The 71447-nt window shown below is 45.4% G+C and overlaps 2 protein-coding genes and 1 long non-coding RNA gene across 6 annotated transcripts; 2 read left to right on the top strand and 1 right to left on the bottom strand.

The window, feature by feature from the left end:
• The first annotated feature begins 11426 nt into the window (after positions 1-11426).
• On the top strand, positions 11427-26868 carry MS4A8 (membrane spanning 4-domains A8). Of its 4 annotated transcripts, XM_005577706.5 has the most exons (7): positions 11427-11517; positions 12917-13136; positions 15400-15522; positions 18959-19018; positions 20707-20838; positions 26083-26196; positions 26370-26868. In XM_005577706.5, the coding sequence occupies exons 2-7, from the start codon at positions 12918-12920 to the stop codon at positions 26472-26474; spliced, it is 753 nt and encodes a 250-aa protein (XP_005577763.3). In that variant the 5' UTR covers positions 11427-11517; position 12917; the 3' UTR covers positions 26475-26868. The 4 variants fall into 4 exon arrangements, with proteins under 4 accessions (XP_005577763.3, XP_065384203.1, XP_073868647.1 ...); XM_065528131.2 differs by lacking the exon at positions 26083-26196; XM_074012546.1 differs by lacking the exons at positions 18959-19018; positions 20707-20838.
• A 13707-nt stretch (positions 26869-40575) lies between these two features.
• On the bottom strand, positions 40576-60300 carry LOC135967008 (uncharacterized). The gene is made up of 2 exons (XR_010580787.1): positions 60080-60300; positions 40576-41537 (listed from the first exon to the last, which is right to left on the bottom strand). It is a non-coding gene; the product is annotated as an uncharacterized lncRNA (long non-coding RNA).
• Positions 42642-60067, top strand: MS4A18 (membrane spanning 4-domains A18). Its single transcript, XM_015434649.4, has 6 exons — positions 42642-45608; positions 49134-49247; positions 52253-52309; positions 54138-54233; positions 56278-56391; positions 58894-60067. Exons 1-6 carry the CDS (start codon positions 45138-45140, stop codon positions 59155-59157), a joined length of 1116 nt encoding a protein of 371 aa, XP_015290135.3. The 5' UTR covers positions 42642-45137; the 3' UTR covers positions 59158-60067.
• Positions 60301-71447: the final 11147 nt, after the last annotated feature.

Here is a 71447-nt window from a genome sequence, read left to right as displayed (position 1 = left end):
AGAAAAAGAAAAAAAGAAAGACCTGAGACTGGGTAATTTATAAAGAAAATAGGTTTAATTGCCTGGTGGTTCCACAGACTATACAGGAAGCATGGCAGCATATGCTTCTGTGGAGGCCTCAGGGAGCTTTTCCTCATGGCAGAAGGCAACGTGGGAGCAGGCATCTTATATGGTAGGAGCAGGACTGAGACAGAGGGGGGTGGTGCCCCACACTTTTAAACAACCAGATATCACAAAACTCACTCACTATTGTGACACAGTACCAAGGAGAAAATCTGTTCCCATGATTCAATTGCCTTTCACCAGGCCCCACCTCCAACACTAGGGATTACAATTCAACATGAGATTTGGGCAGGGACACAGACCAAAACCATATCAGTTGGCATCTAAGTCCCCAGCTAAAAGTCACCACAACCTTAACTAATAACTGTACCGTAAGTCGCCAAGGCAATCACAGAGACCACTGACTATGTATACTGCAAAAGAAGACATACAAAGATCACATTACTGCCAGCACATAAAATCAAAGTCGAAGTATCTTAATCAACAACATGTACACATCCTCAGAAGAAAAAAAAATCCCCTACCAAAGCAATTTCAAAAAACTGAAACAAGCAACTGCTACACTAGATGCAAAGATATCAATGGAAAAACACAGGAAGCATGAAAAAGCAGGGAAATTGGGCACCATCAAAGGACCATAATTGTCCAGCAACAGATTCCAATAAAAATGAATTCCTTGAAATGCCAGATAAATAATTTAAAATATTGATTTTTAAAGAAGCTTAATGAGATGCAAAGGATATCTGAAAATTAGGCCAGACATAGTGTCTCGTGCCTGTAATCCCACTGTAATCCCAGCACTTTGGAAGGCCACAGCAGGCAGATGACTTGAGGCCAGGAGTTCAAGATTAGCCTGGGCACCATGCTGAAACCTTGTCTCTACTAAAAGTAAAAGAAAATTGTAAACTAATACAAGAAAATCAGTAAACCAATTCAGAAAATGAAAGAAAATAAAATCTCAGTACCTGAAGACATGTCTTTTGAAACAATTCAGCCAGACAAAACTAAGGAAAAAAGAATTATGAAGGATAAAAAAGCCTTCAAGATATCTGAGATGATATAAAACAACCAAACTTAAAAATGATCAGTACACCCAAGGGGGAAGAGAGATCCAAAAGTTTAGAATTGGCCAGGTGTAATGGCTCACATCTGTAATTCCAGCAATTTGGGAGGCCAAAGTGGGAGGACTGCTTGAGATCAAGAGCTTGAGACGAGCCTAGGCAAGAAAACAAGACTCTGCCTTTACAAAAAAATTTTTTTAATTAGCAAGGCATGGTGGCTCATGTCTGTCATCCAGGCTACTCGGGGGGCTAAGGTGGGAGGATTGCTTGATCCCAGGAGTTTGAGGTTGCAATGGGCCATGATTGTGCCACTGCTGTCCAACCTGGGTGACAGAGTGAGCTCTTGTCTCAAAAACAAAACAAAAGCTTAGAAAACATATTTGAGGAAATAATCAATAAAAATGTCCCAAGAATAGCAAGAGAGTTAGACATACAGATACAGGAAGTCCAGTGGTACCCAGGCAAAAACATTGCAAAAGGATATCACCATGGCAATATTATATTCAGAATATCTAAAGTCAATGAGAAAGAAATAATTTGGACAGTAACAATACAAAAGTTTCTAGTCACCTATAAAGAAAACTCCATTAGACTAACAGTAGACTTTTCAGCAGAAATCTTACAGGCCAGAAGAGAATGGAATAGTATTTTCAAAGTGCTTAAAGAAAAGAACTGTCAGCCAAGAATTTTGTGTCCTGCCAAAATAGGCTTCGTAAATAAAGTCCTCTCCAGGCAAACAAACACTGAGGGAATTTGTCACCCCTACAAATGGTCACCCTACAGGAAATGCTCAAAGGGGTCTTAAATATGGAAATGAAAGGTCAATATTCATCATCATTAAAACACATGGAAATATAAAACTTACAGTTTGTATGAAACAATCACACAAAAGAGGAAAAGAATGGAATCAAATGGCAACATGACAAAATTTTACTAAACCACAAAGACAAAAAGACAGAAACAAAGAATCTATAAAACAACTTGAAATCAATCAACAATATGATAGGAATAAAGCTTCACATATCAATATTAACCTCGAAAGTAAATGGACTAAATGCTCCACTGAAAAGATGCAGATTGGCAGAATGGGTTTTAAAAATAATCCAAGTACATGCTGCCTACAAGAAACTCACCTTACCCATAAAAACACATAAAGGTTGAAAGTAAAGAGGTGGAAAAGATATTTCAAGCAAACAGAAATAAAAGCCAGCAGGAGTAGTTATACTTATGTCAGATAAAATAGACTTTAAGTCAAAAACAGTAAGAAAGAACAAAGAAGGGCATTATATAATGATAAAGTGATCAATTCAGCAAGAAGATGTAACAATCCTAAATATATATGCACCCAACATTGGAGCATCCAAATTTACAAAACGAATATTACCACAGAAAACCAAATACCACATGTTCTTACTTATAAGTGGGAGCCAAATGATGAAAACTCATCAACACAAATGGAACAATAGACACTGAGATCTATTTGAGCATGAAGGGTGGGAGGAGGAAAAGAAGCAGAAACGTAACTATTGGGTATGGGGCTTAATACCTAGGTGATGAAATAATCTGTACAACGAACCCCATGACATAAGTTTACCTATGTAATAAACCTTCACATGTACGCCCAAACCTAAAAAAACACACACACACAAATATTACTAGACCTAAAGAAAGAGAAAGACAACACCACGCTAACAGTGGGGGACTTAACCACCCCACTTGCAGAACTAGACAGATCATAGGGAGAAAAAATTAACAAAGAAACATTGGACTTAAATTGGACTTTAGACCAAATGGACTTAACAGGTATTTATGCACTGGTGTAATCTTGGCTCACTGCAACCTCCACTTCCTGGGTTCAAGAGATTCTCCTGCCTCAGCCTCCCAAGTAGCTGGAACTACAGGCATGCACCACCATGACCAGCTATTTTTTGTATTTTTAGTAGAGACAGGGTTTCAGCATGTTGGTCAGGCTGGTCTTGAACTCCTGACCTCAGATGATCCACCCTCCTCGGCCACCCAAAGTGCTGGGATTACAGGCATAAGTCAGTGCACCTGGCCCAGAATGTGCATTATTTTTATCAGCACATGGACCATTCCCCAAGATAGACTACATGTTAGGCCACAAAACTAGCCTTAAGAGATTTTTAAAAATTGAAATCATATCAACTATCTTCTCAGATGACAATGCAATAAAGCTGAAAATCCGTACCAAGAGAAATTTCGGAAAGTATACAAATACATGGAAATTAAACAGCATACTCCTGAACAATCACTGGGTCAATGAAGAAATTAAGACAGAAATTTAAGTTTTTTTGTGAAATGAAAAGAAAAACACATCATACCAAAACCTGTGGGATACAATGAAAGTAGTTCTATGAGGGAAGTTTATAGCATTAAATGCCTACATCAAAAAAAGCAGAAAGATGACAAATTAACAGCTTAACATTGTACCTCAAGGACGTAGAGAAACAAGGAGAAATCAAACCCAAAATTGGCAGGAAAAAAAAAAAAAAGGATCAAGGCAGGTCTAAATAAATCAGAAACAAAAAAAGAATACAAAGGATCAACGAAATGAAAAGTTTGTTCTTTGAAAAGATAAAATTGATGAACCACTAGCTAAACTAATAAGAGGGAGAGAAGATTCAAATAAACACAATCAGAATTGAAAATGGGGACATTACAATTGATACCACAGGAATACAAAAGGCTCTGGCATAAGCATTTGGGTGCCTACTTGGGAAGTGACCCAAGACTCACTGTGAAAACAATGGAAAAGTGATACAAGAAAGTCAATGGGCTATGTATTAATGAATGACTTCTGTTATGGGGAACTGGTGCTCAATGCTGTTGGGGACTTTCTAAGAGACGGATGAAACACACTTCAAAATTATCTGTCTTAGGGGACAGAGAAGCTAGGCTAGTTATCCAGCATATGCACATTACGCTGGTTAAGAAAAATTCTTGCAGTATTAAATTCCCAGTACCTATGGCCTGCCCATACGTATGTATCCTCAAAAAAGAAAGGAGTTATCCATAGATGTGGAGACTGGCTGAAGATGGGGCATCAGTAGCATTTGCTGCAGAGTTTGCTGGGAGTTTGAGACTGCAGTGAGCTATGATCACATCACTGCACTCTAACTTGAGCAAGACTCTGTCTTAAGACCTCCAGAGTGGATCAAGGGAATATAGACGCTGCATCAACAGCATTTGCTGCAGTAGGTTTGGACAATAATAATCTCCCTGTTATGTCTCTGGTCCCTTCTAGAAAGTTGGCACCATTTCTATAAACTCAATTAAAAGGTGGCAAATTTCACCTTCTACAATATCTGGTTAAACCTAGTCCCGAATAGCCCATGTGCACTAGGGCTTCGCCACCTACATGTCCTCATTCAGATGCCTCTTATTATTTCTGTCAGTACAATTTGGTTCATGTTACTCGTCTTTACAAAAAGCTATTGACTTACTTTATAGAGTTAGAATAATGCTAAAGTCCACTTGGAAAAACAAACATGCAAAAATAGCCATAAAATATAATGAAAAAGGAATAATTACATGGGAGACTAACTCTACAAGACATTAAAGTACACTGTAAAGCCTCTATAATTAAAACACTGTTGAAATAACACATGAAGAGACAAACAGACCAATAGAAAGGAAGAGAAAGAACAAAATTAGAACCAAATGCATATAGAAATTTAGGCTGTGACAGAGGTGGCATTTCAAATGCCACTGGAGACAAGATGGACTATTTAGTAAATTGCCCTGGGGCAACAAGGTAGACTTTTGGAAAAATATCAAATCAGACCCATATCTCACAGCATTCACAAAAAAATACATTTTACATATATTAAGAATCAAAATGTAAAAAGTAAAACGATACAAGTATTAGAAGAAAACACAGTTAAATTCCTATTTAATCTTAGTGTTAAGAAAGGCTTTCAAACAATGACTCAAATTCATAGGTAATAAAATGTAGGGACCAGCCCTACAGGGTCTGTGGGTTTTTCTCCCCATGTGCAGAGATGAGAGATTGTAGAAATAAAGACACAGACAAAGAGATAAAAGAAAAGACAGCTGGGCCCGGGGGACCACTACCACCAAGATGCAGAGACCGGTAGTGGCCCCGAATGCCAGGCTACGCTGTTATTTATTGGATACAAGACAAGGGGGCAGGGTAAGGAGTGTGAGCCATCTCCAATGATAGGTAAAGTCACATGGGTAACGTGTCCACTGGACAGGGGGCCCTTCCCTGTTTGGCAGCCAAGGCGGAGAGAGAGAGAGGAGAGACAGCTTACGCCATCATTTCTGCACTTCAGAGACTTTTAATACCTTCACTAATTCTGCTACTGCTATCTAGAAGGCAGAGCCAGGTGTACAGGATGGAACATGAAAGTGGACCAGGAGCGTGACCGCTGAAGCACAGCATCACAGGGAGACGGTTAGGCCACCAGATAACTGCAGGCAGGCCTGACTCATGTCAGGCCCTCCACAAGAGGTGGTGGAGTGCAGTCTTCTCTAAACTCCCTTTCCCGGTCTGCTAAGTAGCGGGTGCTTTTCCTTGGCACTGACGCTAGCGCTAGACCACGGTCTGCTTAGTAGTGGGCGCCTTCTAAGACCATTACTGGCATTACTGCTAGACCGAGGAGCCCTCTGGTGGCCCTGTTCGGGCATAACACAAGGCTCACACTCTCATCTTATGGTCACTTCTCACCATGTCCCCTCAGCTCATATCCCTGTATGACCTGGTTTTTTTCTAGGTTATGATTGTAGAGCGAGGATTATTATAATATTGGAATAAAGAGTAATTACTACAAACTAATGATTAATGATATTTATATATAATCATATCTATGATCTATATCTAGTGTAACTCTTGTTATTTTTATTAACTAGGATCACCATTGCCATCATTGCTTGTCTTTGAGTTTGGACTTGTCTTCGGACTCCTTGGAGGCATCTGCAGACTAAAAGTAGACAACATAAGCATACCAATATTAATAATGCCAGTGACAACAATGATCCTCCAAGGGGTTTGATCCATTTAAAGGGATTAAGATCAGATAATTCTTTAGTTATCCTTTCAAAAGTATCTGAGCCAGGAACAGTGGATAAATGAGCCTGTGAAGCCTCAAAAATTTGTGGCTTAAGTTTTGAAATATCTAAGGTTAAGTTATCATCCCAGGCTTTTAAATGTCCTTTTCCCAGCTATGTTGATCTTTATTATAAGCATAAGGCATTATGCAGTAATCAGAAGTATTCTAATCACACTGTAATTGCATACAGTGTTCCAAATTCATAACTCTATCTCCCAGCCATATTACACTTTGACAGAGATCATTAATTTGATTAGCTAATTTTTGATCAACTTGAGTCTGAGAATTCCAAAGTCTGGAGGAGTTTTTCTGCCGTGCTTTAACATATTGAGCAGTTTTAACAGAATTGTGGATCGCAACTCCAGTGGTTGCTGCCGTTGCAGTAACCGCAATTAGACCTGCAATGACTGCGATAAGAGTAAAAAGAAATCTCTTTTTTTTTTTTGAGGATACCTTCAAGAACTTCATTGACTGTGTGTGTGGAGGGGGAAGACTCCCATGGACGATGTAAAGAAACTGGTATCCATACCTCCTCCCTAGCCCTTACCAAGAGAATACTTGTGGAATTAAAAGTAGCATCAATGCATGTGAACAGCTTACAATTATCACGTTCTATAGTTTGTGTATTGGGAATGATAATTATATTTCCAACCAACAGCATGTAAGGGGGTTTGACACAGCTCCTGATAGGTATCACCTGTTCAGACATCAAGGTAATGTTGAATGTGGGTGTTTTGGTATTAGTGGGAGAGAGTTGATAGGTAGCGTTCCATATCTTTATTCCTGTCATAGCTGCAGCTAATTTCCATAATTCAGGATGTTCTGGGGCAACAATGGGATGAATCATTTTTGGTCTAGGAGGAACAATGCCTGCGTCCATCCATTTGAATGGGTAAGGAGACACCCATTCTCTCAACCTGTAGGACTGCCGTCCGTCATCTACATATTGTAACAAATCATTAAACTCTGAACATGTCGTATTTTGGCCGGAGCAATCCCGCCAATAATGCTTTGGAGCCCAATCAATAACAATACCCGTAGCTAGGCTTTGGAACACTACAGCCTTGGGAGCATTACAATCATTCCATAAAATTGAATTCACTAGAAAAGGTCCCTTTGTAGGTTCCTTTGGGCAGTCTGGCAGTCCTTTTGTTTTATTGCTGTTAGTAGGGACAGAAACCCACCATTCCTCATGTGGATTAAGTTTAACAGTCAGAAGTTGAAAAGAATTGCAACTAAACACATTATGTACTTGATAAGAATCATTTGTAAAGGACAGTACTGTCCACATCCAATTCTGGTAAAAATAAGCTGAACAACCAGGTGACATCCCAATGCATAGTGCTGGATATTTATAGCCAATTGACAGATTAAAGTGCATACCTTCTTCTTTTGGTTGAACTGGAAACCTATCATCATTAGGGACCAGCATGAATGCACTACTATTAGTGTAAACTTCGACTGAGGAGTCCATCCAGGAGACAGACCGAATTAAAGGGGGAAAAGGAACATATGCCCAGTAGGTATAATTTTGAGTTGCCCCAACTAGTGGTATACTCACTGCTGCACTACCATAAAGGCAGCCAGAATTATATTACCCATCATTTTGGGGATTCCTTTTTCTTTTAACAATTTTTCTGTTCGATGGGATAAGACCTTTATTTGACCCCATGTTGGTGGAGTTGAACGAGTGGTGTTGTAGGTCACACAGCGAGATTTTGTCTCAGTGTCGAGGTCATGACGTTTATGTGTCAGGCGGCGAAACTTGCTCTTTGGTTTCTGAGGGGTCTCTGCCTTTTGTTTCTGGGAGCGTTTTATCTTTGGAGTTATGGTGCGATTTCAGTTGTCAGGAGGGAACCCACACAGGCTGTTGTCCTATTCCTTGAGGTAAGACTTTCCAATGGTAATGTGCTGCAGGAGTGATGTTGCTAAGGGTTGGAAATGTGAAAGCAAATTTTTCAAAGTCCTGAGGGGACAGAGGAGTGTCAAAGAAGCAGTCTTTAAGGTCAATGATGATAAGTGGCTAATACTCAGGAATCACAGTGGGGGAGGGCAAACCGGGTTGTAATGTCCCCATAGGTTGAAAGACAGTGTTTACTGCCCTGAGATCAGTGAGCATTCTCCACTTACCAGACTTCTTTTGGATAACAAAGACAGGTGAATTCCAGGGAGAAAAAGAGGGTTTGATATGTCCCAATTTTAACTGTTCAAGAACCAAAATATGAAGTGCCTCCAGCTTACTTTTTGGGAGCGGCCACTGATCTACCCAAACCAGTTTCTGAGTTTTCCAAGTCAAAGGGATGGGATCTGGAGGCTTGATAGCGACCACTTCTAAAAAGAATAACCAAGTCCTGTAGAATCTGATTTATGGGTAGGTATAATAGGCTCGGTGATGCCTTGTGCTGATTTTCCTAAGCCCATACCTTGAACAAATCCCATTTTGGTCATAATGTCTTTACTCTGCTGACTGTAATTGCCTTGTGGAAAAGAAATCTGTGCCCCTCCATTGATATAAAAGATCTCTTCCCCATAGGTCAACAGGAATGGGTGTAATGAGGGGGCAAATAGTTCCAATCTGTCCTTCAGGGCCCATGTTATGTAAAATTGTGGAACTTTCATAGACTTCTGAAGCCTGACACACGCTCCTTTGGCCAGTGTCGGGGCCATTGATGTAAAGTGATAATAGAAACATCAGCACCTGTATCAATCATTCCCTCAAACTTCCTCCCTCGAATATGCATGGAGCACATAGGAAAAGTGTCAGAAATTTTGCTGGCCCAATAAGCTGCTTTGCCTTGATAATCTGTGCCACCAAAACCTCCGTTTCTCGTACAACAACTGGATCCTAAAGGAATGTAAGGGAGTATCAGAAGTTGAGCAATGCACTCCCCAGCTGCCGCATTCCAAGGGACGGCAGAGCTAATGACAATATGAATTTCACCTGAATAGTCAGAATCAATTACACCATTATGTACTTGAACACCTTTTAAATTTAGACTTGAACGACCAGGTAGCAAACCGACACTGCCAGTCGGCAAGGGACCAAAAACACCTGTGGGAACTGCGGCTCTCCAGGCAACAGAGAAATATCTCTGGTACAACAGAGATCTACTGCTGCTGAGCCTGTGGTGGCAGGGGACAAGCATTGTACTGAGATTCGTGCTGGGGCTGAGCTGTTTGATCCCGTGGCACAAATTGCTGAAGTGGGAATTGGGGTGGAGGTTGAATGGATTGGACTGGGAAGGCACCCATCTGGCCGGACACCGGGGGCTGGGAGTTGAGGAATGCCCCGTTGTTTAGAGGGGCCTGGGGCTGGCGCCTCGTCCCGTTTCCCTGGTTGTTAAGAGACTGTAAAGGATTACCATCAATATCAAATCTCAAATGGCATTGAGCAGCCCAGTGATTTCCCTTTTGGCATCATGCACATAAAGTAGAAGGTGGGATTTTTGTTGCTGAAAAATTTTGTTGTTGTTGTTGTTGTTGGTGGTGGTGGTGGTGGTGTTGAAAAGAACGGCGACCTGTACACCGGGAACAATTTCTTTTAGCATGTCCTGTCTGACCGCGTATAAAGCATTGGCCAGAGAATCGTCCGGGCATTCGAATAGAGGCCATGGCTTGTGCCATGATCATTGCTGTGTGCAGAGTTCCTCCCACCCCTTCACAGGCTTTAATGTAGGAGGTAAATATACCACCCCCCGGTTGGAATTTTGCCTTTAATGGGGCAAATAGTTGCCTGACAATCTGGATTTGCTTGTTCATAAGCCATGAGTTCTACAACAAGTTGTTGGCAGTGGCTATCAGGGATAGCTTTTTCCGCTGCGTCTCGGGGACGGGCAATAAAGTCTAGGTAGGGTTCATGGTGTCCTTTTCTGACGGCCATAAAGGATGGGCATACTTTGCCATCCCAAGCATTTAAGCAACATTTTCGCAGTTGTTCAATAACCTCATCATTTAGGTATAGTTTGGTTTCGAATTGCAGCCCACTGACCCAGTCCCAGTAACTGGTCAGCTGTAACGTTAACAAGATGATTGGAGCCCTGATTAAGACGAATGCGTTCCTGGACAGCATCAACCCACCAAGTCCTGAATTGTAAATACTGGGATTTAGATAAGACTGACTTTGCTAAAATTTCCCAGTCATAGGGCACCAAATGTTTATCTTCTGCCAGGGCTTTTAATGTGGAACGGACAAAAGGAGAGTTGGTGCCATATTGCTTTACTGATTCCTTGAAATCTTTGAGGAATTTAAACGAAAAACTTTCCCAAGTAGCAGGAAGTAGCTGAACCTGACCTGGATGTATGGGGTCAGGTTGAACTACTGCCTGAACGGCTGGAATACCAGGTACTGGCTGTGCCCCAGCGGCAGGCAGTAGTGGAGCCTGATTATTTCCCTGAGCAGCCTGATTGTCGGGCTGAGGGGCTTGATTATTAAGCTGTTGATCTTGATGAGCTGCAGGGTCAGCCACTTGCTGAGCAGGATCAATGGGCTGTGGGTGATTTTGTGCCACTGGGGTGGTGGGTACTGGAGGTTGTAAAATTACAGGAAATTGCCAGGCTTCAGGATCACCACATTCCCTTGCCTGAGCTACAGCCCTCATAAGCGGAGTGTCATTTTCAGGAATGTATGTAACTTGTTGCTTATGAGCGGCAATGTTAGTGTTGGCAACAGCAGTAGCAGCTGGACCAGGAGCAGAAAAAAGGTTGGAATTTTGAATGGAGGAAGAGTTGAGAACTTGAAGGCCAGGATGAGACCAGATTACCTGCTGAGCTGGTCTTTCATGGGCCTGAAATCCAGGCTGCCATGGCAACTGCAGACCAGGCTTCAAGGGAACCTGAGGCTTCAAGAGAGCCCGATTTGTAGAAAAGGAACCAGGTTTCAAGGGAGCCTGTGACTTCAAGGGAGTCCAATTAGCCAAAAGGAACCAGGCATGAGAAAACTAGGCTGTGGAGGGATAGGGTTGAGGGCCTCATTACTGGGCGAGAATTGTTATGTCATCCTGTCTCATGTTACAGCTAAATACAGCGCATCCTGGGTGCCCAGTTCATTCTGTGTCTCCCAGAGCAACCAGCCAACCATATTTCACTGTCTCATTAACCAAAACAGGAAATAAATATGAAGGAAACTGAGCTGTAAGCAGCACGTAACCTGGCCTGCATCCAGGAAATAGAGGACTTTGGATCCTTCTAACCCTACCACCCAACTGGTCCCAGTACATTCGGTCTCTCAGGAAAAACGCAAGGTCCCGACAGCAAAGAAAAGGGAATAGGATCAAGAGATACGTGGCTGCTGGCAGAGCAAGGTGAGTCTGCTTAATCTAGTGGTTGGTAACTGGGAATTGGTGATAAGGTTTTTCTACCAAATGATACTTATGGCAAACCAGTGTGGGTGAAGGATAGGCAGTGTATTGTACTAGCTTTATTGGGTCTGCTCCAAGAGAAAGAAAGACAAAGACGGGAAATGGAGGGGGACGGGAGAAACAAAAAGAAAAAGAATTTTTTTTTTTTTTTTTTTTTTTTTTTTTGAGACGGAGTCTCGCTCTGTCGCCCAGGCTGGAGTGCAGTGGCGCGATCTCGGCTCACTGCAAGCTCCGCCTCCCGGGTTCACGCCATTCTCCTGCCTCAGCCTCCCGAGTAGCTGGGACTACAGGCGCCCACAACCGCGCCCGGCTAATTTTTTGTATTTTTAGTAGAGACGGGGTTTCACCGTGGTCTCGATCTCCTGACCTTGTGATCCGCCCGCCTCGGCCTCCCAAAGTGCTGGGATTACAGGCGTGAGCCACCGCGCCCGGCCCAGAAAAAGAATTTTTTAAACCACATCAGAATTTCTAAGTAGCCTAGAAAATTGAGCAGTAGAAGCCACCCAATGAACATACACTGCCTTGGCAATGGGGCTTCCCTTGAGGAGGATAATCTCCATTTAACTAATATTGACATAACTGGGACCTTGGAGGATTCTTGTCCATTCTCTCACCCCGTTTCCTTTTCCAGAAAATAAGAGAATTGAACTCAATGTTGTCCAAGAGATTTTCTAGTTCCGAAATTTTGCTTTCAGCCAGTACTAACATATGCAAAGCAGCACTCTAAACACTATGAGAGACCAGGCACAGTAGTTCACGTCTGTAATCCCAGCACTTTGGGAGGCCAAGGTGAGCTGATCACCTGAGGTCAGGAGTTCGAGACAAGCTTAGCCAACAGGGTGAAACCCCATCTGTACTAAAAATATAAAAATTAGCCGGGTGTGGTGGCAGGCGCCTGTAATCCCAGCTACTCAGGAGGCTGAGGCAAGAGAATTGCTTGAACCCAGGAGGCGGAGGTCGCAGTGAGCCAAGCTCATGCCACTGCACTCCAGCCTGGGTGACAGAGCGAGTCTCTGTCTCAAAAACAATAAAAAATAAAATAAACACTGCGAGAGACACAAAGATGGAAAAGATGGACCCCTTGCCCTCTGGTAGACTTTACCCTCTTTGAGTCTTAGTTCTCTCATCTGTAAAACCGGGTGGGTGAGAGGATGAAAGGGAATGTATTTGTAAAGCACCTCTTAAGTGCCCTATAACTGATGTCTATTATTTGTAACGTGGGATTCATAAACTTGTAGAGGGTTAAGATGCTCCAATGAGCTAGAAGAAGTAAAAGTCCTCTTTAAATGTAAGTACGAGTCCATACGTGAGGGACAAGTCTGTCGCATTTATTTTTTGGCAGCATGAATTCAATGACTTCAGCAGTTCCAGTGGCCAATTCTGTGTTGGTGGTGGCGCCCCACAATGGTTATCCTGCGACCCCAGGAATCATGTCTCAGGTGCCCCTGTATCCAAACAACCAGCCACAAGTCCATCTAGTTCCTGGGAACCCACCTGGTTTGATGTCGAATGTGAATAGGCAGCCTGTGCAGAAAACTTTGAAAGAAGGCAAAACCTTGGGGGTAAGTGGGATTTCCCTTTGCAGGCCACGGACTACACAGCTGGACTGACAGCAGAGGGGAAGGGAAGGCCTGGGAAATACACAAACACTACGTCTCGCAAGTGAGGCTGAGCTGATCGCGCCTTGCCAAACACAGGTCTCTTAGAAAGAAAGCTCAGCTGCACAACATCATGGGGGAGGCCTCTGTACAGGCCTTGTATTTTCTGATTTAGGCATTTTAGGAAAGAGAAAGAAAAGCAACAAAAAAGCATTGTGCTTGAATGTTGATCCTGTTGCCAGGCTCCATGCCCAGCCCAGTGGCCTCAGAAGAAAGGGAAAGGGGTCCCAGCAAGACCAAAGCAGACCACAAGGTGGAGTCAGAATCCAGTAAGATCGAATCAAATAGTTGCCCAACAGGAAACAAAGCAGGTTAGGCAATCAACAACATAAATGCTCACAGTAACCCCTGAAAGGCTGTCCTGCGCAGGACAAGGAAAGGCCCATTTCACTGTGTAGCCAAATGATGATGAGCATGAATTCGGATGCAGACTGCCCGAGCTCCGACCCTAGCACTACGGGAACATAAATTGATACAACCCTTAGGGAGGGAAATTTGTAACTGTCAAATTTGCAAAATATCCAATAATTCCATTACTGGAACTTCATCCTCCAGATATGCCTGTATCCACAAAAACTGTGATATGTATGAGCTTATTCATTGCAGCGTGGTTTGTGATAACAAAAAAATTGTAATATACCATCAATATGATACTGGTTAAGTCAGTATATTGTGCATCCAAAGAATAAAATGTAGTGGAGCTATAAAAAGCACAAGAAAGCTCTTTATGTAATGATAGGGACACACCCCGAGATATGGAGTTAGTGGAAGAAAGAAAGGGGCAGACACTGCGTATTATTTGCTGACATTTATGTGAATTTATGGAAATAATATATTTGTATTTGCTACCACGTGTGTAATATACAAACATACACAGATGTTCTTTCATTTACAATGGGATTATGTCCCAATGTACCCATCATAAATTTAAAATATCATAAGTCAAAAATACATTTAATACATGTAACCTACCAATCATCGTAGCTTAGACTCACCTACCTTAAACATATTCAGAACACTTAGGCTAGCCTACAGTTGGGCAAAAATCATCTAACACAAAGCCTATTTAATAATAAGTTATTGAATATCTAATGTAATTTATTGAATATTGGACTGAAAGTGAAAAGCAGAATGGTTGTATGGGTACTCCAAATACGGTTTCTACTGAATACATGTCACTTTCACACCAGAATAAAGTTGAAAACTCTTTGTTTTTTTGAGACAGAGTCTCACTCTGTCACCCAGGCTGGAGTGCAGTGGCACGATCTTGGCTCAGTGCAACCTCTGCCTCCTGGGTTTAAGCGATTCTCCTGCCTCAGCCTCCCAAGTAGCTGGAATTACAGGCACCTGCCATCATGCCTAGCTAATTTTTGTATTTTTATAGAGACAGGGTTTCACATGTTGGCCAGGCTGGTCTTGAACTCCTGACCTCAGGTGATCTGCCCATCTCAGCTTCCCAAAGTGCTGAGATTACAGGTGTGAGCCACTGCGCCTGGCCCACATGGCACTTTTTATAAGGATACCAGTCATATTGGATTAGAGACCCATTCTACTCCAGTGTGACCTCATCCTGGCTAATTACATCTGCAACAACCGTATTTCAAATAGAGTCACATTCTGAGGCACTCAGCGTTAGAATTTCAACATATGGATTTGGAAGAGGGTTGGGAGAGGGGAGCATAATTCAACACATAACAATATCCTAAAGAAATAAGAGATGAAGGCAAATTTTTACATACAAGAATGTTTATCACAATGTTACATATAATAGAAAAAAGTAAAAATAATCTTACCTGTCCAATAACTCTGTCTCAACTACTCCACAGACCATCCATAATGGGATCTGAGCAGCCCCGAAAAAGCATATGTTCCAAGAATACCATGAGGACACATTCATGATGAAATATTAAGTTAATAAAATTCAGGGTCATGTTGTGCTATCAAGGTATATATTCGAAAAGAATAATGGGAGAATACACCAAAATGTAAACAGTTGTTTTCTCCAGGCGGCGGGGAGATTATACGTAGTTTTTATTTCATTTTTGTATTTCCCATATTACTTTTTAGGCCATGAAAATAAAACACATATTAAAATTAAAAGTAGGCTCATAGGGGAGGCAGGACCCAGCCTCAGAAACAAGACTTCAGCTTGTGGCTCTCCTGACAGGCCATCCAGATCATCATCGGCCTGGCTCACATCGGCCTCGGCTCCATCATGGGGACAGTTCTCGTGGGGGACTACCTGTCTATTTCATTCTACGGAGGCTTTCCCTTCTGGGGAGGCTTGTGGGTGAGTAATGCAAGTACTCCTGCAGATGAGTCCCCAGAAGGTGCCAAGGCACTCAAGGCCACCTTGCCAAGTTGTGCAGCTGTGCCCTGCAGAAGGTTCCCAGCCACCCAAATGTGGGGGATAGGAATCCAGCCAGCCCTGGCCTTGTTCCACAAGTATATGAGTTTGATAGGGCCGCCCCAACAAAGTGTAGTGCCACAGGTTGGGTGGTTTTAACAACAGAAATTTGTTATCTCACAGTTCTGGTAGTTGAAAGTCTGGCATGGAGATATTAGCAGAGCGGTTTCCCCTGGGGTCTCTCTCCTTGGTTTGCAGATGGTCTTCTCCCTGAGCCTTTCCACGACCTTCCCTCCATGCCTGTGTCCTAGTCTCCTCTTCCTACAAGGACACCAGTCATATTGGATTAGGGTCCCCCCGATGACGTCATTTAACCTGAATTACAGTTTTAACAACCCTATCTCCAAACACAGTCACATTCTGAAGCACTACAGATTAGGGCTTCAACCTATGAAATTTGGTGGGAGATAGAGGGTGTGGACACAATTCAGCCCATAATATCAAACTACAACCCCGTAAGGTGACTTCCCCTCAAAAGGGATGTATTTTCTTTTTTCTTTTTTCTTTTTCTTTTTTTTTTTTTTTTTTTTTTGAGATGGTGTCTCATTCTGTTGCCCAAGCTGGAGTGCAGTGGTGCATTCTCGGCTCACTGCAATCTCCCCTTCCCGGGTTAAGCAATTCTCCTGCCTCAGCCTCCCTGGTAGCTGGGATTACAGGCGTGCGCCACCACGCCTGGCTAATTTTTGTATTTTTAGTAGAGACAAGATTTCACATTAGCCAGGCTGGTCTCAAACTCCTGACCTCAGGTTATCTGCCTGCCTCAGCCTCCCAAAGTGCTGGGATTACAGGTGTGAGCCACCGCACCTGGCCAGAAGGGATGTATTTTCTTAATTCACAAAGAAAACATCCACATGTAAAGAATACACTGGGAATAGCGCCTGGCGTTGTTGAACACAGGCCCACAAGCCTGAGCTCCAGGAGGAAAACACACAGCAAGAGTGAAGAGTGGCTTCCCAGCTGTAGAACAGCAAGGGTGTGAGTGTTTCAGCAGCAGGGTCTCAATCTAGATCTGCAGATGGGCTTTGGGTGCTCCATTTTGGCAAAATACCTAATATGTTAAAGGTGCATTATTTTTCTGGAAGGGTCCATAGCTTTCGTCAGATTATCAGAGTGATCTGTGACTCCATAAAATGTTAAGAACTACAGTCCTTCCACGTCAGTTTATTACCTTTGTGGTTCCTTTGCAATGTCCCCCTGCCCACACACACACATACACACACACACACACACACACTCTCCTTCTTCCCTCTCCACCTTCCTTTCTCCTTTCTCTCCCTTCTGTTACAGTCTTTCTCCTGACTCACACACCTACCTATGACACTAATGCAACTTTCCTCATAAATGGCACAACTCCAGAGTAACCTAGGTGCCAGTCCAAGTCACTCTACCTCGTAAGAGTTAAATAAAATAGCCTAGAGCTATCTCCATCCCCCACAGCCACACAAGGTCTGCAAATGAACAGGGCTCCTCTAGCAAGGCTCTGCACACACCCAAACTCAGAACTCAAGCCCCTTTTCCTTCCCATAACCACTCACAAGATACCTGTTCCTGTATCTCCGACCTTCGTGGAATGCGGGGCTGCGGAGAGGGCTAGCATCACGGCCACCCAGGCCTACCATTGAGCACACAATGCCTGCCACTGAGCACTGGATTCCAGCAAGTGCCGGTGAGCAGCAGGCAGTTGTCCTGACATCTCAAATGCCTCACTGACCACGCCCCCTCCCACCAGGCTGCTGAGTCCCTTCAGCCCTCGTGACTTTCCTCCTTTTGCTCTTCTGCAGGGCAGTTGTGCTCTTTGCTGCTTTTTTGATCCCAGGACTGTCTTTCTATTTCCCAAAGATCAATATCCTCTTCTGAAACAAAGGCCCATCTCCTCTGGCACCTCAGAAGGACTGAGAGGGACATCGAAAGTCCAGCCCTTCCTCCCCATCAAATCTCTACAAACAGAAGGGTGTGAACCTGAGATTTGTTTTTCCACTCATAGGAGAATATGGCCTTGGCCTTGGAAGGCAGAAGCTGCTGGAATAAGTTTTCATTGTAAATAACTATTTCCACTCTATGGCACATGCACCTGCCCTGGGTGGGAGGGAACATGGGTTGAGGGTTAGGAACATGGAGTCTGAAATCAAGCTGCCTGGATTTGATTCTCAAATGCATGTGCCATAGAGTGGAAACAGTTATTTACAACGAAAACTCTGCTGGATGATGTTGTGTGAGTTGCTTACAATCTCCAAGCCTTAGTCTCCTCGTTGATAAAATGGCAAGAGTAATAGTGCTTGATGGGCCACCATGTGGTTAAATGAGGCGAGGTTAAATAAGCACTTCGTGTGTTGGCAGGAGGGCGGTGATGGGTTGCTAGTCAGTATGCGGCTTCTTTTGGGAGTGATGCAAATGTTCTAACTTAGATGGTAGTGATGATTGCACAACTCTATAAATATACTAAAAATAATTGCATCATGTACTTTAAATGGGTGAATTACATGATATATGAATTATATGTCAATGAAGGCTTTTTGTAAAAAGAATTTTCTATAGTGCCTCACAAATGCTAGCTCCTATTAAATCATAGCTCACGCCCTCTCATACCACTGTTGCTAACCCATTGGGCCAATGATGGCAAGCAATCCCATCAGCCACAGTGCCTGCAGAATACCAGTGTTGGATGAAATGCACACAGTCGACATCATCATCCTGTATTTGATGTTCAGCATTGTAGGAACACAACGTTTATCTGAGTAACTAAAAGTTATTTGTCCAGATATGCAGACAGGCAAGGATTGATTTCAGGCTTCTCTCTAAAAGCATCAGAGAAGACGCTGGTAACCCCTTCCTTCTTCCCTCCAGAGACACCAAACCTAACTGAATCTTGATATAAAGATTGGAAAACAATAGGGTGTACATGTGGGAAAATAAAATACAGGGAAATAATCCAACATTTATTGAGCATCGACTATATGCAAAGATATGCTAAATGCCAGATATAGGGCATAAGTTATCTCATGACAATGACTCTTGGGAAGAGCTAGAAATTTTTCTATTTTGAAGATGAGGAAATAAAGATTTAGAGAACTTAATAACTTACCTAAGGTCAAGAGTTTCTAGCTAGAATTTAAAACCAGGTTTGCTGGGTCCTAGAATATATATTTACCCCACCCCAGGGCCCTTTCACGCAGTACAGAACAGCTCATTTTTTCTGTTCCCCATGTTGAGCTGATGGTTCCAGCAAAGGTACCCACTGTGTGTGACCAGAATCACAGAAGCCTGGGGAAGGGCACCCTAGCCCCTGACCTCTTTCTAAACCCACTCTGTTCTGCACCAGTTTATCATTTCAGGATCCCTCTCTGTGGCAGCAGAAAATCAGCCATATTCTTACTGCCTGGTAAGTTACACTCTGAGACCAGCTCTTCCAACTGGAGACTTACAGAATGGTGTCACAAGGGGGAAAATAAGGTCACATATGATTCCTCCCGCAGCCTTGCACCTACTATAACCAGACACAAGGTGCTCACATACATTTCTGCTCAGGCAGACTGGCCACAGGAGCCTAGCCCTGGAGTCACATGTAGAAAAGTCCCAAGAGGATGCAGAAGTGAGAAGGGGCAATACAGTCACCTTAGCTAAGGCATCAGAGTATGGAGAGCGGGAGAAAGAGACAGGTAACAGCTTTCCTAAGAAACCCTGCCATGGAGAGGCACAGAGCTCCCAGGGGCCCAGGGCTGCCCTCTAGCAGAACAAGGAGCCAAGAATACCTCCAGTACACAGAGCAGGGCTCCGGGGATCTGAAGGAGGCTCAGTCACTTGCTTCCCTAAGGAATCCAGCCGACAGAGCTCTGATAATCAACACAGACAGAGCTTTGTGCTCCCCTAGTAACAGACCAAGAAAGTACCTTCATTTGTCTCACAAGCAGGGTGAGGGTACCCTTTATGAAGGGTAAAGGGACTCAAGGTGACCAGGTCCCTACAACCAGATGAGATCTATTTCAAAGTCTTCAAAAGAAAGCTCAAAATATCAAAGCATATCTTTCTGCACATGACCCAGAATCGTGGAGTATCTGAGCCTATCACAGCCTGAGACACTTGAGCTGAGGCTGTATTTATCCTATGGGACAAATAGGTCAAGTGTTTCCCAGAAACTATTCTTTTTTCTTTTCTTTTCTTTTCTTTTTTCTTTTTTTTTTTTTTTTTTTTTTTTTTTTTTTTGAGACGGAGTCTTGCTCTGTCCCCCAGGCTGGAGTGCAGTGGTTTGATCTCTACTCACTGCAGACGTCGCCTCCTGGGTTCAAGCTATTCTCCTGCCTCAGCCTCCTGAGTATCTGGGATTACAGGTGCACACCACCATGCCCAGCTAATTATTGTATTTTTTGATATTTTGGTAGAGATGGAGTTTCACCATTTTGGCCAGGCTGGTCTTAAACTCCTGACCTCAGGTGATCCGCCTGCCTTTGCCTCCCAAAGTGCTGGGATTACAGGTGTGAGCCACCACGTCCAGCCCCAAAGATTATTCTTGAGAACATTTCTCCCGTGCTATGCTCAATGAAGATAGTTAGATGAACTTGGGAAAATCTCCATGTATTGTCCTCTCTCTGAAAGATCTAAAAGATCTAAAATCCTCATTAAAGGCTCTGAGATCTAAAAGATCTGAAAGATCTAAAATCCTCATTAAAGGCTCTGAGATCTAAAATCCTCATTAAAGGCCCTGCCATGATGATCTGTTTACCTTTGCCCAACCCAACTATTTTCAAAGCTAACTTACCCCCAAAACCTTTCTTGCACAGAACACCTCTTTACTTGCAGTGGAAATAGGGTACCTGGGATTTGCATTAAGAAACATTTATTGATGAAAAGAGTTATAGAGATGGATGGTGGCAATGGTTTCAGAGCAGTGCCGATGTATTTAAAGCTACTGAACTGTAACACTTGAAAATGATTAGGATGTTAAATTTTACATTGCATATATTTTAACACAATTTTAGAAATTGGGGGGAAAGAGAAACACTTGTTGGGTCTCCATTCATCTCAGTTATAACGGTTTTTCTTGCCCACCCTGACCCTCTGTGTCTTCTTCAGCTGTCTGGCAGTTTGGGCTTGAACATCGTCAGTGCAATCTGCTCTGCAGTTGGAGTCATACTCTTCATCACAGATCTAAGTATTCCTCACCCATATGCCTACCCCAACTATTATTCTTACGCCTGGGGTGTGGTGAGTATCCCTCTCAACCAAAGATCCTCTAAGTTCTGAATTAGCTCCATTGAGAAAACTCCCAGAAAGGACCTGACAACCAAGCTTCCTCATTGAACATGGTAGGAAAAGGAGGTGCTTTCAGAATAGGAATAAAGTTTAAAGTCCTTGACCCATGGCTTTAAGCACATGACCTTTCTCAGTTTGGGTCTCTGCCTTTGTAAAACAATACCTACCTTGTGGCAGTGTTGAGAGAATGAAATGCAATTTTACAAAGAATACATATGTACCCACCAACCAGCACCTCTCCTCACATTCTCTGCCTTCTTGCCCATTACTATAAGCAAGAGGTTAGCAAACTTATTCTCTAAAGGACCAATAGTAAGCATTTAGGGTTCTGCAGGCCTACAGTCTCTGTCATGCAGCTATAGCTGCCTAATAGCAGCCACAGAAAACACTAAACAAATGAACATGTCTGTGTTCTGAGAAAACTTTATTTACAAAACAGGCAGCAGGCAGGATTTGACCCATGGATCATAATTCGCCAACCTCTACTACACACTAGCACTGTCCAATAGAAATATGCAAGCCACATATGTTATTTTAATTTTCTAGTTGCCACATTTAAAAGAGAGAGAGAGTGAAAGCAATGGGTGAAACTGATTTTAATAATCTGTTTTATTTAACCCCGTATATCCAAAATATTGTCATTTCAACGTGTAATCAGTATAAAAACTTGGTTCACTATTTTGCATTTGGGGAACTAAATCTTTGAAATCCAGTGTATATTTTGCACTTATGGCACATCTCGATTTGGGACCAGCTGCATCTCGAGTGTTTAAAAGCCAGATGGGAATTGTGGCTGCTGAATTGAACAGGGCAGCTACAGATGAGCTACCTGTGTCCCATGTAAATTCAATCCTCCATCTGCACAACTGAGTCCATCATCTCCTACCTGCTGAAGTTCTCCTCCCCTCTCCCTCACCCCATCTCTCCTCTACATCATCAGTCTTTCGCCCTTTACTGGGGCTTTTGCATCACATTAAGCATGCTTTTGTTTCTTAAAAAACAAACCAACCAACCTCCTCTTCGTTCTACTTCCTTTACCCGCTACCACCATATCTCTCTGACCCTCTTGGCAGACAAATTCTTAAAAGAATTGTCTACACTTAGTGACTCCAATCCTCTTCTCTCATATTCTCTCTGAACCTGCTCCAATTAGACTTTCAGCCTTGCTTCCCCCAAACACTTGCTCTTCTCCAAATCCCCACTGGGGTGATTGGTCCTTCTTCTCCGAGGGACTTTGCTTGACTTCCGGCCTCCACCCTCACTGGTTGCCCTCTTCTCTGTCTCCTCTGCTAGTTCTCTTTTTCCCAATCTCTTAGGCTTAATAATTGGTTCTCTGGTTTTCTCTCTCTATTCATTTGTCTATCTCATTTAGTCTGGCAACTTGCAACACCTTGTCTATGATAATTCTTCCAGAATACGTGGCTCCAGCCAAATCTTCTCCCCTACACAGCACTCTAGCACGTCCAATAGTCAACTCAACAGCTCAAAGTTCATACGTCCAAGTCTGATCTCCAGATTTCACTTCCCAAACCTTCTCTACTCAGTTTTCCTGATTCCAGTTGATGGTAACTCCATCCTTCCAGTTGCTCAGGACAAAACCTTGGAGTCATCATTGACCCTCTCTTTCTGTTACACCTCACAGCCAATCCCTCGGGCAATCCTGTTGGTTCTACTTTCAAAATGCATTCAGAATCCTGCCATTTTCCCCCAGCCCCTCTACTCCCACACTGGCCCGAGCCACCGCATCTCTCATCTAGTCATGAAAACAGCCTCCTAACTGCTCCCCTTCTCCTACTCTGGCCTCACTGCCGCTGTTGATAGCATGGTCACCAGAGGGATCCTTTGGAGACATAAGATCACATCACTTCTCTGCTGGCATCTTACTCAGAAAAAAAGTCAGTGTCCTTCCAGCAGCCTAAGATGCTGGCCCTCTGGTGCCCCCAGACCCAGGCTCTGCTGCCATCCTCTGGCTCTGCTGCTGAACCATGGGAACCTCCTTGATGTTTTCTCCAACACTCCAGGCATGTTTCCACCTTCAGGCCTGGAATGTTCCCTTTGACTGGGGCACTCTTCCCTCAGATGTTCCCACAGCTTCCTCCGTCCCTTCCTCACCTCCTTCAGATCACTACTCTGCAACCACCTTCCCAATGAGGCCCACCTTAAGAACCCAACACCCACACTCTCCCAGTAACCCGCTTCCCTTCCCCTCATCTATCTTTCCTGTAGTCTATACATCTAACACCCTCTGCAACTGACTTATTTACTACATTTCATGCTTACTGTCTGTCCCTAGAATGAGCTTCTTAAGGACAGGGATGTTTTCTGTTTCACTCACTGTCATACCTCAAATACCTAGAACTGTGCCTGGCACACGGTTGACACTCCATAAGCATTTGTCAAGGAATAAATGAATGTGCCAGCTGTGATGTATACTCAGTAAACATCAACAGCCATTAACTGTTGTTTATATTCGATCGGATCTTTTTATCTGCAGGAGACGTAAAGACTTATCTTTCCAAGATTCTTAGGCAAAGCCCCTCCCTAGAGACCCTATGGACCAAGTCCATGTCATTTATCAAAAGTACCTTGAGTCTCTCCCCTCCCAGAAACATTTTATGACTCCCAGATACTGTAGGATTAAAGTCCAAATTCCTCAGCCAGGTATTTGCCCTCTCTGGGGGGTCTGGCTCTGTCTCACTGTGCCCTACAGTTCACCTCCCTTCGACTCTCTCACTCACCCTGAACCCCAGCTACTCCCATCCACTGGGAGAGGCAGCCACACCAAGTATGTGGGAATTTTCCTGCTGGGAAAGAACCAATCAGGGAGGCATGGACTGCCCAATACAAGAAATTAAGAAGCAAATGCTGGTGGAGGAACTAAGGGAAAGGAAGATGGGAGAAGAGTTTAGGAAAGACTAACCCCAAGCAGCATAGCTATTTGCCCTGGATTAGAGGGAGCAGCAATTTTTGATTCAGAAAACTTGGCTTTTAATCTTTGTTCTGCCAATGATTGATCTTGGAATGAGAACTCGCCCCATGCCCACCACCCATTCCAACTTCAAGCCTCAATCATCCCATCTGAATGTGGAGGGTCGGGCTGCATCCGAGCTTTACAAATAATGACCCAAGGAATGGAGAGGCTCCAGGGTTTCAACAGCAGGAATTATTTTTCATCAAATAACAAATATCTCAGATGCTTGAGGGACCCCTTTTCCATGATAGATTTTATGTGTAAAAAAATTTTATTTAAAAAAAATTGAAGAGGACCAGCATATTTTGCCCGGGCCATTCTACTCTAAGTCTCTGTGATCCGTTGACTTGGACATCATTATCCTGCCCTCCCCTTTTCTTGGGACAACTGCCTCTACCCTCACCCTCTCTAAATCCCTTCATGAGAATGAACCTCTCACTCCTCAGTGCCCTGAGATATCTTTTTGCTGTTCTGTAGCTCTTACCCCATCTGATGTGAATTATAATTATCATCTGCATCTGTTTTCCTACTAGCTTGTGCCTCCCAGGATGCATTTCTTAGCAGCTTCTACCAAACCACTTGCTAAATAGAGAGGAAGGAGAAGAAAAGGGTCTAAGGAGAGGCCTCTCCAAAAGAGAGAATTCTCCAAGCATCTGGCTGTCACCAATACTGTTTTTAAAAGTCATAATTGAGATAATTGAGGCTGGGCGTGGTGGCTCACACCTGTAATCCCAGCACTTTGGGAGACCGAGGCAGGTGGATCACTTGAGCTCAGGAGTTCAAGACCAGCCTGGGCAACGTGGCAAAACCCCATCTATACAAAATATACAAAAATTAGCCAGGCATGGTAGCGTCTGCCTGTAATCCCAGCTACTTGGGAGGCTGAGGCACGAGAATCACTTGAACCCAGGAGGTGGAGCTCACAATGCTGAGCTCATGCCACTGCTCTCCAACCTGAGTGGTAGAGCGACACTCTGTCTCAAAAAAATTTAAAAATCATAATTAAGAGGCATTTATTTGGTACCTACTGCATGCCATCCACCTTCACTATGAAATATTCTCATGACACATAATTGAAACCCAAATGGCAATGGGAGTCATTCCTGGACCTTTTAGATTGAAACTCTCTTCCTAGACACTCTGGGCCGGGCGCGGTGGCTCAAGCCTGTAATCCCAGCACTTTGGGAGGCCGAGACGGGCGGATAACGAGGTCAGGAGATCGAGACCATCCTGGCTAACACGGTGAAACCCCGTCTCTACTAAAAAATACAAAAAACTAGCCGGGCGAGGTGGCAGGCGCCTGTAGTCCCAGCTACTCGGGAGGCTGAGGCAGGAGAATGGCGTGAACCCGGGAGGCAGAGCTTGCAGTGAGCTGAGATCCGGCCACTGAACTCCAGCCTGGGCGACAGAGCGAGACTCCGTCTCAAAAAAAAAGAAAAAAAAAAAAAAAAAAAAAAAAAAGACACTCTGGAAGGCCCCATTCTCCTGGGTATTCTTGGGTAACAGCAAGTGAGGTTTTTTTTTCTCCTGGTTACCTCCTGCTATGGTTAAATTACTTCAGTTTGGGGATCCTTTCACTGACTCTCCTTCCCAAGCCAGAGAAACAGCCCCAATTCCTCCCCTCCACAAAACACCACTGTCACAGTCAAGAAAGTCTTCTCAGACGCTGACTTTTTCCCAAAGGTTCAGAGGGATGGTGGAGGTTTACCTCAGAGCCCAGCAAACCACCGATTACTGAAGATTAGACATCCTTGCTTTGAGAAGTCTTCATTTTTCACAGGAAAAATTCATTTTCCTGTGGCCTCCCCCGTCCCACTACGGTGTTCTGCTCCTTTTTCCTCTAACCATCTCCCTGTTCTCTCTGTGGCTTGTCCATACCCTCCAATTCCTATCCACGGCCTCCCCAGAGCAGTGTCACTGCTCCCCTGTCTGACTCCAGAGCACGCCCTCAGGTCTCCACACCCGAAGCAAACTCTCAAGGGGCTTCCCTAAACATGGTCATCCCTTTTCTCAGAGGAATACTACCAAGTAAATGTTGCAATAACAATTCTTTTACTCCCACACTTGATCCTTACAAAAACCCGGTGGGAAATTTCCCCCCGTGAGTCTGAGAGAGGATAGGGGACTTCCACAAAGCCATAGAGAGTCCATGGCAGGGCCCCAGTGAGAGGTCAGTTCGGACCCCAGTCCAGTGCTCCTGTCCTCCCCATCTGCTCTGCCTCCAGAACCCTGGATTGGCGATTTCTGGCGTGCTGCTGGTCTTCTGCCTCCTGGAGTTTGGCATTGCATGCACATCTTCCCACTTTGGCTGCCAGTTGGTCTGCTGTCAATCAAGCAATGTGAGTCCCAGGGCTCCTCAGTGGGTGGAACGATGCCCCCAAAAAGGTGGAGACAAGGGAGCGCTTTGTGCTTTCCACTGCCTGCTCAGGAGCAGGAGTAGTTCCTCGGTGCCCGAGGCCTTTGGCACATGCCCGTCCTTCTTAGCATGCCCCCATGTGCCTGTGTTTTCCAGGTGAGTGTCATGTATCCAAACGTCTATGCAGCAAACCCAGTGGTCATCCCAGAACCAGTGACCTCACCACCAAGTTATTCCAGTGAGTTCCAAGCAAACAAGTAAAGCTACAGATTCTGGAAGCATCTTTCACTGGGACCAAAAGAAGTCCTCCTCCCTTTCTGGGCTTCCATAACCCAGGTCGTTCCTGTTCTGACAGCTGAGGAAATGTCTCTCCCACTCTTCGTACTCTCACCTTCATTCTTCAATCAGTCTAGTAAATCATGCTGTTTCTCTATCAAGAAGAAGACAGAGATTTTAAATGGATGTTAACGAAGAGGGCCTCCCTAGGGCACATGCACCTGCACATATGCGGGCATCCAGCCTGGGGCCTTGGCACACACACATTCATGTGCTCTGCTGCATGTGAGCTTGTGGGTTAGAGGAACAAATATCTAGACATTTAATCTTCACTCTTTCAATTGTGCATTCATTTAATAAATAGATACTGAGCATTCAATGTGTTCAAGGCTCTCTTCATGGCAGGAGGGGGCTGGACATTGACATGACACAGTCTTGGACCTCAAGGCACTTCTGACCTCAGGAGAGAGGACACCAGGACATCCAGGGAGCAATTTTCACTCACAAAGGGCAACATGGGGGAGAGGCAGAAAGAGTACAGAGTGAAGTATGATTTATTCTGGCTGTGATGCAGAAAGGAAGGAATGAGGAGAGCAGAGGACAGGTCTGGTTGGGGGAGCAACATCTGAATGCAGCACTAAAGGACAGTGAGGATTTTCAGGGTAATAAGGGACCACATGGTTTGGGAGGCCTTTGGAGAGAATGATCTGTCCTTTTAGATTCTGTTACCAATAATGCAACCAAATTCACAAATGTGCAAGAATGTAGAAGGAATCTTCCAGAGACATAAGGCCAGGACATCATTATCCATAAAAGGACTAATTCCAAAGAGAAACGGCTGTGTCATTATGGTTACCACTTCTGCATTTACAGTGGCAACAGCATCTAAAAGGACTAATCCTTTCAGCAGATGACTCACTCTCTCCAAAGGTCTCCCAAACAGCATGGTCCCTCATTACACTGAAAATCCCTCACTATCCTTTAATGACCCACTTAGATGTTGCTTCCTGAACCAGGCAAAATTTAAATATTGTTGTGTATGATAACCGATGGGCATCCAAGAAGTTGCATTCTGAGGGGTTAGAGCAATCATCTCTAAAGTCCAGGTGTTGTCAAGCTTTCCTTAGCTGCAGAAGCACTGCAAGAATTTGTTTGTTTGTTGTTTGTTTTGATTACTAAATACAAAATGTGATTTTGCTCTTGTAAATAACTTTGTTCTTGGGGTTATCTAAGAAGCTTCTTCTAAATGGCATGCAGTTAGAGATCTGTCACCTGTACACGTGCATCTTCTCATCTTCTCTGATCAGGGATCCTTCTGATGCCCATCAGCTAGCCAGGAACAGGAGAGTTTTCATTTGCTAGAACTAAATGGGCCTTAGGAATTACAGACCTCCCGAAAAATTGATTTCTCAAGTGAAATATGAGGCATGTAATATCCTGGTTCTAGATCAGTCCTTCACATATCTGTTTTGTAAGCCATGATTGAGCTCCCCAAAAGGGATCCATCTGTTTGCACCGTTCTTTGAGGGCTGGGTAAACAGAGCAAGCCTGCCCCTCTCACCACCTCCTTTCTTATTGCTGCCTCTTGCTGCCCCATCTAACTCCACACCTGCTTCTCATTCTACAGAACTCTACCCCTCAACCCTGACCCTCCATTCTGTTCTCAGAGCCTCCTTCCTGATATTTCTGACCTAGGAGTTAACTCAGATATTGCTAACATAGCTCACTTCCTACAGTGTAGGTCATCCCAGAGAAAGCATTTCTAACACATCTGGTGCCTCTCCAGATGGGGGCACCTGACCCGCCCTCCTGAAGTCACCATGGGGCTTGTTGGAACAGATTCTTTCCTATCTTATCACCTACTATATTAGTCCTGTGTTCTAGGCCCTTGTCCCAGGGGGACCAATTGCCAACGTAGGGTGACAGCTCACTGCATAAAATGCTATGCATTCTCTGCACCACCCCACAAGCCCTCCATCCACAGGGCTCCATACCCTCCCTATCCACTCCATAACAATGGAACATAAAACCCAGAAGAGATCTCAGAGATCTGTGGCCCACCCAGCTATTTAACCATAGCACTGTGGTAGTGCAATGGTTTAAATCTGCCCTCCAAAACTCATGTTGCAATTTAATTGCCATTGTAATGCTATTTAAAGGTGGAGTCTTTAAAAGATGATTAGATCATAAGGCCTCTGCCCTCATGAATGGAGTAATGCCATTATTTTGGGAGTGGGTTAGTTATCACAGTTGTGGGCTCCTGATAGAAGGATAAATCTTGGCCCCGTCCTCTCTCCACCTCATGTGCTCATTTGCCCTTCAGCCATGTTATGATGCATCAAGGCCCTCAGCCAGATACTGGCACCATGCTCTTGGACTTCCCAGCCTCCAGAACTGTGAGAAATAAATTTCTTTTCTTTATGAATTACCCAGTCTCTGGTATTCTGTTATAGCAATGTAAAACAGACTAAGACAGGTAGAGATAGAAATTTGCCCAAGGTCCTCAACCCAGTTAGAGGTATAGCCAGGTCCAGAACCAGAACTTCAGATGGCCAGTTCAGGACTCCTTGCAGAAGGAGGAGCATGTGGTTTAAAAAAAAACAAAGAAACAAAAAAAAACGGGTGATTAAGATTAAAACACTGTCTTCACTTCCTTAGCTTGAAATGACACAGGATCCTCTGGGTGCCACTTCACCAGTCAGAGACCTCCACAGCCAGCAGCACCTCTGCTAGAGTTTTGCTCCTGACTGCTGGGCTGGCTCCTCCCACTTGGCCCAGCAGGCTGTGCTCAGCTCATGCTACTGGCCTGGATCTCACACCCACCATGGGCAAGTTAGGCATGGAGCAGCAAGGGGTGTGTGAGCAAGTGAGCGAGAGTGGGGTCTGGCCATGGTACACCTGTGCTGGCTGCTGCGGTGGGGCAGGCAGCTCCAGGGGCCAGCACAGGCACAAGCTCTGTGCAAGGCTATAGCTGGACCAGGCATGTCTTAAGTGGCTTCCACCTTGAGCACTGGCATCTGGATGAGGGGAACGCATGGTGCCTGAACACTTAGAGATGCCAGCAACTGCAGAGCCCCAAGTGGGTGTTACAGTATGTCACAGCTCTGGCTCAGGGAGTACCAAGATCTGGGCTCCCAGAAGGGTCACAGCTCTTCTCTCATAATCCGGCGAATGAGAGCATGTCACCACCCAAAACTCGGCAGTCTGGCCAGAAACGTGTTTCAGCTTGGTTATTTTACAGCTTGTTTGATACTGCTGCCCTGCTCCAGCCCACAGCTCCTGGGCTGGCCTGGCCCTGCCCTGCCCTGCCATGTGGAGCAGCTGCCCAGTGCCAGTAAAGGGCAGGAGGGCTACAATGTTACAGCTCCTTTTGCAGCCGCCATTCCGTGGGTCCTGGGTTTTTGTCCTGTGTCCAGGAAGAATGAAGTTACATGGACAACCAGAGAGTGAGCAAGGCAGAGAAGAGTTTTACTGAGCAATAAAACAGCTCTTAGTGGAGAAGGGGCCAAAAGCAGGTAGCCCCTACCCAGAGGTGGGTAGTCCCATGTGGCTGAGTTCAGGGTTTTTATGGGCTCAGAATGGGTGAGTGCATGCTCATTGGTCCAGGGCAGGCCTGGAAAAAGCACCACTTGATTGGCTAAAAGGCATCAAGGAAGTTCTCACTCCAGGTCATGGACTTTACCTGGAACTGGCAGCCCAGTTTTCAGGCTTCAGGCTCTTTGGCTTGAGGGTCGGGTTTCACTGAGGACCCACCCCTCTCTGCCTTGGAATTTGGCTACCTCCTGTGGCTATCAACACCACTCTCCACTGGCTTTCTCCCCCAATTTCCCATTCACCGAAGATACCATTCTCACGAAAGTCACCAATGCCCTTCATGTTCCCAAGTCCAGTAATTCTGTTTCCTACCTTACTGACATCTGCAGCGTTTGACCCAGCAAACCACTTCTTAGAACACTGTCTTCTGGTTCTGCTCTGGCTTCTCCAGGTGTCCTCTTCATTCTCCTGCATGAACAACAATTTTTCCTTTTGTGCCTCCAATATGGCACTGCCCTTGACCTGCTTCTCAGTCAATGTACTCAACCCTGTCTCTCGGAGCTCTTGTGAGGCTCCAATATGCTAGTAAGTGCATGGAAATGCTGCAGAGTGATTATATCAATCAAACCTAAGCCTCACCATCCTCCAGTTTTGGACTATTTATGAAGGAAGTCATGCTATTTTTTTGTGCAAGTTCAAGTGCCACTTCCACAGGGAAGCTAAGAGTCTTTATAAGATAGGGGAAAAAAAAAAACAAGTTGACGGTCCTATCTTAAACTCAACGTGTGCAAGTTTCAATGTGTATTTTTCCTAATCTCACATTCAGCATGTCTCACACTCAACAAAATGTGTGGGGATTTTTCTCACGCTGACCATTTCTCTGGTGGACATCAACTGGCTGTCCTATAATTCAATTCACTTCTGACATTATCTACCCAGAGTTAGCGTCAAATCTCACAGCTCAAGGGCTCAGTCCCACAAAACTGCCCCTACTTCAAATGCCAATCATGAGTCTGGATCACTGGAACTTCTGACCAACTGGCTATAAATTATTTAAAAAAAAAAAAACCCACTCCCTCCTGGGTTTGACTGTGTTACAGCAGCTCACAGAACTCAGGAAAGCCTTTACTAACATTCACTTATTCATTATAAAGGATATTATAAAGGATACAGGTAAACAGCCAGATGGAAACATACATAGGGCAAGGCATGTGGGAAGGGACGTGGAGCTTCCATGATCTCTCCAGGCATACCACCTCCATGTGTTCAACAACCCAGGAGTTCTCCAAACTCTGTAGTTCAGAGTTTTTAGTGGAGGCTTTATCACATAGACATGTTGGATTATTAACTCAATTTCCAACCCCTCTTCCCTTCCCAGAGAATGGGAGTAGGGTTGAATGTTCCAAGCTTCTATCCATGACTTGGTTCTTCTAGTGACCAACTCGCATCCAGGAGCACAACAAGAGTCACCCAATAAGAACAAAGGTGCTATCACCCAGGAAATTCCTAGGGATTAGGAGCTCTGTGTCAGGAACCAGAGTCAAAGATCAAATATTAGAACAAAAGATTGTCCTAGCACCCCTATTGCTCAGGAAATTGCAAGAGCTTTAGGAGCTCTGTGCCAGGAGTCAGGGGCAGAGAACACATATATACTATTATTGTAATACAGGTTCCCATAGTCAGAAGCATCCAGGGTAAAGCAGACCTGTAGTGCAGTGAGGTTGGGGTCACAACATGATCCACCACTGCTGACGCCAAGTGCAACCTGGAGGACTGTTTTTTAGTCTTGACTGAAAAAAATTCTGGTTTTTGTATTATGGCTAAAAAAAAAACAGAACTGTGCCTTTATGTTTCACAGTAGCCAATTCACACTTGCAGCGTTTATAGCTCTTTCCAACCTCCCTAAGAACATTGGCACATCACATGGGGAAGGTATGTTTACGCTTGGAAAGGTGCATTTCAATGTCATGGGTATGTCATGTCAAAGAAAGACACAAGATGCCCAGAGCCCCCAGTCCCAATACCATGCTGTGACCCACACAACCCTGACTTTCCCTTCCCAGGACTCTCTGGCCACAGTGTATAGCATTCATGTTGCTGCACTGGCTGCTGACGGTAATTTCAGTCTTCCGAGGTGCTGACACGATGTCTTCAACAGCTCCTAGCTCTCTGCCAGGGCCAGGATAAGGTATGGCACATAGCAACTACTCACTGAATATTTGCTAGAATAAAAAGTAGTCTCTTACTTCCAGAAGAGAAATCCCTACATATCCATGCCCTCAGTCATTTGGCAATATGAGGTGCCTACTGTGTGTCTGGTGTGGGGCATACAGCAGTGAATAAAACAGATGCAGTTGTTGTGCCCTCCTAGAGATTGCATGCCAGTGTGTGACAGGCAAGCTGCTTGTCACTTAAGTGAAGAAAAGTGAGATGAGGGAAATGAACAGGATGCTTGTGTAGATGTTATTGGGGAGGGGAAAAGTGGGACCTAGTTTTAGATGGGAAGGCCTCTCTAAATAAAGGCATTTAAATTGCAGTCTGGAGGATAAAGGCTAGCTAGCCACACCAGAAGTACAGTGAAAACCATTCCAAGGGCCGGGCATGGTGGCTCACGCCTATAATCCTAACACTTCGGGAGGCCAAGGAGGGTGGATTGTTTGAGCCCAGGAGTTCAAAACCAGCCTGGGCAACACGGTGAAACCTCGTCTCTACAAAAAATACGAAAATTAGCCAGGTGTGGTGATGGGTGCGTGTAGTCCTAGCTACTCAGTAGGCTGAGGCGGGAGGATCACCTGAGCCAGGGAGGTCAAGGCTGCAGGAAGCTGTGATTGTGCCACTGCACTCTCGGTAACAGAGTGAGACCCTGTCTCAAAAAATAATTAATAATAAAATAAAATAAGAAAACTGTTCCATGCTCTTGCACTGTGTAATCACATGACAGAGACCACACAGCTCACAAAGCCTAAAAACACTTTCTATCTGGCCCTTTACAAAAAAACGTTTTCCAACCCTGGAGACTGATGATCACGATGACGATCAAGTCGCTGTCCTTGGTGTACCAGGATTGTGATGTCCCATGTCACTCGCTCACGGTGGGGATGAAATACCATGACCCACATCCCCTCCTGCCCTTGACACTCAGAGGCTTCCCTGGTGAAAGCAGTTAAGATGGACTCTGTGCCCACACGATCATGGTTCAGGGAGGTGGTACTCAGGACATAGGTGCTGAACATCTGGACTCGGAAGAGACAGTGGACACAAAGGGGCAGCTCAGGGAACATGGTTTGGAGCTGACCACCCTAGGGCTCATGGATGGACTGGATGGTATGGAGGAAGCTGAGAAAGAGGGGCAAATTGAGGATGAGTTTTCTGGCTCAGGTAACTGGGTCATGGTCCTTTACTGAGATGGAGAAGACTGAAATATAAAAACCAAGATTTTAGTAATATGTCCCTCAAGAACTTTGTGAAAGGAAAATATATCTTGGGACTCCAAAATCACTAAGCCAAGGGAAGAGTCAAGCTGCGAGCTGAGTCAGGCAAACCTGCATCTGTTTTATTCCTAAATAAGATAGCTACAAAGATTAAAAAGCTGGCCAGGTGCAGTGGCTCATGCCTATAATCCCAGCACTTTGGGAGGCCGAGGCAGGTGGATCACGAGGTCAGGAGATCGAGACCATCCTGGCTAACACAGTGAAACCCCGTTTCTACTAAAAAAAAATACAAAAAATTAGCCGGGCGTGGTGGCAGATGCCTGTAGTACCAGCTACTCGGGAGGCTGAGGCAGGAGAATGGCGTGAACCCAGGAGGTGGAGCTTGCAGTGAGCCGAGATCGCGCCACCGAGCTCCAGCCTGGGCGACAGAGCAAGACTCCGTCTCAAAAAAAAAAAAAAAAAGCTACATACCTCCCTCACAATTTGCCCACAAGGAAGTTCCTCTTAGACAAAGGATAAACAGAACTCAAAGTCATACCTCTGTTTACCTGAGACAAAAGCACGTCTGATGGCTTCCTCTACCCTATTGTTTCACTAAGCCAGACTAAGGCATAAATGACTATTTCCTCTACTCTAAATTGTGTATTCAGTTAAAGGCTAATCAGAGACTCAGAAGAATGCAACAATTTGACTTGGCACAGTGGCTCACGCCTGTAATCCCAGCACTTTGGGAGGCCAAGGCAAGTAGATCACAAGGTCAGGAGTTCAAGAACAGTCTGGCCAACATGGTAAAACCCTGTCTCTACTAAAAATACAAAAATTAGCTGGGCATGATGGCGAGTGCTTGTAGTCCCAGCTACTCAGGAGTCTGAGAGGCAGGAGAATTGCTTGAACTCGGGAGGCGGAGATTGCAGTGAGCAGAGATCATGCCACTGCACTCCAGCCTGAGTGACAGAACAAGACTCCATCTTGGAAAAAAAAAAAAAAAAGAATACAACCATTTGTCTCTTATCTACCTACGACCTGGAAGCCCCTGCCTTGAGTCGTCCTGCCTTTCAGGACCAAACCAATGTATGTCTCACATGTATTGATTGATGTCTCCTGTACCCCTAAAATGAATAAAACCAAGCTGTGCCCTGACCACCTTGGGCACATGTCCTCAAGACCTTACCCTCAGAGGCTGTGTCATAGGCATGCCCTTAACCTTGGCAAAATAAACTTTCTAAATTGGTTGAGGCCTGTCTCAGATATTTTGGGTTCACAACTTGTAGTAACATAGAATTTCAGAGGTGGTCAGAAACTTAAAGATAACATACTCTAACCTCCATTTAGTGCTTGAGTATCCGCTATAATTTCCCCTGGATTTATATTATTAACATCACCTGGGAGCCTGTTAGACTTGCAAACTCTTTGGCCCCATCCCAGGCTTTCTGAATTAGCAAATCTGGGGACAGGATCCAGCAATCTGTTTCTGAACAAGCCTGCTGGATGTTTCTGCTGCACACTCTCAGGTTTGAGAACCACTGCTCTGCAGCTTCTTCTCAAATGACTGTTTTTCTCCTTTTGAGTACCTTCTAACATGACAGCGTATGTTCTGACGGTGTTTACAGAGGTATCCCATGCCATCTGTAGACGATTGTACCGAGAGGCTCTTCTTAAGAATGAACTATGTCAAAGCGGAATAAACTATGTCAAGTTTTCATGTGGGAGATTAAAAAAAAGAAAAAAAGACCTTTAGACTTGAGGAATCAGAGTATTAGATAAGACTCTGTCTCAGCCCATCCACTTGCTGCCAGTCTCTGGTAGGTTACGTCCCCCATATTCCCTTTGGTCAACCTTCTTCCCCTTCTCACCCCAGCAAGGCTAGTATCAGGTACACTTTTTATGTCTCATAAAGTTGAATCAACAACCAGGAATCAATAGAAACTATATAGGTACAGAGGGCAATAAAGGCAGAAGCAGCAACATTAGACTTCACCCAGGTAAGAGGGCAATAAAATGCCATAAAGGACAAACCAGCGGGCCAGTCCACAGACTGCAGGAAGCATCAGGCAATTGAACACTCCCCACCTCCACTACTGAACGCTGCCTGTGTGCTGGCCACGGGGCTGGTAGTGCTCAATAAATGCCTGTCAAATGAACACAGTCTTATGAAAATGGAAGTAATTAACATTTATTGAGTCTGTAATGTCTAACAACTCATTCTGTTCAATGCCCTTTGATAAAAGAAAAACTTCAGCCGAATTAAATTTAAAGGAGTTTAACTGAGCAATGAACAATTCACAAATCAGGTAGCCCCCAGAATCACAGCAGATTCACAGAGACTCCATGAGGGCCTCGTGGTCAGAACAAATTTATAGACAAAAAGGAAACATGATGTACTGGAATTGGAAGTGAGACACAGAAACAGTGAGATTGGTTATAGCTCCGCTTTTGCCTTATTTGAAGGCAGCTTGAATACTCAGTGGTCTATGAATGGTTGAAGTATGGCCGCTGGGATTGGCCAATGCTCAGCTATTGTTACTGACGCATACTACTAAGTTAGGTTTTCAATTTTGTCTGACTATTAAGCTAGGTTACAATTCATCCACAAGGACTCAAATATAGAAGTACAGAGTCCTTCTCAGGCTATATTTAGTTTGCTTTAACACCTTTCAGCTGCATGATCTCATTTTGTATTGCAACAATACAGAGTAGCATTATCTATACTTTAGGAAACAGAAATATGAAAAATCTGGGGCTCAGAGAGGATAAGTAATTTGCCCAAGTCTGCACTGCTAGTAAATGATCGAGCTGGATTTTAATCCGTGTCTCCTCACTCCAAATCCCATGCTCTTTTGCCACTGCAAAATGTATCTCTCACAGTTCTGGAGGCTGGGAAGTCCAAGACCAAAGTACCAGCAGATTTGGTGTCTGGTGAGGGGCTGCTTCCTGGTTCATAGATAGCAGTGCTCTCACTATGTCCTCACATGGCAGAGGGGCCAAGGGAGCTCTCTGGAGTCTCTCTTTTATTATATAAAGCTACTAATCTTATTCATGAACCCCTCATGATCTAATCACCTCCCAAAAAAACCCACCTCCAAATATCATTACATTGAGGACTAGGTGTTAACATACGAATTTTAGGATGACAAAAACGTTTAATCTATAGCACAGAGTACAAAAAGCTTATTGATACAGCTTCAGATTCCACACTGCAAGTAATCTTTCGGGAACTAACACTTGATTTTGGTGTATCAGGGGTTCTCAAGAAGCGGGAAGAGGTGAATTTGGCAATGTCTGGATGTATGTTTTGTTACCACAACTGGAGTTGAGGGAAAGGGAGCTACTGGTATCTAGTGGGTAGAAGCCAAGGATAATGCTGAACATCCTACAGTGCACAGGACAGCCCCTTCATCAAAGAATTGTCTAGCCCAAAGTGGCAATAATGTTGAGGGCTGAGAAAGAAGACAGCCCGTAATTATCTGAAAAGGCTATTAAAATACTCACTTTTCCAACTACCTATCTGATTTTCTTCATATACTTCAACCAAAACAACATACCAAAACAAACAATATATAAGCAGATGAAAAACTCTAGCTCTCTTCCAGTAATCCAAACAGGAAAGAGGTGTACAAACCTGATAAGGTTCAGGTCACACAGCCACAAAATGTGGAGTTCTGGCATTGGTGAAAACAGCAGAAACAGGAAGGTCATGCTCACCTTTCCCCACCACTTCTTCCCTGAAGCAACTCATAAGACCCTAATTCGAAAAGCACCCTCCAGGCCTGGGGCGGTGGCTCATGCCTGTAATCCCAACATTCTGGGAGGCTGAGGCAGGAGGATCACCTGAGGCCAGGAGTTTGAGGCTGCAGTGAGCTATGATTGTACCACCAGACTACAGCCTAGATCACAGATTGGGAGCTCAAAAACAAAAACAAAAACAAGGTAGAAAAGAAAAGTACCCTCCCTACACCCAGAGGAAAGGAACATCCTTATCTCTGAATACATGTGGTTACAAAGTTACATTAAACAAATAGGCCTTGCTAATTTCACCCCAGTTTATTACCATTAAGTCATGGTTTTTTGTTTAATCATACTTCACAATTATTCACGTCCTCAACAAACCTAGCATAAAAAGTACACAAGTTTATCTCTTTCTTCAGGTCTTTATTTCCTTATGAAGGCCCTCACGTCAAGCAAAACTTACATTAAATAAATGTGTGTGCTTTTCTCTTGTTAATCTGTCTTTTGTCTTAAGGGCCTTGGCCACAAATGTAGTGATGAGTGAAGAAAAGGTATTGCTCCTCTCCTACGAACCTATGAAACAATACCATTCTTCTCACTCATTTTTTTTATTTTGGAAAATAGAATTATTTTTTATTTAAAAGTATTTATTTATGGTAATATGTAACAAATATTTTTATTTTAAAATAGATTAATAAATAATTTTAAGTATCTCCATTTTAATTTCTAATATAGTATAAATATCAACAAATTTAACCCACATAAACAAGTGTTCTTTGAGAGTCCTTAATAACTTTTAAAAATGCAAAGGACTCCTGAGACCAAAGAGTGTGGGTCCTGAGACCAGAGTTTATGCTGTTATTCTCCTCCTCAAAGCCCTGCAAGAGTTCCTAGCAACCACAGAATAAAGTTAAATTCCTAACCATGGCATTCAAGACCCTATTCAGCTGCACTTCAGACCCTCTTCCCACAGCGTCCAAATCCCAGTCATCCAACCTCTCTGTCAATGGCTCCTGCCTTGAACTCACCAAATTCGGTCATCCATTCACTCATTCATCAAACGCCAAGCACCTGCCTCTGCAGGTAAGAACCAGATCCCACCCCTTAGGAGCTCAGAGGCTCATAAGGAAGGATACACACATACACGGATAACAGTGGGGCAAGGATGCAGGAGAGGTTCGGACAAAATGCTATAGGAGCCTGTAATTCCAGCACTTTGGGAGGCCAAGGTGGGTGGATAATCTGAGGTCAGCCTGGCCGACATGGTGAAACCTGGTGTCTACCAAAAGCACAAAAATGAGTCTGGTGTGGCAGGCACCTGTAATCCCAGCTAACCTGTAATTCCAGCTACCTGGGAGGCTCAGGCAGGAGAATTGTTTGAACCTGGGAGGCGGAGGTTGCAGTGAACCGAGACTGTGCCACTGCACTCCAGCCTGGGTGACATGAGGCTGAATGAGGGTGAATGAGGCTCTGTCTCAAAAAAAAAAAAAAAAAAAAAAAAAAAAGCCATGGGAGTTTGGAGTAGAATGCTGTCAAGGGACAAAGCACTTATTTTTTTCAAGTGGCAGCAGGTTTCCTTAGGGAATAACTGTTTTTGACTCTTTTGGTGTATGGGAAATGAAGCCCTCCTCCCATCCCAAGGAATGGCCAAGTTGGGGAGGGAAAAACAGAATTGTTCTGCACAATATTGCAGGGAGCGTCTGGAGATTCTGAGGGCAGCTCTGCAGGGGCCGGAGGACGAGGCCCTAGGATGGGAAGAAAAGGAAAGTGAGGAGAGGAAAAGGATGGAGCCTGGAAGCATGGAGGAAGTCCAAGGTCCTGGAGAAGAAAGGGTCCAGCTAAAGTTCTCTGTGACAGGAACGAGCAAGGGACTAAGATCAGAGACATCCAGCACTTGATTTTTAGTTCATTGCTCTGCTTTGGGGCATTGGCACCTTTCCCAACCCCTAAACTTTAGTAAAATTCTGCTACACAGAACCACTTCGTGTTTGAGTAAAGCTGTAGGAAAATCAAGGAAGAGGGAGTTTTCTAGCGCTGCCGTAACACAGGACCACAAACCGGGTGCTCTGTTAATGTAACGTACCGTCTCCCAGCTCTGGAGACTGGAAGTCTGAGATCAAGGTGTCAGCAGGGTGGGCTCCTTCTGGGGCTGTGGAGGACTCCATTCCTGGCCCCTCTCCAGGCTTCTGGTGGTCCGTGGGCATCTTGGGCACTCCTTGGCCTGTAGATGCATCACCCCAGAGTCTGCCTTCACGTTCATGCAGCCTTCTCCCTGTGTGCAAGTCTGTGCGATATTCCCTTTTTACAAAAACACCAGTCATAATAAATTAGGGCCCCTTTTAACCTCATTACTTTTGCCATGAAACTATCTCGGAATAAACTCACATTCTGAGATACTAGATAAGGGGTTAAGATTTCAGTATATCTTTTTGGAGGTTCCCATTTCAACCCACAGCTGGAGCTGTGTTCCAGGACTGAGTTCATGTGGGGTGGACAAGCAGCTGTAAAAGGGGAGATGTGAGGGAGATCAGGAGTGTATAGGCAACTGAGCAAGGAAATTGACTACGTAAAGCGTAATCTACATGAAAAACTCCTCCAACTTATTGGGAATGGAGCCACTATATATAGAATGGCGGCTTTAGCCAGTTCATGTAAACTAAAGGAAAGGGTGATTCTATAAGGCTGGAAAAAATTGGAGACACACACACACACACAAACATCCCAGGCAGCTCACATTTGGGGCATTTGGGTTTCAAAGATACTTCGTTTGACTGGAAAGTTCAGGGAAGGCTTTGTGGAGGAAGAGGCTTCAGGATGAGTGTTGGAGGATGGGATGAATCTGAACATGCTCCCACGCCTCTGGTTCACACTCTTCTGGAATACACTGTGCCTTCTGTGCAGCTTTGATCCAATCCTTCTTTCGATGTCCAATTTGAGTTACATGTCCAGTTCCATGTCCAGCCACTCGGCAAACCTCCCAGGACCAGCCCAGCCCTTTGACACATCTCCCAACTACGTTATCACTGATGTTCTGACTGAATATTTGTTTGTTCTATCCATGCTTGTACTAGAATTATCCCAACAGGGGTTATATTCTGTCTCGTCAAATCCTTGCAAATTCTAGAGCACCTCTTATCCTAGCATACCACCCAGCGCACACACCAGACACTCAATAAATGTTCACTAATGGCTCATAAGAGAAATCTATTGGCTCATGAAATCTTAATGACCCACTTCTGGATTTCTCACTTTCTCAGAGAGAAAGTTTTGAAGAAGATCCCATGGAATCCTACTTTAGCCAAGGCCATAAATACTCTGAGGGGCAAATAAACTCAACATGGATGCCAGAGATCACGTATTGACTCCAAATGAAACTGCAAAGAGGACTTTGGAACTTGAAAGAGAAACCTAATTTGAGTTTATTTTCTAGATGATTAACATTAAATAGTGCCAATCCATCAGCTAGCACCGATATTTCTAGATCAGGCTGCAGAAGCCCACAGAGCCTGAAGAAAGAGCATCCAAAGACTTCCCAGGACCACAAGGTAAGACTTCTGTGAATTCTTCTGCAAGACTGACAGAGCCTGGATAGCACCAGCAGAGACGTGGACCTAGGCAGTCCCTGGGAAGTGTCTCTTGGTAACCACAAGGAATCAGGGGTTCAGACATACAGTAGTGCCTTCCGGCAAGATAGCCGTGCAGCCACCCATCCTTGGAGGTGCTGGGAGTCTGGGAAGTAACTGAAGAGTCACAACAGAGAGCTCCTGTCTCTGCATGGACACAGCAATCTTAAGATAGAAGGCTGGAGACTGTGAGGCCTCTTCTGGCGGTCCTGCTCCCTGAGCCCAGCTGTAGGCATTGTAGGCATACTGCGATTGGGTCTACTTAGGACCTCAGTCTAGAAGTGGTAGAACGGCTTCTGACGGAACCACTCTTTTTGTTTTGTTTTGTTTTGTTTTGTTCTGTCGCTGAGGCTGGAGTGCAGTGGCGCGATCTTAGCTCACTGCAAGCTCCACCTCCTGGGTTCACACCATTCTCCTGCCTCAGCCTCCCTAGTAGCTGGGACTACAGGTGCCCACCAACACGCCCGGCTAATTTTTTGTATTTTTTAGTAGAGACAGGGTTTCACTGTGTTAGCCAGGATGGTCTCGATCTCCTGACCTCGTGATCTGCCCGCTTCAGTCTCCCAAAGTGCTGGGATTACAGGCAGAACCACTCTCTTTGTTCCTGACATTTTCCTGACAGGAGGTAGAATCTCAGGGGTCCCAGGAGCATCCCTCACAAGGCCCAGCTGTTTGTGCCAATTGTCGGGTCTACAATTGTATTGTTTTTCATACATCGAAGAAGGAGTCCTGCTCTGGAAAAAAGGAAGAGTGAAATGATTCATTTTTTAATATCATGAAGCAGAGTATAACATTTAGCGCAGTATTCATTATGAAAATTGAAGGCAGGCAGACTTTCAATTCTTGTATTTCAAACCTCAACTTCAGCATTTCCTAGCTGTGTGATTATGGTCAAGGTACTTAACCTCTCTGAGCCTCAGATAGTTTGTCCAAAAAATAGTAATAACAATAATATATTGCTGGGGGAACCGCCTTATATCTATAAGGTTGTGAAGCATCCACATCCAAGAATGCTGTAGTTATTATTCTAAACCACCCTCCTGGGAAACCTGTTATTCTTCAAGAAAGCAAGGAATGCCAAGGTCTAAGGCAGACGTGGCTCACACTGCCTGCACGGCCTCCATTCATGCAGCTGAACATTCCACCGTCCCTTTGTCACTGGTAGAACACTTCTTCTGGGAAATGAAAACATAGTGAAATGTAAATAGCAGTCAGAAAAAGGTAAATTTGAGTCTCAGATCTATTCCTGTGGGTTGCATAATTGTAGGGAAGTTATTCCACTTTCAGAGCCTTGGTCTCCCTACTTTGCAAAGAGGCAGGTCAGATCAAAAGGAGTGAGAAGACAAGGGTTGAGTGCCTTAGCCGTCAGGTGACAGACCAGTGACAGTTATTTTTCCTGTGGAAGAGTAGCATGGAAAGGGGCCTCAGAGATCAACTAGATTTTAAAATAAGGAAAAAGCTAGGAATTTCCTGAAGCTTTATATAACCAATATTTTGAACTGTTGGGATCCAAGGAAAGAGAAGTGAAACCACAAAAGAGAAGTGTACGGCATTTCTGCATGGAAGTGGTTCTCAAACTTCAGCAGCATGAGAATCACCTGGAGGGTGTGTTGAAACCCAGATGGCTGATCCTTGCCCCTGGACTTTCTAGTAGTTCTGGGGAGGGGACCAAGAATTTGACTTTCCAACAAGTTCCCAGTGATACTGATACTGCTAGTCCAGAGACCATACTTTGAGATCCACTGCTATTAATACTAAATCAAAATAGTATGGGGTCAATTAGGAAAAATATTCAAAACAGTAGCCCTTCTCCTTTTTAAGATTGAGGTAACACTTATTATATTATATTTTATTTTATTTTAATTTTACTCTAAGTTCTGGGATACATGTGCAGAATGTGCAGGTTTGTTACATAGGTATACATGTGCCATGGTGGTTGGCTGCATCTATCAACCCATCATCTAGGTTTTAAGCCCCACATGCATTAGGTATTTGTCCTAATGCTCTCCCTCCCCTTGTCCCCACCCTCTGACAGGCCCCAGTGTGTAATGTTCCCCTCCCTGTGTCCATGTGTTCTCATTGTTTTACTCCCGCTTATGTTTGGTTTTCTGTTCCTGTGTTAGTTTGCTGAGAATGATGGTTTCCAGCTACATCCACGTCCCTGCAAAGGACATGAACTCATTCTTTTTTATGGCTGCAATGTGGTGTTCTATGGTGTACATGTGCCACGTTTTCTTTATCCAGTCTATTGTTGAGGGGCCTTTGGGTTGGTTCCAAGACTTTGCTAAACAATGGCCCTTCTCTTATGGGTGGTCTCTACCTTTCAACAAAGAACAAATGTTAACTGTTCCCTCTGTGCCAGGTTCCATGCTGGCAGTTTTCTCAATCTTCAGAACACCCTTTGGAGAAGGTGCCATTATTATGCACCTTTTATAGATAAGAAACTGAGAACATATGCAACTTGCTCAAGATCGTACAACTAATAAATGAAGGAACTGAGAAGTGGACTTAGGGCTGTCTAAGGTCTTAACCCTGATACTGTCTTGCTTTTGAGTTTATTTTACAGATGATTAATCTTAAATAATGCCAATTCATCAGCTAGCACCAAACTCAAGATGACCATTGACAATTTCGAATGTTTCTCTCACTCAGGATGCAGTCGGGACAGGGGGATCAATTTATGCTTGTGATCTAGAGAGGACAGAAAGCTTCCTGAGAACACACTTCTGGGGTCCTGCACACCTTATTTTGCGCCATAGGATTTGGTGTCTTGCCAGTAAGGAGTGTATAACTTAAGTAAAGGGATAAGCCCACCAGCCACAACAGTTAATAAGTAAAGTACACGAGTAACCTTATCTCTCATCTGAATGGGATATCTTTCCATCTAATAATATCTATAATGTTCTGAGGGCTACATGCTACCTCCTCCCATTGCACACTTGCTCACCAGCATAAAAAGAATTAAGCAATGCTCTAAGTCCAGCGTATCAGTCTTTATCAAATTGGAACAATATCCCAGGTCTCCCTCCAAGTGATTCCCTTCTCAGCTTTTTCTAATGCTCAAGATTGAGTAGAAGCTGCAGGCTGTTAAGGGCTTGATCACTATCATAATCTCTAGGACCCTGGACCATAATGGTTTAAACACAAGGAAAATACAGGAAAGTTTCTACGTGGTCCCAATCCCAACACCAACATGCACAAGACCCATGAAGAGATTGAAAGGGATGATCATTCCCAGGCCACTTGGTCCCTGGTTCCTCCTAGGATGTCAACAGCACCCAAGAAGCCTCGGAAAGGCAGTCTGTTTTTTCACCCTGGAACCAATTAATGTTGAGAAATCATACACGAAATACCTTAATTAAATTAAACCCATAAATGAGTTAACTAGTTATAGACTTCAAGGACAGAAGTACAGCTGAGGCAAATGAGAACCTAGAACAAAGAGTCAAAAGGACATCAAGGACCAAGGTAGTATCTGTGTGTGTGTGTGTGTGTATGTGTGTGCGTCTGTGTGTGTATCTGTGTGTGTGTGTCTGTCTCTGTGTATCTGTCTTCCTCCCTCCTTCCCTCTGTCTCTCTGTCTCTCTCTCTCTGTATGTGTGTGTGTCTATGTCTGTGTGTCTGTCTTCCTCCCTCCTTCCCTCTGTGTGTGTGTGTCTGTCTGTGTCTGTGTATCTGTCTTCCCTTCTCCTTCACTCTCGCTCTCTCTTCCTCTCCTTCCCCCTTCTCCTTTCCCTCTCTCTCTCCTTCTCTCCTCTTCTTTTATCTCTCCCTCTCCCAGTGCTTCTCAGCTTTATTCTCTTCACTCTGCTAACTGGTGTTCTCTGCTCCCCCTGCACAAACATAAATGTGACCCATCCAGCTCTGCATAGCCTCCCATCCCACAGTAGTCCTTGGGTCCAATTCCAGATTCCCAGGAGAAAGAAGTTACCAGAGCGTTTGGGGTTAGTTGTTCACCCCCAGATCAATCAGCGGTTGCCAGAGCAGGGGGCAAGATGGGGAGGTAGCCTGTGCCCACTCAACGAACTCAAAGCATGTAGGTTAAAATGCCAACTGCAGGGGACTAAGCAAAGCCACCACCCAGACTGTGAACGAAAGTTCTACAAGGAGCTAAGTAGCCTTGGGAAACTTAGTCTTGCAAATCCAAACCCATAAAAGGAAAACAGCATGTTCTTGCCAAGAAAGGCAAGAAGTTTATTTTGTCTGGTACCAAGGTAGGTGATTCTTATTTTAATGAAGATGAAACTAAAGATAAGAATGAGATAAGATGCATTATTCATTTTGTCAAAAGAAGGAAATGCATCTTCTCATGTATTTTGCAGCAGTTGTGCACCATGACCGAACAGGCGATTGGAGCCAACAGTGTACCCGGCATTATTGCCCCAGGCAGTGTTCACATCATCCAGCCCAGCTACCCCGTGGCCTCTGGAAGTCATCTGCAGCCTTCAGGGGTGACCACTTACCCAGTCTCACCAAAAGTAATCCAGTGTGATACAGGAAGAGCAAACTTACAGAATCTACTCGTGGTGAGCCAGAACCCAGTGGCAGGTGCACAGAGTCAACCCATTGGGTATCACCAACCGTATCCGGTGGGAACAGCCAGTTTGCAGACTGTGCCTGGAGTGATCCAATACACACAGGGAACAACGAATCTCCAGACACGGCCTGGAGACCCTCAGAATCCTCCAAATGCTAACCCTGGGCTGACACACACCTCAGACTCATCCCAGTGGAACACATCATTTGCATCATTTACTGCATTTAATCCCAAGAAATTCATAAATGAGGAGGTCAGAACATTAGGGGTAAGTGTGATTTCTCCTTCTCTCCGATTTGGGTCACTTCATAAGCCCACGTCTAGTGCTCTGGGATGAGGAAGGGAATGTGTTCAGAGGGTAAAGCGGAGATGGTGTGGGTGTGGGGGGTGGTTTCTAGAGGCTGGACCCAGCACAGTCACCCAGATGCCGGCCCCTCTCCCTTGTCTTCCTCCCACTCCCCAAGGAGACCCATGGTCTTTGGAGGAGGCCAAATAATCAGTGAACTTTCCCCCCTTGCCCAGTTATCTATCAGGGGCATGGATCAGCAACAGTTCCACTGAAAACACCACCGAGCGGGGAGTCAGGCAGTCCAGGTCTCAGGCCAGCTAGATTTGCTGAATGGCCTTGCAGACATCTCTTCCTCGCTCTGGGTCCTCATTTCGTCATCTTTAGAATAAGAAGATTCAGCTTTCTTAAATTCCTTCCAGCCCCGAGGTTTTGTGATTTCCTTTTCAATCAAGGGGGCCCCTGCCTCTTTCCTGCCTCCTCCAGTTTCATTTAGCACCTTGCAAAACTCAGTTCAATTCTGTTTTTGAGGCAGAAGCCAGATCCCACTGGATGCCCGACCAACTCCTAGTATGGAGACTGGCATGTCACAGATGCCCATACTCTATGCACTCATCCATTCAACACGGCAGGCACCCTGCAAGGAGCTGGAGACTCCGAGATAACCAAGACATGATCCATGAAGACCAAGGAGGGTCTTTGTTCATGGCGGCTGTCGTAATTACAATTCCTTCTGGCAATTGCCGTGAGACATGCATAAGTTATTGGGGGTGCCCAAAGAGCAAATTGTCTGGCTTCTTTGAGAAGTTACAAACTGCCTCCTGGAGGCAGGAAGACAAAGGCAGGTTCAGGAAGGGGACCCATTCCTCCTCATTTAACCCAGGATCCTTCAGGAGTAGACAAGTAGATTGTACCAGAAACAAGGCATTGTTTGCCTCCCAAACAAATCAAAATCAAATCCGGAACTAAACTCTATAAAACAGCGATCAGGAATAGAAATCCTGGTCACGAGCATCGAGTGAGATTATAAATGTGTGTGGAAATCCTCCAAAAGGTAAAGCTGGTCTATGATATTGCGTAGTAATTATCATCGTGGATTACAATGACTATCCTTATTATTATTATTATTATTTTTTTTTTTTTTTTTTTTTTTGAGACGGAGTCTCGCTCTGTCGCCCAGGCTGGACTATCCTTATTATTAATTAATACTGGGTAAAGGCTTGTTAACTTTGACTCCCAATTATTCTAAGATATTTTGGAAGGATTTGAAAATTTGTCAAAACAGAATTAAGTCAGAGCAAATGTCTGGGGAACCTGGCCAAACAAAATGAAAAGCCAAAAAGCCAAAAATGTGAGCTATCTTGAATCAATTATAATTTTGATTTGGGAAGGAAACCATGCCTGCCTCTTAGCCCTTTTCCCGTTTGCCCCAAGAATACTCGCCAGCAGCACTTGCGGCTGCAGTATTTACCCCAAGATAACTTTGCCATGCAATATCTCCCTTTTATTATAACTTTCACATTGTTCTAGCATATCGACCTTGGAAACAAGAGACGTCATTCTATTTATAGCATTCTGGTTTTAGTAGTAGTATTCCCATTTACAAAATACAGTAATTCTCAATTGCTAAAAATGTCAAGTCCTGGAAAATGTAGCATTCCTACTCATGGTGTTAACATTGTTCTCGAACGGTTCTTGGCCAAAGATTCATTTGATGAATCCAATGTTTCCGAAGTAGACAATTTTGATGTTAGTTCTGTTTAGAAATCACTCGAAGAACCATTTTTATCATTTATTTTCACACTGAAAATCAGCCAGATTTGCTTCAGCCTCAAGAGTGTGTGTGTAAAATTAAATGAGTGTTGACAGCAACTGGCACTATTTTTTTTTTTCTAAATGGGAAAGGGGTTCATTAACATACTGATAAAGTGGGCCTATAGACAGAGTCAAGCATGTCGTCTTAGGAAGGGATGTTCGTATGAAACCCAGGTCTGTCACCAATTCATAGACTCATGGACCAGGAGGGCAGAGAGCCGCTGCCCTACACTGGTTATTTGATCCCTGAGGAAACTGAGGCCCAGAGAAGCCAGTGGTAAACCCTGTAGGAGCCCCAAATGAGAGGGGATTCATCCTGGATCAGGGATCAGAAAAAGAATCTCTCTGATTCCCTTAAGGTAAGGGTAGGATTTCAATAGGAGGAGAGTAAAGCAAGCAGATTTCAGACAGTGGCAACAGTGGAGGAAAAGCAAGGAGGAAGGGGGAAAAACACAGGACTTGCAGGAGACAGAGGATCTCCTGGTGTGTACATTGCCAAGGGGAACTGTGGGGACGTCATAGAGAAGGCCACAAAGAGAATATCGGTACTGGGAAGATGAATGGTGTCAGCAGAGGGCATTGAAACACCTACTGCATTCAGGGCGGGCGCGGTGGCTCATGCCTGTAATCCCAGCACTTTAGGAGGCCGAGGCGGGTGGATCACCAGGTCAGGAGATCGAGACCATCCTGGCTAACATGGTGAAACCCATCTCTACTAAAAATATTTTAAAAATTAGCTGGGCAGGGTGGCAGGCACATGTAGTCCCAGTTACTTGGGAGGCTGAGGCAGGAGATTCACATGAACGCGGCAGGCAGAGGTTGCAGTGAGCCGAGATCACACCATTGCACTCCAGCCTGGGTGACAGGGCGAGACTGACTCAAAAAAAAAAAGAAAAAGAAAGAAAGAAAGAAACGCCTACTGCATGCTAGGAACTGGGCTGCAAGTTTCATAGACACTTTTAATCTCCACCACAGCCCTACAAGCTGGATACTGTTACTACCCCCATCTTGCAAATACGTAGCCTCTCATAAACATGCTCTGGAGGCTGAAGCAAATCTGGCTGATTTTCAGAGTGAAAATAAAATATAAAGACCTTTCTTTGAGTTATTTCTAAACAGAACTGACACCGAATGGTCTGAATCGTCAGAATCATCTATTTTGGAAAAATCGGATTCATCACATGAATTTTGGCCAACAACTGTTGGAGAACGATGCTCACATCACGCATAGGAATGCTACATTTTCTAGGATTTGACATTTTCGGTTTCCCTGCAAATAAGGAAACCCTGAGGCAGAGAGGATATTTGCTGGAGACCACACAGCCGGCCGGTGCTGCAGCCAGGACAGGAGTCCAAGCAGTTTTCAGCCACGACCCGGGCTCGGCCCGTGTCTCTGCACACTTGTGGGCTCAGTCTAAAGGAAAGACATTTCCTGCTCTGTTATAGGCGTCTTACCTTTCCTTTATGCCTGTGGTTTTCAGCCTGAGTGCAAATTTGCATCACCTGTGAAGTTTTTAAAACACACCCAGGCATGGACCCCACCCTCAGAGATTTGTATCCAGTTGGTCTGGGATGAGTCCCAACACCAGTCGCACCTGGGGTGATTCTAGGGCACAGCCAGGATGCAAAGCACAGCTCCGCAGCCCACAGGCCCCAGTTCTGCTCTCTCACAGTGACTTGTTCTCCCTGCAGGCCATCCAGATCCTCATCGGCTTGACGCACATGTTCTCTGCAATTAACCCTGTGCTGTATCACTATTTTTCTGTGACCTGGGTGTCAGGCTACCCGGTCTGGGGAGGATTATCCGTGAGTACAAGGCCATATGGTCTCCTTCCTGGGTCACCAGACTGGGACAAGAAGGAAGTGGAGGAAGAAGGAGCATGGAATCCCATTCCCAGTAATATGACTCCATAGACTAGAGCCAGCCTCCAACCTGCAGATACGGCAAAGGGTTGAAGATCCAACCACCCCTCCATCTCCCTGCCCCAGCAACACTCCCTCCCACCACCACCCTCCCCATCTCCCATACCCCCCACCCAGCCTCTAGGGAACTATTGGCCACAAAGACTCATTATTATGTGCTTCACCACTTCCACCCTCTCTAGGTTCTCTTTTATGAAATATTTATCTGATATGGCCAGGCAGGGTGGCTCACGTAGGTAATCCCAGCACTTTGGGAGGCCGAGATAGGTGAATTACTTGGGGTCAGGAGTTTGAGACCAGCCTAGGCAACATGGCAAGACTCCCCATCTCTACAAAAATACCAAAAATTAGCTGGGTGTGGTAGTGTGTGCTTCTAGTCCCAGCTACTTGGGATGCTGAGGTGGGAGGACTACCTGAGCCCAGGAGGTGCAGGATGCAGTGAGCCATGATCACACCACTGCACTCCAGCCTGGGTGACAGAGTGAGAGCCTGTCTCAAAGAAAAAAAAAAGAAATATCTCGTATGTAACTCAGAGTACGTAAAGTTGTGTGCTATAGACAGCATCTACCCACCATATCAGTTATGGGAGCCAATTGTAAAACTTCCAGGAATTATGTAAAATGATTGTCAAACCATTTGGTAGCAGGAAGTTAGCCATGTTGGGTGTATATACGACATGGAAATCAACACGTGCTCTAAATCAGGGCCCTTTCCTGCACTGCTGCCACCTTATAAGGCAGATGTTAATCATTTACCAGCAGGCCATTGAGTGTATTTCATCTTGCAGAGCTTAAATATTAATAAACTGAACACCCACATGTACGCTTCCACTTAGATGAGGTCCCTAGGGTAGTCAAATTCATAAAGATAGAAAGCAGCATGGTGGTTGCCAGGGGCCGGGTAAGGGGGTAATGGGGAGTTAGTGTTTTATAGGGACAGAGTTTCAATTTGGGATGATAAAAGGAGTTCTTGGGGTGGCTGGTTGCACAACAATATGAATTTTCTTTTCTTTTTTTCTTTTTTTTTTTTTTTTTTTGAGACAGAGTCTCACTCTATTGCCCAGGCTGGAGTGCAGTGGTGCCATCTCAGCTCACTGCAACCTCCACCTCCCGGCTTCAAGCAATTCTCCTGTCTCAGCCTCCCTAGTAGCTGGGATTGCAGCCGTGCGCCACCAGGCCAGCCAAATTTTTTATATTTTTAGTAGAGACAGGGTTTCGCCATGTTGCCCAGCCTGGTCTTCAACTCCTGACCTCAGGTGATCTGCCCACCTTGGCTTCCTAAAGTGCTGGGATTACAGGCATGAGCCATCCCACCCAGCCTAACAATGTGAATTTTCTTGGTGTTAGTAAACTGAACACTTGAAGGGGTTTGAATGGTAAGTTTTAATTTGTGTGTATTTTACCACAATTAGAAATAATAAATTGAAGTTTTAAAAAATGAACACCTGTGTGTCCACCACCTAACTTAAAAAACAAAGCATCACTCACAGTTTTTAAATTTTTAAATCCCTATGAGTATCCTCTCTATGCCCCCGGAGGTAACCACTATTTTCAATTTAATGTTTTAATTCCCTTTTTTTTTTTTTTCTTTTTCTTTTTTGAGATGGAGTCACTCTGTCGCCCAGGCTGAGATGCAGTGGCACAATCTTGGCTCACTGCAACCTCTGCCTCCTAGATTCAAGCGATTGTCCTGCCTCAGCCTCCTAACTGGGATTACAGGCATGCGCCACCACGCCCAGCTAATTTTTGTATTTTTAGTAGAGATGGGGTTTCACCATGTTAGCCAGGCTGGTCTCGAAGTCCGGGTCTCAAGATCCGCCCACCTTGGCCTTCCAAAGTGCTGGGATTACAGGCGTGAGCCACTGCGCCCGGCCTCCCTTGCTTTTCTTTATGGTCTGATCATATTTACCTATATGCCTAAGCAACGAGTGACTTGGCTTTGCATGTTTACAAACGCACATATATGGAATAATTCTGTATCTGCGTGCAGCTGTCTCTTTTCCCCCACTAGGCATTTTGTTTGGGAGGAAGTGAGTTCCTTTGAGGGGCAGCTTCAAGAGAGCTAGCAAAACCCCTGAGTGCCCCTATTCTCCCCCATCAATAATCCCACCCTTGTTCTCTCACTTGAACTGCATGGCCCACTTGTGGATAGAGAGGGCCGGAATCATGATCTATGCCCATTTGCCAGACGAGGAGACTGAAGCTCAAGATCTTCCTCTTGCACTTTCTGGCTATGAGGATGACACCACCACATCCTCATAGCCAGAAAGTGCTGGAGCAACGTCCTGAGCCCAGGCCCCCTCAGTTCCGGGCTCTCATAACTGAACAGAGCTCTTACTGCTTCTGATGTTCATGTTTCCATCACCTGCCTAGCAGCATCAAGGGCTAAAGAGGACCCTCCAGCTGGGTCCAGAACCACAGCAGATGAGGCCACAGCCCAGGTCTCCTATCTCCCAGCCCCAAGGCCCCACCCACCACACTACTCAGCCCCTGGTTTTCCAAGCTCACAGTTGAGCATAGGGCAGCGTGAGGCCAAATGAGTAATAAATGCATTTGGGCGATGACATGTCCAGACAGTGGACTCAAGGAGAATCAGTCAAAAAGTAATAATAATGAGACTTACAGCATCCTGGGACAAAATTCAGGTTTTTAGGGGGAAGGAAGATGTTAGCCTAGACCCACAGGAGTTTGAGTATCATGGTATTTAGTATATTCGGTGCCTAACCATTGGGATAGTAAAAACGTTGGGAGGAAATAAACAGATTTACACATTTTGTGAAACAAGGTGCATAGAACAAAAGATTGAGAAATGTGTCTCTGGGTGGACAGCTGTCTTTTTTAACATGTTGCACAAGTGGTCATTCTTTTTTTTCTTTTTTGTCTGCATAGTATATTATATCTGGATCCCTCTCAGTATGGGCTGCAAAGGATCCCAGTCCTTGTGTGGTGAGTCACAGTGCTGTCTTTGATGATTCCTGAGTGTTGGAATTTGACTCTCTACCATGGAAAAAGGGGACTCACAGTAGTGGTGTGGCCTGGCCCTGGCCCTGGCCCTGGGTACAGTGCGTTTCCAAACCTTATTCCAGTCAATCCCCACCACTCTATGAAGCTGTATTATCCCCATTTTTCAGAGGAGAAAACTGAGCAGCAGAGAGGTCAGGTGGCTTGTCTAAGATCACACAGTGAGTACATGGCCGAGCTGGGATTTGACTCCAGAGTTCTCTGATTCTGAAACTGTTCCTTTTTAACTATTGCATTTTACTATTGAAAAACTTAGCTCTTCAGGAAACTCGTGAGTATTTACATGCAGTGCCTTATGGGTGCTCTGAATTAAGCCAGGCGTGAGCCAAACAGAAATGGGTGTGCATTTCGGCCATCTCTTTAAGATATTTTCCACCATCCTCTTTGTGTGGACCTAGAAAAGTGAGAGCAATGCCTGCCTTGAACAATTTAAAGTCCCAGCCAAGAGCACAGGGCCCAGAATTCCCTTGTACCTTTGGAGCATTTATTCTCTGTCTCAGCATCCAGCAGAGTATCTGGTCATGTTTTGATGATTTTTGTTGCGGTCTCTAAGAAGCTTAGGGATAAATTTAGAGCTCCACAGTGGCTCTTCTCTCATCTCCTTCCTTCTCAGGTCCTCCTTCCCCTCTCTACTTTCTCTACATGGCTTGTCATCTTTCTTCTGCCTTTTGATGGGAAAGCAGTGGGTCAGCTAGGGGCTGGGTGTCTAATGGAGGGTTTCCCAATTACCAATCTCCAGTCTACAAGGCAAACTCCTGTGGCCCCACGGTCTGCCTTGCTTCACCCCCTTTAGGAAGAGTGGAGTCCTCCAGACACCCCAGCATCAGCCAAGCTCACACCACCCCTTTGTATCCCAACAGAACTGGGAAGTTCCAGATCCCCTGGGAAGTCAAATGCTCTCCCCAAGGTGTCTGCTGACCCCTGGGGATCTCCTAGCCCTCTCTTGCTCTGACGTCTGACTTTCTATTGAAATCTCAACTTCCATTTCTACTTTATACATCTTACAGCTGTCCCGGCCTCAGCCCAAATGTAGAACACCGTCCCTTTCTCTTTCATCTTTCTCTGTCTTCATCCCCATAACCCTCTTAAAGGGAAGCAGCTTGAGTAGGGAATGGATAATGAAGCATTAGAGGATTTCAGCTCCTCAGCACCGAGCAGCAGACCCCTCAGAGTTGAACATGAGACTTTCCAGTTCCGAAAACCTTCCCCAGCCAATCCTGCCAGCATGCTGGCCCCAGCCTTCCACCACCGGGAGCAAGTCTCCCCGACTCCCTTCCCTCAATTCAAGCTTGGGATCTCTGCCCATGCCTTATCTCTTTCTGAATCTCATTGCCTACCCTCTGCTGCTCAGCAAGAAATTTTCCCAAACAAATCCAATCCCTGCCATAGAGGGACACTGCACATTGATTAAGGAATGATTTTGGGTGGAGATTTGGAGGAAAGAGAGGATCAGGTAAAAACAACTAACAAGTACTAGGCTTAATACTTGAGTGATGAAATAATCTCTACGACAAACCAACATGACACAAGTTTACCCATGAAACAAACCTGGACTTGTACCCATGAACTTAAAATAAAAGTTTAAAAAAAAAAAAGCAATGATTTCTCAGGGTGGAGAATGCTTCTCCACCCTGCCTGGCCATTTCTTTTCTGCCCTGCCTTCTCTCTTCTCCGACTTCCCAAGAGTCCCCACAAGCCGGGTTTCAGACTCTTCACACTCAGCTCCCTGTCTCCTCTCCCTCCTCTCCTGCAGGTGAGCAGCAGCATCAGCTTGAACATCATCAGTTCATTATTCGCCCTTGCCGGGATCTTCATTATCATTACAGATCTGATCCTTTACCATGTGATGGTGAGTATTTGACTGCCAGGGCCCCGTGCTGCCAAAGGACCAAGAGGGCTTCTGAGGTTGCTTCCAGAGCAGAATGGAATTGCCCCAGAATTCCATCCTAGTATGACAACCACTACATCCATGAGCTATTTAACTATCACCAAAACCCTGTGCCCTCTGAGGTGGCTGTGATAAACCCCATTTCACAGTGAGGACGCTGAGACTCAGGGAGGTGTAGCCAGTTGACCCCTCCTCATACCTATCCTATTCTCTGCTTGGAGGTAGCAGGTGACCAGGTAAGTGGCCTACGCGGCTGCCACACCCAGACTCACAAGATCACCTGCCCCTAAGGGTCTCTCAAGGGATAGCCTTTCACACAAGCAGGAGGTGCTGATGCTAGTTCTGGTCTTTTGGTGGGGGGACCTCAAGATGCAGATGCAAAGACAAGGATTCAGGTGCAAGTCATGTATTTCAGAGGTTATTCTAGGAAACCTCTCTAGAGGAGGGAAGAAGTAAGACAAACAAGGGGAGAAAGTCACACTATAAACAAACGTATTATCCGGCAAGGACTCCTGGAGATGAGCCTGCCGGGGCCCTGGTAGCCAGGGAATGATATGCTCCTTAGCTACACCCTGTCCTGGAGTGAGGGGTATTTATCCACCAACTCCCCTCAATCATTGATCAAAAACTGCCCCTGAGGGGCATCAATTCCCTAGTGCTTCCAGTCTGCCATGCTCATGGGCAGAGGAGTTTTGTGGCCAAAGAAAGCCCTCAGGTAAAGTCATGCAAATGAAAGTCAGGAAGCAGGCATGGAAATAAGGGAAGGACATCAGTAACACTGACACAGTACTTAAGGAGGCCTGAAGAACAAGATCGAGAGTAGCTAGCTCCACAGTTGGCTGCAATCTGATGCTCTCTTGGGACTAACCAAGTGGGCAATGGAAGGCTGGCAGGACACAGGGTCTTAAACCAGACGTGTCTACAGGAGTGAGGGCAGTCCCTAAGGGGAGCACTCCCTGAAGGCCCCAGGAAGAAGCCTGATGCACAGGGTGTAACTTGGTATCTAGGGGATGTGGCAGCAAGGTGCTGGCCTCTTGAGTCCAACACGATACAACAGGATGTCCCAACAAGGGAGTGGATTGTGGTCATGTGGAACCAAGAGCACAACAGTTATAAATCCTAAAGATGGTCATTTGGCAATCAGGACCTCTGTCATCAAGGAGCATACTAGTTCAGTGTAGCACAAAGGCACTGGATTCCAACAGGCATTCCAAGCCCTGGGCTCCCCACCCTCTGCTCCAGAGAAAGAGTGTGTAGCAATGAGAGGAACTCCGTGACCCCCTCTCACCCTACTATGGGCAGGGACCAGGCCCAGAGCACACTGAGCTCTGTAGGGCCCCTTCAATCCTGCCTTAGCTTCTGTCTTGGCAGAATCCCTTGAAGCTCTGAGGACCCATCCCAACCTGTCAAGGGCAGTATGAGGCAGGGATACTGGAAGATGGCTGAGAAAGCCAGGAGCCAGGCAGAGCTAATGACCCTGACCTAGCTGGTGTCTATCCCCTTTCCAGGCAAGGAGTCCAGACCCTCACACACAAGTGCCTTTCCTAGCCAGTGCACTTGTTGAAATGTCTCAGTTTGGGTTCCTCCCAGAAGCAGACATTGATACAAGTAGTTTACCTGGGAGAGGAAGCAAACACCAACCTAAGGGGTAAAGGAGCTGGGGTATTTAAACACCAAACCCTGACAGTCATGGAGAGAGGGCTGTTCTCAAGAGACACTCATTTCCTGGAACTTTGAGCCTGTGCAAACAGCAAAGTAGGCTCCAGAGGCCAGAGGGAGCCCTGAGGCAAAGGAATGTAGATGCTGGCAGTTGGAAGTCAGGCCAGTGACTAAGAGGGTAAGGCAAGGGCATATAAAATGGGTGACCCAAGCATCTGCTCCAAAGGGCCACATGTAGAGAGGGTCTCAGGCCTTCCAGGTGAGGTGTGTGGCATTCCAGATGTGGACTGTCACCTAGACCATCAACCCGAAGGACTAAAAGTCTTCCATTACTCCTTGCCTTTAGACGTATTCAAAGGCAATTTCTGGTGGTCTTCTCCCCTTTGCCCTCCTGGAGTTCATCCTCACTTGTGTGGTCTCACATTTTGGGTGCCAGGCTACCTGCTGCAAACAATTTGAGGTAAGCATTGGACTCTGTTCCAGCAATCAGAGTATGCTCTGGGGTTGGGCATGGGCTGTAGCAAGAAGTAACCAGAGATCTGGAGAAATGAGGCCTGAGAGAGGATAAGTTTTGCTGCATAGCAACCTACCCCAGAACTTAGTGACTTCTGGTTATTTAGCTCTATTTATTCTGTGCATCATCAGCTTGGGCTATGATCAGCAGGTAGCTCTTCTGTTGGCCTCAGATGAACTCACCCTTGTATCTTAGCTTGGGGATGGTTGGTTTCCAGGGACCTTCGTGAAATAGTTCACCTCTGCTCCACATGTTATCTCATCCTCCAGTGTGATCACCTGAGCTTCTTTGTGGGGAGCTGGATTCCAAGAGTAGCAAGACACAGCAAGCCCCTACAGGCAAGCACTTTAAGTCACTGCTTGCATCACATTTGCTAATGTCCCACTGGCCACAGTCAGTCACACGGCTGAACCCAGATTCCACAAGTGGAGCAACAGCTTTACCTCTTGATAAGAGGAGCTACAAAGTCACCCAGCAAAGGTTGATAAATATAAGGATTCATAACCAGTATTGCAGTCTACAATACTCTTTCCTCTGGCCACAAATTACTCACAGCTGTCCAAGATGCAAAGTATGCTCAGCCCATACTTTGGATGCCCAAATGTCCCATCTAATCATGGCATCAGGCTTGAAGTCTAGGATCCAAATCAGATCTAGACGTGATGGAGGATTTGGGTGTATTACTCTTCTTGACTCAGAAACCTATGAACTAAAAGCAAGTTCTGTCCCCATATATGCAACATACTTAAGTGACAGAAAAATAGGATACATAGAATTATGGTATTTCCCCACTCAATAAGGGAAAGAACAGAAGCACAAGATTGTCACTGCTCCATAATAATTCTGAAATCCTAAGGGACACATATTGTCTTGCCCTGGGGGCAGAGAATGTTTCTTGATTAGGAGTCAGTTTGACTCTCTGGAAGATTCTGCCCATTCCATTGTTCTCTATTGCTTCCTGAGAAGAGCTTTCTAATCCATTGTTCTCCAAGACCTTGACTCCACCCTCTGGACTCTTGACTCCACCCTCAGAAACATGTTTTCTTTTTTCATAAGAAAAGGCCTATATTTTCCATCTTGCTTTCTCAATCTGCTTCCCGTATTAAGAGTGATCCCCAAAGGTCTTTTTGCAGTTTGAGCAATTTCAGTCAGATTTGGTCCAAGTTGGTAATCCTGTTACTAATACAATTCCCTTAAAAACTCCAACGGTGTTTTATATATCAGATTATGGCTTTCACCATCTGACAAGAGCCACACCTGAGACTGTGTTCTAGACACACTTCTCACTCTAAATCTACCAATGTCTGTTTTGGGATTAGGCTTCTGTGAGACCAATACCTTAAGATTCTTAGAAGCATTTCTGTCTAGCTGAAAGGGTGTAATAAGCACTGATTAAGCCTTTCAAAGGTCTTAACAAAGGGCTGTGTAGACACATCCTTGTTTGATCTTTGTTCTTAGGCCTAGTTTTACTTTGAATGTTATTTATCCACTGAGGACCTTGGAAATTAGAGATAATCTTGTTTTCTAACTCATCAAGTCCTGGGCGCTCTACTTTGCCTCTAAATACCACTTGCAAACTACATAATTCCTTCTTTATCCTCTCACTTTCTCACAGTATTTTATCATATGCAGCCAGAAGCACCCAAATGACATTTTCAATATTCTGCCTGATGATCTCCTTAGCCAAATCCAAAAGTTATTAGATACATATTTTTGTCTTCTAAAGTACAACAGCACTCCACCACTACATAACATGGGAAAACATTTCTCCAGTCTGCTGTGGCACTTTCCTCTCCCCTTTTCCAGACTCCTCCAGCAGTGAGATCACCACTTTTCCAGCCTTTGCTAGAGGCTTACTCACAGCTTCTCCAGCCCTACCTGCTACCTAGTCCCAAACCCCATGCATGTGTTGAATTATTGTTATCTTACTTCTAGCTACCAATTTCTATGTCAATTAGCTTTTGCCCCATATCAAATAACCCCAAAACTTAATAGCTTACTCAACAACCACTTATTTAGCTCCTGATTCCCTGGGTTTGCTGGGCAGTTCTTCTGACCTCTGCTGGGCTTGCCATGGGTCTGCAGTCAGTTGGTGAGTTGCCCGGTGGCTGGATGATATTGGGCAGTCCCACATGGGTGTCTGGCTGTTTGCAAGCTGGCAATCAATAGGGACAACTGGGCCACTTGTCTTGCATTATCCAGAAGGCAGGCCACTCTTTATGTTCAGTGTTCCAAAGAGCAACAAGAGAAAGCAAGCTCCAATGGGCAGACACTTTACAGGTCACATTTATTGTTGTCCCCTTGACCAAAGAAAGTCACATGACCAAGCCCAGCATTAGGGAGAGAGGGTCTACATAAGGGTATGGAAACAGGAGGGAGAAAAATCTGTGGCCATTTTTGTTGTTTACTACAGAGGAAGATAATAACCACATGTCCTTTGTCTTTCAGAATGTGACAGTGATTCCAACCGTATTCAGTTTCAACCAAGCCAATACCACCACCAGCCCTGTCAATGTTAATGCTGGTCCTGTCAGTGCTACTGCTGGTCCTGTCAATGCTACCATCGGCCCTGTCAATGTGACAACTGGCCCTGTTAACACTACCACTGGCCCTGCCAAAACTACCACCAGTTCTGTCAATGCTATCCACACCAACAATGTACCCCCTGAACCCTCATACCAAGAAATAGCTGATTTGCACAGAGATAGATGACATGGGATGCCTGTCTCAATGACAAGTGGAAACACTGCAGCAGTATCTTTCCTTCTCCCTGAAACTTCCATGACCATGACCCTAGCCTTGTTACCAGATTGAAATGAACAAGCATTTCCTCTCCTCTTCACTCCTAAGCTTCATTTTTGCTTGTTATTGATGTCTTTTTTTTTCATTCATAAATAATTTTCCTTTGGCCCTCAGTATCTTTTATCCTTGGCAAAATGCAGGGTGCATTTTGGTTCTATAGTTCCTGATGTATGCTCACTGTTGAAAAACCAGTTCTAAATCAGTGCCTCAGCCATGGAATTCTTGTAGGTCCAACTTTTACCCAGTCCCCAGCTCTAACTCTGACAGTTCTCCCCCACAGAGAAGGGGGAGCAATGTGGAGTGTGTTCGGTATTCCCAGGTATGGGGGTGGAGGAAAATCTTTGTGACCTACAATTTCAACTAGACACCAAAAATACAACTCACAAAGGGAAAAAAAATCAATAAATTGGACTTAGAATTAAAAACAGTTGCTCTGTGAAAGAGCTTGCTAAGATAAAAAGTCACAGGCTGGGAGAAAATATTTGCAAATCATATATCTGACAAAGGATATGTTTCCACAATATATAAAGAACTCTCTAAACTCAACAGTATTAAAAAAAAAACCTAATCACAAAATGGACAAAAGGCTTGAACAGAGGTTCTAACAAAGAGAATATAGGGTTGCAAATAGGCATATGAAAAGATGTTCAATGTCATTAGCCGTTAAGTACAATGAAATACCATTACACACCTATTAGAATGGCTGAAATTAAAAATGCTGATAATACCAAGTGCTGGTGAAAACAGAGCAACTGGAGGTCTCAGATGTAACTGGCACTGCTACTCCCGAAAACAACTTGGCTGATTATTATAAAGCAAAGTATACACTTACCATGTGACTCGGCAAACTTGCTCCTGGGTGTTTATCCTAGAGAAAATAAAACTTACTTCCACATGAAATGTGAATGGCAGCTTTGTTTGTAATAAACACAAACTGGGAACAACCTAAAAGTTCTTCACTGAATAAATAATGGAAAAGCAAACTGTGCTACATCCATACAATAGGATACTTCTCAGCAGTAAAAAGGAACAAGCTATTGATGCTGTGGGGGAAGCAAAACTTTACCTCTACCTGTCTTCATTTTCTTTTTGTTGTTATTGATGTCTTTTTTTTTTCATTCATAATAATTTTCCTTTGGCTCTCGATATCTTTTAACCTGGCAAAGGGCAGGGTGCATTTTTGTTCCGTGCTTCCTGATGTGTGCTCACTGTTGAAAAACCAGTTCTAAACCAGTTCTAAATCAAGCTAAAATGGGTTTTCAGCTGCGACTGTTTAACAACAAGACAGGTTAACAAGAGAAACAAGTTTAATTAGCCCACGCAGCACACATCACCTGCGAAAAACCTCAAGGAAAAGTAACTCGGAGCGGTGACTTAGAATCTGCTTACATAGCATCTTCCCCAAAGAACAATGGATTCGTAGAGAAATGACAGGACAAAGGAAAGCAGTTTTGGGCTTCCAAAGGCAGGAAACGGTGGGAAGTTAAATACATGGAAAGAAACTAATGGAGTAAGGTTTGCTTACAGTTTCCTCTGGAGCCATTTCTGGGCTAGAGTCTAGAGTCTTCTCCAGCAAAGGAGAATTTATATCCTGCCTTTAGGCAGAAAAGGAAGAGGATAGAGGGAACTTCTCCTGCATTTGCTTCTTCTTAATTGCTTTCAGCTTGAAATACTTTTTATGTCAAAGAGACATATTTGGGGGTGACATAATCTGGTTTCCTTCAATACACACAACAATTTGGATTTCAAGGACATGACTGAAAACCCCAATCTCAAAGTATTGCATACTGCATGACTCCATGTATATAATATTCTCATAATGACAAAATTATAGCTTAAAAAGGAACGAATTAGAACATCAAGAATAATAGCAGTGGCCGGGCTCAGTGGTTCACGCTTGTAATCCCAGCACCTTGGGAGGCCAAGGGTAGGGGGGTGGATCACCCAAGGTCAGGAGTTCGAAACCAGCCTGGCCAACGTGGTGAAACCTCGTCTCTACTAATAATACAAAAATTAGCTGGGTGTGGTGGTGTACGCCTGTAATTCCAGCTACTCGGAGGCTGAGGCAGAAGAATTGCTTGAACCCAGGAGGCGGAGGTTGCAGTGAGCTGAGATAGTGCCATTGCACTCCAGCATGGGTGACAAGAGTGAAACTGTCTCAAAAAAAAAAAAAAGAAGAAGAAGAAGAATAGCAATCACAATAATATAGCAACAACATCTGCAATGGATTGAAACACATGGCTCATCATGTTAGAAAAAAACAATCTGTGATCATCTTTGGAGATTGCTAGGGCGCACCGATTGTTTTAAAAACTTGTAAATAACAGGAAAGAATCGAGCATTCCAAAAAAACAAAAGCAAGGAAAGAATCACTCAGCCTATGGCAGCCAATCACCAAGGAAGATAAATAGGTTATCAGCTGGGATAGCACAGCAATGGGCAAGGAGAGGGTAGGGCTTAGTGCTGGGCTTAGAGTCTGGACATTTCCATTTTATCCTGCTGCTCCTGTTCTTAAATTTCAGCATGCCTTGCTTCGTCTGGGCCTACAAGGGTTGCTGATGTGAGCAATGATCAAGCCACCATAAAGAAATGGACTGTTGCACTTAGCTATTGCCACAAAAGTTCTGTAAAACCTCAGTGGCATCCCACAAGAAGCATTTATTTTTGCTCACGAGTCTATTGGTTGACTGGGCAGCCTTCCTGATCTGATCTGGGCTTGGCAGGACTCATCCATGTGCTTGTGTTCAGCTGAGGGTTAGCTAGGTGGCCCTGCTGACCTTGACTGCATATGTGGGGCCTCAGCGGGGACAACTGGGCCAGCCTGGCTGCACTCCATGTGTCTCGTCCTGTAGCAGGCTGGTCCAGGAGTAGTCCATGGTGGTTGCAGAGCTCCAAGGGAGAACAGAAGCAGCTCAGACCTGACACATGGCCACTTCTGCCTCGTTCTATTGGCAAAGGAAGCCACAAGGCAGCTCAGTTTCAAGATTTAGCAAAAGAGACTCCATCTCTAGCTGCAAGAGGTGTGGTGCTGGTTCAGCTGAGAGCTGGTCCAGCCATGGGCATCCAGACCATTCCCTGTGCCATCCTGAGTCCTCAGGTCCCGTGTCATCTCCCTGACTGTATTGAGGCATGAGGGGCAATTTTGGTGAGAACTTGAACCCAGAAACTGATGAACAAATTGCTCCACCTGCATGTGCCACTCCAATATCACTCCATGTGTACACTCACACTAACGTGTGCACAAACACACGTGCACACATTCACACACACGTATACACATACTCATGTGTACACACAGGCACATGGGTGCATACAGACTTACACGTGTGTGCACACTCACCCATGCGTGTTCTCACACACGTGTGTGCACAGGCACGTGTATGCACAATCACACATGTGTGACACACCTTACTCTCACATGCATGCACATACAACCACATGCTCATGTGCACACGCACATGTGCACACACACTCACCTACATGTGCACACACATTCACATTCACATCCTCACATGCATTTACACACACGTGTATGTGCACACACATTCACGCCCACCCTCACACATTCACACACCACCACACACATCCACACACTCACACACTCACATCCACACACATTCACACACATCCACACTCACATGTGTTCACACACACATGTGTGCACATGCTCACACCCTCACACACACCCCTATGCTCCTGCCCTTGGGAAATTGTGGGCTCCCTGGCCTCCAATCTAACATTGGACAAGTCCAATTGAAGAAAGCCAGGTGGCCTCTGATTACTCAGTTTCCACCTCTCAGCGGCAGGAGGATGAAGGCCAGTGTGGATCCCCGTCCCAGCTCTGACGCTAACTGGGGGACCCCAGCAGGCAACTTGCCTCTCTTGGCCTCCGCTTCCCCTTCTGTAGATTGTAGGAAGGGATCCAGATGCTCTCCCTGGGCCCTTGTGGCGTGGCGGCCGATGATTCCACAAGCGGCTTCCTCCGCTCCCTCAGTTGGGCCACAGGACAGAGGCCTCTGAGCCAGGAGGGACCTGAGAACTTCCCAGAGGTGGCAGCTCGCAAGCAGAGTGGATTTCCAAGCCCCACGCGCATAAAAGGATTTCACATGAATGTGTGAACTCAGGAGAGTTGACTGCAGGAGAGCAGAGGCAGCCGGGAGCAAGCGGCGGCACAGCAGCGGTGGCAGCACGGTGAGTACCCTCCGCCCTTCTAGGGGGGCAGTCCAGGCCGCCCAGCCCCGAGGAGTAGCAGGGGAACTGGTGCAGGGGCACCTGGGATCCCCGGGAAAGGAAAGAAGTAGAGCTGCTCATCAGAGGAGGGTGCGGCCCTCCCCGTGCGTCTTATCCCCCACCTGGCACTAAGGGACTGGAGGGCTTCCGGGGCCCTCAGAACTCCTGGCCTCCCACCGACAGGGAACCACCAGCCCAGAGCCTATGGGCCCCATTGCACAGGTGAGTGGGGTAGAGGAGGGGCCTCTGTCTTCTCTCCTCAAAGCCAGCGGCTGAGAAGACTCAGGCATCCCCTAGAGACCCTCGGACCCTAACCATTCTCCCAGGGAAATGGAGTGCACGGCCTGGGCAGAAAGGTGATGCCTGCTCAGATGCAGGCACCTTGCAAGAAAAAGAGAGGGACCCGGCAGAGCTTCTTAGCTGGAAAGGCGCCGAGGGGCAAATTGTTTCACCTCTCATTTATAGATGAGGAAACGGAAGGCTGTCCCTGCACCTGGCCCTTAGTGAGGATGGAGAGCACAGTGGCATAGAGGAGAACCCGGCCAAGGGGCCAAGCTTGGGGAGTGGGAAGGGAGGGGAGGCCTGTGTCCACCATCGTGTGTTTGCATCTGTTGGCATCCTTTCTAGGCCTGTGGGGCAGGTCTAGGCTGTCCTGGAAGGGCTGAGATGGGAGGAACTCCGGCCCAGCCTCCTGGCTCTGGCATCCAGATAGATGCCATGGGGTCAGACTTAGACAGAAGGGGTGAATTCCTGCCTGATCCACAAAGTGGTGGGGCCACAGCAACCAATGGGCAAAGTAGATGGAGCATCTTCAGGAGACTGGAGCACCCACCACCCTCACAGCCACCCATCTGGCAGAGGGGGAAACTGAGGCCCAGAGAGGCTAGGCAATTTGCCCAAAGTCATGCAGCTGGTTAAGCTCATTGAATAGTAGGGTGGATTCTTACCAAGCCGATCCCAAGGCCTATAGCTTAACCACTAAGCAAAACTGCCTCTTCTCAGACGTGCAGATGTGCAGGTCCTCCGCACCCAGATGTGCTCCTGTGAATTTTGTACAAGACACTTTCTCTTCCAGCCGGTAATGCCGCATTCCAGGCAGCAGCTGCAGTCCAAGAGCAAAGCTGCTTCTGGCTCCTCGTGAATAAAAGTGATAAACAGAGATGCTTACAAGACAAGTGCTGGCTGCTCAGGGCGGCTCAGCCTAGGACTCTGGGGCAGCCTGTCACTGAATATCCTGAGCTCAATTTCCTCATCCGCCAAATGGGAATACTAATAGTACCAACCTCATAAGGTTGTTAACAATAATAGAGGCTAAAAGGCATGGCATGCCTCCTGTGTACCAGGCACTGCGCTAGGCGCAAGTTTGGGTGTTAACTCTTTTAAAACTCACAGCAACCATAGAAGGCTGAAATTGGGGCAGTCCAGTGGCTTTTCTGACTGCACTCAGACAAGACAAAGAGCTGTGATCTAGTAATTAAAGTGTTCAATCTTGTGTTATGTCACGACCTGATTTGGGGCCCCTCTGTTCTCAGCTCAGGCACATGGCAGGTGAGAAAGGGTGTCTGGTGGGCTTCCTCTCCCTTTTCCCACCGGATTTCCCTCCTCCTCCCCGGGAGCTAACTGTGGTTTCTGCCCTCTCCAAGGCTGAATAATGGGGAAAGGGGGGAACGGGGTAGGAATGCGTACTTGCCTGATACTGTTGGAAGCTAGCGTCACCTCCCTGAGGCTGGCAGAGGAAACGCTGACTTCTCTGCAGGAGTTTTCATGGGTTCTATGGAGATGCCCCTCACACATGGGATCCCTCTTCCTGTGTACCCCCAAAAAAATTCCTCCCTCAACTCAGGAATCTGGCAGGTCCACTATGCAGGCTGTACATTGAAATCTCTCCCAGGAGTCTCCTTAAAGCCAGACTCTCTGCCTTGTCTTAAGATGAAGAAGGACGCATTCCCCTCCCCAATATACAGTGCTCAAATGATTCTGTAAGTTCTTTCCTAAAAGCCCCTCTCAATCCCCACTCCCAGCCCCATGGGGGAGGTGCAAAAGGCATCTAGCAGGTTCTTAGCCACCTGCTTTCTGCACGTCCCACTGGTCCGTCTACAGCACAGCTCACTTCATTACCTGGTCTCAGCTGAAACCTCCCTTTAATATCTCTGACAAATACATCAGCCTTCAAGGTCCACAGCCTGTCTCATCCTCCCACACTGCTATTTCTAGCCCTTGGTTTACTGGTCTGCAAAATGGGCTGAATAACACTTACCTTATAGGGCTACTGGATGGTTCTGTGGTCTCATACAGGTGACGGCTCTTTATAAACTGTGAGAGGACTGTGCCTAGGAGGGGCTGTTACTACCACTGCTCCTTCATTGGGTGATGACATGCGTTTTGGTGATGTCTACGTATTTTCTGTGTCTCTGCTACAGGCAGCTGGTCCTCTGGTGGGTACCTTGCAGATTCCTAGAGGCAGGGGACGGTGGCTTTCCCTCCTCCACCTGTCCGTCCCTGACACACATGCATTTGTGTTTTGGGGCATGCTGACTGATGGGTTAGTAAGAAAAAGAGAGTCCTCCTGGGTAGCACAGAGCCGGGGCATGGGCCAGGTAGCCTCTGGAATGTGGCGGATGGGTTAGTCCCTGGCCTCAGGGTGCAGAGGTGCTGGTGGTGGCTGCAGAGGGCTAGGAAGAGAGAGGAATTTGCAATCTCAGGAACTATGTGACGCTTTCATGCTCATGATTTCACTTAACCTGCCTGTTGACAGGCAGGTTATTTTTGTAGGCGTTTTCTCCTGAGGATCACAAGCTCTCCATTTTCTCAAATTTCTCACCACTTGCCCAGGAGAGATGTTGTTAATTACACATATGCTCCCTTCTGGGGCTGTGCAGGCCCCATCTGATCTGAAAGCCCAGGAAGAGCTCAGCTGAACCACATAGGGCTGGTCCTTCCCCACCCCAGAAGGTGCACAAACCTGCCCACACACCACTGTGGGTCTCAGACGCAGTGTTCACCTGTCCCTAGTGAAATGACAGCTATACGGGCAGAGTGGTGAGGGGCTCACCAAGTTAAAATTGTTTCATTTAGATGTTAAGGTTTTGTGTTTGTATCTTTTTCTTTTTTTTCTTTTTTTCCTTTTTTTTTTGAGATGGAGTCTCGCTCTATCGCCCAGGCTGGAGTGCAGTGGCACGATCTTGGCTCACCTCTGCCTCCTGGGTTCAAGCAATTCTCCTGTCTCAGCCTCCTGAGTAGCTGGGATTACAGGCATGTGCCACCACGCCCAGCTAATTTTTGTATTTTTAGTGGATATGGGGTTTTACCATGTTGGCCAGGATGGTCTCAATCTCTTGACCTCATGATCCACCCACCTCGGCCTCCTGAAGTCCTGGGATTACAGGCATGAGCCACCGCACTCAGCCTGTATCTTAAAATTATGTCCTTTCTACTTCTTTGGTGTTAAATATCTTTTCTAGATGATGGTGAAAACATGGATGACTTTTTGCATGAACTTACTTGGGGAAGTAGAAAACTGGCAGACTCGTTTGGTCCCAATTTGTTTATCATTTGCTGATCTGTGAACAACAAGCTTTTCAGAACCATTACTCCAGCAGTGAAGTTCAAACATTTGTTCCCTCATCTGACAAAGCCAGGACTCAAACCCAAAAGTATAGGAATTCCATAACGTCAGCGCTCTTCCTACTGAGAGATGGGAGTCTGGGTCCATTCCAGTTCTGCCACTGAGGTGCTGTGCAACTGGAAGGAAAATACTCGTCCTCTCTGAACTTCTGTTTTCTTATCTCTAAATCACACTTAATAATCCATGCCTGCCTCTCCCTTAGAGCGAGAAGTGGGCTGTAAATATTCATTATTACATCTGAGGAAGGGAAAGACCTGTGGGCAGGGTGGGCCCCCCCACCCCAAATTCTTCATCGTTCTGCCGTCTGTCTCTCTTGTCCAGTGTTCATGGACTCCCAGCCAAGGCGATCTTTAGCAATGTCCTCAGAAACTGTAGCGTCTCCTCAGATATGTCCATTCTGTGCTGCTATCACAGAATACTGGGTAATTTATAAAGATCAGAAATGTATGCCTCACAGCTCCAGAGGCTGAGACATCCAAGATCAAGGTGCCAGCAGGTTTTGTGTCTGGTGACAGCCCCATTGCTCACTTACTTCCTAGGTGGCGCCTTGTTGCGGCATCTTCCGTGGGGGACAAATGCTGTGTCTTCACATGGTGGAAGGTATAAGGGCAAAAAGACCTAAGCTAGTTCCCTCTCTCCCTTTTATAAAGCATGAATCTATTCATAAGGCAGAGCCCTCATGACTTAACCATTTTCCAGAAGGCCCCACCTCCTAATGCCATCATGATGGAGATTAAGTTTCAACATGAATTTTGGAGAGGACACATTCAAACCACAGAAGGTGGGGGAGGAGGAAGAGATTGAAGAAGAGAGAAAAAGGAAACAGAAGGAGTGTGGGGCAAGGGAGATGGGGACAGCAGGGGAGCAGGCTGAGGACCCTTGTTTCAGGTCCACATTCTCCCTGATGATATCCCTGAGTTCCACAATCAGGAGCGCTTCTCCCTCCCCACACCAAGCCTCCTCTCCCTTGCTAGTCTCTGAGAGCAGGACATCTAGCCTTAATTCATTCTTGCATTCCCAGCCCCGGAACTTGGTGCTCATAGTAAACACTCAACAATTGTTTGTCGGACTGAATTGCAAACTTCTCTTGCTCCGCCTACTAAACTCTAAGTCCTTTGAGGGCATGAACTTTGTGTTTCACTCCTGTATGTGTTCATTCCTGGAAAATATAACAATCAGGAGAAACAAAGCTATGCTGCTATAACAAACAGCCCAGTGGCTTAACACAACGAAGGTTTATTTCTTCCTTCTGTTCTGTCTCCTGGGGGCTCTGCTCACGCAGGGACCCAGATGAATAAGGCAGCCTCTGCCTGTAACACTGATAGTCACTGTGACAAAGGGAAAAAGAGTCCTGCAGAGTCACACGCTGACACCTAAATGCTCCACCCAGAAGCTATGCATTTACTTCCACTCCCATTGGTTTAACCAAAACAAGTCACATGGCCATGCCAAACTTGAAGGCACCTAGAATGTAATGGCTGGAACAATGGGGAGATAACAGTTGTGTCTGGCACTGGAGGTGGCAATAGGCAGCACAGGTGCAGACTTTGGGGATGGCCAAACTTGGATTTGAATCCCAGCCCAGCCATTTCATGGCCATGTCACCTTGAGCAAGTCCTTTCACTGCCCTGAACTGAGGTGATCACATCTGTAAAACAAACTTACAGGAATTATCAAAGGACCATTGTGAGTATAAGAAATAACTTATTTGAAGTGCCTAGAAAGGAGTAAGTCCTCAAAAAATGTTTATGATAAGCTCTTATTAACCTGGCACCAGTACAGAAACAGTGTGGGGCTCTATCACTGTGAATTGATTTAGAAAGTTACAGAGAGGTCCAGGTGTGGTGGCTTACACCTGTAATCCCAGCACTTTTGGAGGCCAAGGTGGGTGGATCACCTGAGGTCAAGAGTTCAAGACCAGCCTGCCCAACATGGCCAAATCCTGTCTCTACTGAAAATACAAAAATTAGCTGGACGTGTTGGTGATGCCTATAGTCCCAGCTACTTGGGAGGCTAAGATAGGAGAATTGCTTGAACCTGGGAGGTGGTGGTTATAGTGAGCCAAGATTGTACCATTGCACTCCAACCTGGGTGACAGAGCGAGACTCTGTCTCAAAAAAAAAAAAAAAAAGAACTTTCCAGAGAGGTGAGCGATGAGGTAGGATCATTAGCAACATCATCTTGAAACCCTCACCCAGAAGTGAGCCCCGACACATCCACAGCACCTCGCCAATTTCCAAGGACTTTCTCATCCATTTTTGACCCTCGCAATAAACTGAGGCATAGTGAACAGCCTTCAGTATCTTTATTTTATGGAAACATAGAGTAGCTCAGTGCCATTTCACATTTTGCCCAAATTCACAGCAAATAATCAAAATAAACAACTAGGCTAGGCAATCTTTAGCAATGTCCTTAGAAGCTATGTAGTCTTTCCAAATACGTCCATTTTGTGCTGCTATAACAGAACACCTGAGACTGGGCAATTTATAAAGAACACAAATTTACGCCTCATAGTTCTGGAGGTTGAGACACACAGTTGAAGCAATAGCTAAAATTTACTGAGAGTTTACTATGTGCCAGGCAGTGTTCTAAGAATGGGGTTGGCAAACTACAGCCTGCAGTTCAGACCTGGCTCACCATCTGTTTCTTAAATAAGTTTTTGTTTTGTTTTGTTTGAGACAAAGTCTCGCTCTGTCACTCAAGCTGGAGTTCAGGGGCACAGTCTCAGCTCCCTGCAACCTTGACCTCTGGGGCTCAAGAGATCCTCCCACCTCAGCCTCACAAGTAGCTGGGACATGCATGTGCCACCACACCTGGCTATTTTTTTTGTTTTTTTTGTTTTTTTTTTTGGTAGGGACGAGGTTTCACCATGTTGCCCAAGCTGGTCTCAAACTCCTGAGCTCAAGCAATCTGCCCACCTCAGCCTGCCAAAGTGCTGGGATTACAGGCATGAGCCACTGCACCCAGGCATAAATAAAGTTTTATTGGAACATAGTCACACCCGTTTGGGTATGTATTGCCTATGTCTGCTTTGCACTACAGTGGAAGAGTCACGTGGTTGCAACCAAAGTTATATGGTTCCCCAAAGCCCTAAATATTTCTATCTGATTCTTGACAGAAAAAGTTTGCCAACTTTGCTCTGAGTAGTTTTCGTGTCTACTAATAATCAGGTTAGTGTCAGATCCTGGAAATGCGAGACCCAATGGAGACGGTGCTATTTGGGAAGTCACAGCATAATCCCTCCGGAGATCTACTCTGACCTTCACGTGTTGGTCACACCTCCTAGGCTGAAGGGAGCCATGCTAGTAATCCCTGAAAAACGTCAAATGGCTTCCCCCACCCCTTTATCCTATCCATTAGATGGCACCCATCTAATGCCAGCAGATTTTTATCCTGTGTTTTCTCAACCACCTCCTTGGAGGTGCCTCCAGTCACTGAAAACCTTGCTCAAGAGCCTCTGTGTCCTTTTCCCTCTGTTCCTCTGCATTGGAACCAACGCTGTCCCTTGCCCACTTTGTCAACCAATATAGGTCAGACCTACCACAAAATAAATGGCACAGAGGCTTCCCGAAAGACACACGTATTTTGAACACAGAACAGTGAGGCTGAGCCCTTATCAGCCAAGAGCGCTTGCAGAGCCACAGAGAATCTGCTGCACAATCTGCAAGCTGGCGCTCTCCCAAACGTGCACAGTAGCTGTCAGAGCACTGGGAAGCAATGCACATCCACGGTCCATTGTAAGTCACTGACTTAGATATGTTATATTTAACAAAACATCTCAGCCGCATCATGTTATAACAAGTCACGTTGTAAGGGATGGATTTTATCAAGTTGGTGTGTGTTCTTTCAGTCTAGTTTACACTAAACCCTGTGAGATTGGTACCAGTGGTATTATCCCCATTTCACAGGTAAGGAAACTGAGGCAGAGGGGTGACCCTCTTGCTCCCATGCCTCACAGTAACCAGAGGAGCCAGAATTCAAACCCTGGCTTCCATCTCAGACCCCTACACTGAACTGCTAAACTCCTCACCCACCCATGCCAACAAGAAGGATGACTGTTTTCGATTTCATTGTAAAATCTGGCAGATTCACCACTCTGTTGTTTCCTGGTAAGCTCGTCTCCTGACACCTGGGTAATGGGTGTTTTTTCCCAAAGTGTTTGCCCAGGCCAGCCACACCTAAAGTGTTGGGGTGCATGGCAACACAGTCAAGCTTATGTACATGGCATTTGAGGTCGGGACATGGAAAAATACGAGGCACTGTGTGCATGTTATTTGTGCATGAGAATGTAACTCCTTGGCCTTAAAAACAGGACAAGGAGTGAAGTGTGTAATAAGGAACGCTG

This window comes from Macaca fascicularis, chromosome 14 (genome assembly GCF_037993035.2).
Source record: "Macaca fascicularis isolate 582-1 chromosome 14, T2T-MFA8v1.1".
Taxonomy (NCBI): Eukaryota; Metazoa; Chordata; class Mammalia; order Primates; family Cercopithecidae; genus Macaca; species Macaca fascicularis.
The sequence above is the reverse complement of the archived record's forward strand: the minus strand, read 5'-3'. Positions and strand labels throughout refer to the sequence as shown.

Coding starts and splice junctions, on each gene's coding strand:
- MS4A8 (XM_005577706.5), top strand. CDS start 12,918: ATGAATTCAATGACTTCAGCAGTTCCAGTGGCCAATTCTGTGTTGGTG. Junction 15,523..18,958: donor CCTTCTGGGGAGGCTTGTGG/GTGAGTAATGCA, acceptor GTTCTGCACCAG/TTTATCATTTCAGGATCCCT. Junction 26,197..26,369: donor TCTGCTGTCAATCAAGCAAT/GTGAGTCCCAGG, acceptor TGTGTTTTCCAG/GTGAGTGTCATGTATCCAAA.
- MS4A18 (XM_015434649.4), top strand. CDS start 45,138: ATGACCGAACAGGCGATTGGAGCCAACAGTGTACCCGGCATTATTGCC. Junction 49,248..52,252: donor CGGTCTGGGGAGGATTATCC/GTGAGTACAAGG, acceptor TTGTCTGCATAG/TATATTATATCTGGATCCCT. Junction 54,234..56,277: donor TGATCCTTTACCATGTGATG/GTGAGTATTTGA, acceptor CCTTGCCTTTAG/ACGTATTCAAAGGCAATTTC.